A 69,583-nucleotide genomic window follows, 5' to 3' on the forward strand; every position below is an offset into this window, starting at 1 on the left:
TATGCATGTTATGCTCTGTTAGCAAAACACAATGCCAGACCTTCTCCAGGAGGGAAAAGTTGGTGCTCAATAATTGGTTTAATTTGGAAAATGTAATTGATAGAGTATGTTCTTTACAACATGAAACAAAATTTAAACTGGGCAAAAATAAAACTATACTCTGCTCAGTTTTGGGAGCTTGTCTTACAGCAGCTATAGAAACTCGCTGTAAGCAAAGAAGTGAAGAAAAAAACTACCTCCAAAACCTAGTTAAAATTTTGCAAAGACAATTGGATGAAGAAAGAAGTAAGATCAATCTGTTGCGAGCAGCCCTCCATAATAAAATTCAAAAAATGCTGACTTGCTAAAAGAAGCAAGAGAGGAAAACCCCTCTCATTAATCAAATTTACCCTCAAAAAGAGCTAACTTGGATAAAATTGTGGGGAACACTGCTATCCTAGTTTGAAACTTTTAATTAAAACAGAATATCACTGATAAGGATCTTGATCTGCACATAACCACTAAAAATAGAAAAAGGAAAAAAAAAAAAAGAAAAAAGAAAGAAAAAAGAGGAAGAAAATAGAAAAAAAAGAAAAAAGAAAAAAAGGAGTACGGGCGTCTCCCTCACGAGTCAGAGACAGAATACGTATTCCGAGTGTCTCTCACTGGACGTGATCCAATTCGATTGGGAGAATGGGAATCCAGTGGGTACTGGGGACATGAAGTATTTTTAACAACAAGAGACATACATAACCCATGGTCCCTAACTCAGCACGCAGCTTATTGGGCAGAGGGGCTTAACCCCTTGGAAAGGGGAGACTTTATTGCTATAGTTTGTACCCCCAACCAACTACTGAAAAATATTCAGAAAGCTGCCTGCTTACAAATGATACACAAAAGAAAATTAATTGTTGGTTATGAATCACCAATGTTATTAACTCTGAAAACTGAAATTATGGACCTGTAAAAAATCCCAGAAGGAAAAATCAGAGAAAGCAAAGGGTGTTAGATACATTGGTTCTCTTTATGAAAGCCCAAAAAAAAGAGAAAACAAATCTCTAATCGCCAGTATTGGTGGTCACTAGAGATAAAGAAAGGGGTCTCCAAAAACATAATGGATGGCTTATCACTTAAAAGTTGAGTAAAGTAGTCTCTAATTGGCACTGTCCCAGGTTCATTGTATCGAATACCCCACTGTATAACCCAGCACACCTCCACAGGCTCTGGGCTGGGAGCCAAAGCAGTCTCCTTCTCAGCTTCTGGGAGTAGAGCCCAAACACCTTCAGAATCAGGGAAACTGGTAACTCTGCCTCTCATGGGTGAGCAGAGAGGGGGAAGTTAGTTTTATGCTCACTAGAAATAACAAAACTGGAGACATACTGATTACAGCAATAGTAAGTCCTAAACGTGCACCTATTGCTTCTGTAGTTAACAGTAGAGCCCAAATTTCTGTGCTGACAAATACAGACTAGTACAGGATTTGAGAGCAATAATAGAATAACTAAAGATATTTACCCAGTGGTAGCTAATCCTTGCACATTGTTAACATCCGTAAAAGAGAAATAGAAATGGTTTACTGTAACTGATTTAAAAGATGCCTTTTTTCTGCATACCCCTTGACAAAGAAAGTAGGAAACTGTTTGCCTTTAAATGGGAAAATCCAGAAAATGGAAGGAAAACTCAGCTCACCTGAACACGACTCCTACAAAGATACAAGAACAGTCCAACCCTATTTGGAAGTCAGCTGGCTAAGGAGCTGGAGATTTGGACCGAGAATGGACAAGTACCAAGAGAACAATACCTGCTGTTACAGTATGTTGATGATATACTGACAGCTACAGAAGAGAAAACAACCTGCATAAAGGTAACAATTGAAATTTTAAATCAACTGGGAATGGGAGGATATAAGGTGTCTAAAGAAAAGGTACAAATTGCCCAACAGACTGTGATTTACCTGGGGTGTGAAATCTCACAAGGGCAACGTAAGCTGGGTACTAATCGTATTCAAGCTATTTGTGCCATTCCAGAACCCCAGAACCTACATGAGATACAAGTTTTCCTTGGGATGACAGAGCGGTGCCGTAGATCATGGACTATGGACTAATTGCAAAACCCCTGTATGAAGCCCAGAAGACACAGCTGTTTACCTGGAGCAAACCACAGAAGGAGACCTCCTCAAACTAAAGGAGGATTGACAACTGCTCCGGCGTTAAGACTGCCTGATTCATCCAAGGATGTTCACCTGTTTATGCATGAAAGACTACACCTAGCACTGGGAGTGCTGACCCAAGGTTTGGGAAGCTGGGAAAGGCCGGTAGGCTGCTTTTCCAAACAACTTGACAACGTGAGTGCCGGATGGCCCTCATGCCTGTGGGCAGCTGCAGCCACCGTGATGCTGATACAAGAAGCCAGGAAACTCACGATGGGTAGACACATAGATGTCTACGTACCACATATGGTAACCACTGTTTTAGAACAAAAGGGGGCCATTGGCTATCTCCAAGCAAGATGATAAAATTCCAGGTAATCCTGACTGGGCAGGATGATGTCACACTAAAGACAACTAACCTCTTGAATCCAGCTTTGTTCCTAGGTACCACAACTGAAGAAGGCCCATTAGAGCATGACTGTGAAGAAGTAATAGAATACACCTGTTCAGCAAGAGAAGACCTGAAAGACATCCCACTAGAGCAACCAGAGTTGGAGCTATTCACAGATGGAAGCAGCTTCGCAGAGAATGGGACCAGATACGCTGGATATGCGGTAACAACAGTCAGTACAGTAGTGGAGGCAAAAGCATTATCACCAAATCCATCTGCCCAGAGGGCAGAACTGGTTGCCTTAACCAGAACACTAGAACTGAGTAAAGGGAAATCAAAAAGCAGACTGGACAGCCCGACAGATTGCTCGAGAAGTGCAAATGACAATGGCATTGATACCTTTAAAGACTAATGTATCTCAATTTAATTTGCCTCCAAAACTGAAATATCCAATAGAAGATGAGAAACTGGGACATTTGCTAAATGCACAAAAGGATTCAGAAGAGTGGTATGTAATGCACAAAGACAAATAGTATTAACCCCCTTGATAATGAGAGAAGTTTTACAAATTAAACAGAACAAATGTCATTGGGGTGCAGAGGCATTGGTAAATTGCTAAAGCAAAAATTAATCTCGGTACAGATGCTAACAATGGCAAAATCAACCCAGTGGCTAGACACAGGCATAGCTAGGAAAGATTGATAGGAATAGAATCAAGATAACACTTAGCAAGAACCTTCTAGTAGAGTGAGATTTGGGTGGGCCCTAGAGAAGATAGCAAACTATCAGAATAGAGAAACAGGTCAGGTAGATAGACTAGCAAGAGTCACCCGGGAAAGATTTAAAGAACTAAATGTACAATTACAACTTCTTACTCCTGAAAGAGCATGGAGTGTGTGAGTTTTTTTTAAGGGGACGGATTGATCATTGCTGCATCCACATCCCAAATGTGAATGCAGATGTAGAATATGACATCAATTAGTTGCAACAAATAGAGCATGGAGCACAGGAAGAGCAAAAGGATTTGACTATAAATTGGTTAGGCAAAATCTTCAAAGGGTTAGGGTGGAATGTGAGTTTATGGATTAAATCTGTCATAGAGAGTGTGATAATCTTACTAATTGTATTCTTAGCAATTTGGTTAGTTTACAGCATTTTAAAAGGAGAAATACAGAAGAAAACGTCCTGGAACCAGAAAATAATAAAGGCACTGACGCGAGATCCACACCCACCATCTTCTGGTTCTCCAGTTCCTGACAACATCCAGGACAGCATTTACATCAATCAAGGATTCGAAGAATACCAGGTATCAACTTAGAAACAAAGGACTGTATTGAGTTAAAACATTTACACTTATAGTGAAGTGAAAATGCTTTCAAAGGGGAGAATGATAGTAAAAGGTTCTAAAATCTTAGAAAATTCGGGGACTTAGGTTTGGAAAGCCCTGGGAAAAGCAGGCCCTGGGAAACGTTAGGCCTTGTGCTTGCTAAAGACCAGGTCAAACTGCACCTGTGTAGTCAGTATATGATAAATGATACAATTGTTAGATGTGATTAGATATAATTATTGTTTAGAGAACATGGGGAACCATGTTAGGGGGCTAAGGGGGGATCACGAGAAAGTCATGCTTGGATAAAAACAATGCATACAATAGAACAATGTTAGTTTAATAATTAATATGCAAGTTGCATAATGATAGAGTATAAAATATGTTCAACTCGAAAACTCAAATGGGGTCAGATTTGGGTATGTGTACCCCTGACACCCAGAGCTCTTTAAATAAAGCACCTTCATATAACCATTCATGGTTATGTGTGTTCCTGAATGCTAACACCTGGGCTGGGGCTGGGAGGGAGCTGCCCCTTGTTCTCCCTCTGCCTCACACAGAGCTGGGCCGGGCACAAGTGGGGCAGCAGAGCCAACAGGGAGCCTGCGAGTCTCTTCCAGCCGTGCCTGCTCAGACTTTGGCCTTGGAGCTTCAGGTGGACAAAGGCAGCTGCTCTGGTCCCTCTGTGTGTGCCCGTGTTCAGCACTGCTGCTCCATCAGTCTGTGCCCAGCAACGGGGAAAAGCCTCAGCCCTGCAGGGCGGGGAGCTGCCGGGCTCTGCCTGAGCAGCTCAGCCAGCGGGAAGGGAGCTGCTCCACACGGGAACCCGGAGCAAAGGGCATGCCTTTTCCAGGATATGTTTTCTGTAGAAAAACAAACAAATAAACAACAAACACGAAAAAATATGAAAGATAAAAATTACTCCCAAATTTGTAGTGAAAAATCTTCTATAACTCTGGAGTAAGAAAGAGGTAACTGATCCTTTGAAAAAGAGAACTCAGCTTTGATTTTAGTTACTTAGTTTGTACATGTGCTAGTGGAAAGGATCCATTAGCTGCCTTCCTTTACAGATTTGATGGATGTTTTCCAATATTAAGATATTTTAGACTGCAGTTAAAGGAATAGGAAATTGAAATACATGTTCTTCATGACTGTATCTTGAGTGTAGAAATTTTGCAGTTTGAAACTTGGACTAAAGCGTTGCAAATGGAAGTGATAAATCCCAATGGACTGAGTGAATGCAGCTTTTCTTATGGGATGTGCAGCACTCCAAGGACTCCCTCAGTGGGGCTGTGGGTGCTTGGAGCTTTGTCCTGTGCCACTCTGGGATGTCATAAAATGGGACTTCACCTGCCACCAGCCCAGGTCACGCCCTGCCACCACCCCAGCTCCTTGGACCTTGTGTCCCCAAAGAAGACACAAGGTGTTTCTGCTGCTCCACCTTTGCACAGATCCACAGAGAGCTGGGATTATCCCAAGTCTCATGTCTCCATTGTGCCATATTCCTAAAGAGCCAGCACCCCATCCTGACGAATATGGTGAGTTATGTGGATGGTTGTCAGCTCCCTTTCCTGCCTAGAAATCCTGAAACTGCTTCTAAATGCTGTTCCCTTCAGTTCATGGACACCTACTCACACAGAGCTGGGATAAAATCCCCTGGCCATGGCTTACAAGGTGAGTCATGCCAAATTTAGAGCTCTGTGGGAAATCTCTATCCATCCCCATCCTTTTAATATATCTATACGTGGGGGTGTGCATGGATGTGTCTTGTATGGAAAGGAAAGAGTGTGCAAACGTGACTGACACTTTCACCCTCTGTGTTCATTCCATACTCATGGGTACAAAGATATTATGGAAACCTTTGCAAGGACAGACCTTCTGTCCATGGATACAAAGACATCCAAGAGCCCCTGGTACAGAAAGACCCTTCTGTCCATGGATACAGAGACATCCAAGAGCCCCTGGCACAGACAGACATTGCTGCTCTTCAGCCAGTGACAGGATGAGTCCCTGAGCCTGGGGCTTGGCCTTCCTCGTGGTGAGGGGCATCAAGGAAGGCTGCAGTGTGATGGAGACTGTGATGGGCTGGGAACTCACTAGGGGAAAGGAGGGAACAGTTGTGAAGTAAAAGGCAAATGGGGGAAAGAACTGTTCAGAGAAGTGCTGATCTACACCTTGAGAAAGCTGAAAAATGACATTTGGGGTCATCCCAGATTGATTTCATTTCACAAGTTATGGAACAAGTTTAATTTTGGGGGGTGTCATGTTTTCCTTTGGAGGTGGACACTCTGCAGACTTGAGCTGCATTGCCAAAATGCTCAAGTCTCTGCTGCAGGTCACACCATTTCTTCTTTGGCTGATCCCGGCCCGGTGCTGAGCCCAGCAGAGCCCTGGCAGAGCCCAGAGCAGCCTCAGCATCCGCAGAGCCCGGCTGCAAGGAGAGAAACCAGAAACCGCCCGTCAGCTCAAGGCTCCTGTCCCCTTGTCCCAGCCACCCACGGTGCCCAGGCCATGCTGGCCGTGCTCAGAGCTGGGCCCAAAGCTGCCCATCACTGCTGCCTTTGGGAGCCGAGCAGGAGGGCAGGACATGTGCCCAGCCTGCAGCCAGCCACGGCAGATCCAGCCCCTCAGCAGCTGCTCAGAGCGGGATGCTCCTGTGCCCGCTGCCATCTCCCAAAAGCTCTTGTCCCACCCATGCCAAGGAGATGAGGACCCACCTCACACCATCTGCTGCCAGAAGAAAAGCTGGTCCCAAACGATGTCCTCAGCCTTCTCCAAGGGCACGGCTCCTCCACACCACAGTTGTTCCCAAGCACTTCCTGATCCAGACTAGACCCCACCAAGAACGCTTCCTTTAGAAAAACAAACAACAAATTAATGAAAATAGGTTACAGACAAAAGGGGAAAGAAGAAAATGGTAAGAAATCTTATGTCTGTCAGGAGTTTGAGGAAGGCCCCACCCCTACATTCTAGGGAAAAACCCACCCACGGGTGAGGCAAGCCCATGCTTTCTCCCTTCCCCCCTGTACTGTCCCCCAAAATCACGGTGATCCCAATGCAAAGCAGGGGAGTGGAGCAGCCCAAGCCCTTCCCTGCCTGCACAGCAAAGCAGCCGTGCTCAGGTTCTGGAGTCCCACCTGTGCTCCTGCCATGGGGGTTTGTTTGTGTTGGGCTGGCTGCCCCAGCCCCAGCCTGGGGCACGGTGGGTGGTGGGGGCTGTTGGCAGGACCAGGAGCCCACTCCCATTTCGTAACCACCCCAGCCCACACCCCCAGCCCTGCCAAAAACCAGCTGGGCAGCCACTGAAGAATCAGTTGCATCCACCCCAGCAAAGGGGAAACCTTTGGTTCCCGGCCAATGCACAAATCTGGGAGCATCCCCTGGGTCTGGACTTACCTGAAAATTCTCTGTGGAGCCTGGCTTTGAAGAAGGTGCCAGAATCAAAGTCCATCATCGCCAGCTGCCGCTGGCCAGGTGGAGGAAGTGGTTGTCATCCTTACTGTTGTCCTCCATGTCCCCAGCAGCAGCAGCAGCCCCACCTGGTGCAGCTCCTCCAGGGGCTCCTTCTTCCCTGGGGTGACACCAGGCTGTCAGGGTTCTGCCCAGGGCCTGGCTGTCACTGAACCAGGACAAGCAAAACCAGCTCAGATGGCGGCCAGCAGTGCTGGGCAGAGCAGCTGAGCTCCAGCACAAGGGCTGTGTGTTCCCACTCGATGAGCCCTGTGCAGTGACACAGGCGGGACAAAGAAGTCTGGGTTTCTTTGCTTCTGATTGCCAGGGTATGTGTGGAGCTGTAACTTACCAGGTCCCTGCATCACTGTGCCTGTGGCTCTCTCCCTTCTTCTACGGCTGATGAATATCCTGCATCCAGGGATCACAGAACAGGTCTTCTAATGAGGGCCTGTCCAAGTAGTGCAGGGATAAACACCGCCTGATCAGATCTTGGCAATCTGGGGAGAGAAACCACAAATCACTGGTCATTGGAGAAGGCTCCTGTCTGCTTTGCCCCACTATACCCCTGCCCAGGCCATGCTGGATGTGCCCAGAGCTGGGCCTAAACTTTCCCATCAATTCTTTGTTTTGGAGGAGAGCAGGAGAGCAGGACATGTGCCACCTCCTCAGCAGCTGCCAGAGCGGGATGCTCACCAGCCCGCTGCTGTCTCCCAACACTGGTGTTCCCCCCGTGCCCAGAGATGAGGATCCACCTTGGGAGAGCTGTTGTGGCAGCAGGAGATGGCCCCAGCTGATGTTCCAGCCCCTCCTGAAAGGGTGCTTCCCGCAGACCATCTCATGCAGCAGGATGCCCAGGGTCCAGACGGTTGCTGCCTCACCATGGTACCATCCGAAGTTGGTCCATTCTGGGGGTCTGTATGATCGTGTTCCTATGGAATATGGATGGAGCTCATCAGGGGGATGCTGCTGCTCCCAGAGCCTGACCCCAGCATCCCTGGGCATGTGGGGCTGCCCCAGTGGCACACGGGGTGACCTGCTGCCCTCTCGCCAGCACCTGGGACTTGTGTACAAACCCAGGGTTTGAAAAGAAGGCACTGGTGCTGGAAGACGGCAGCAGAAACCCTGGCAAGGCCTGACCATGACACACAAAGGAAAAACCCACTCACAGTGCTGGGGAAAAACCATACCCACATCCTCCCTGCTGGCATTGCCCAAACAATATTATGAACCAAGGCAAAGCAGGGAAGAAGAGCAGTCCAAGCCCATTCTCACCTGCACACCAAACCAGCTGGTGCACAGGTCCTGGCTCCCCCTCTCTGCTACCCCCACCCACAGGGGATTTTGTCAGGCTGGCTGCCCCAGCCCCAGCCCCAGTCCTGGGAGAATCCCTGCTGCCACACCCTGGGTGGGCCATGAGATGTTGGGCCAGGAGATGCCGGGACTGGGAGGCTACCCCTGGGTGGGCTCACCTGCAAATTGTGTGTAGGCTGTGTCCTGCAGGTAGGTGCCACAGCCAAAGTCAATCAATTTTGCCACGCCGGTGTCCAGATCAACCAGGATGTTCTCCGGTTTGATGTCTCTGTGAAGGACCCCGCAGCTGGTGCAGTGCTGCACGGCCTCCAGCACCTGCCGGAAAAGCTCCCGCGCCTCTTCCTCGGACAGGAATATCCGTGCCCGAATGTAGCGCCGCAGGTCCTCACATCGCTCTGGGCGCTCCAGCACCATCACGATGTGCTTGGGGAGCTCAAACCACTCGAGCAGTTGCACCACACCGGAGAAGCCTGTGGACACCTTGTCCAGCAGCACTATCTCCAATGGTGCGCTGGTGCCGTCGGGCTGCAGGAGGAGCACGGTGCCGTCAGTGGGGCTGAGCCCGTGCCAGGGCTCGGGGAGCCCTCAGCCAGCCCGGGATGCTCTGCACGCCCCGCTGGCCCCACGCCCGCTCTCCCCGCAGGGCTCCCGGCGGCTCCCACCCTGCCGGGCCCCGGCTCATCCCCGCCCGGCACGCCCCGGCTTCTGCCGCTGGCCCCGCTCACTCACCAGCTCGCCCCAGTCCCGGATGCGGTTCCGTGGCACCTTTTTGATGGCCACCTGCAAGCCAAAGGGAGCAGCGGATTCAGCTCGCCGCCTACCGTGTCCAGCCCCATCCCACTCCTCCGCCCACTTCTCCTTCTCCGCCCCCTCCTCCTCCTCCGCCCGCCGCTGGCCCCTCTGCTCACCGGGGCGCCATCCGAGAGCCGAGTGGCCGAGAAAACCCTGCCGAATCCGCCGCGCCCCAGCAGCGAGCCGATCCTGTAGCGCTGCTGCAGGGCCTCCTGCGCCTTCCCTGGGGAAGAGACGCGGCGGTCAGCGCTCGGCCCGGGGCCAGGAACGGCCCCCGAGCGCTCCCCGACCTCCCCGGGCCGAGCATCCGCAGGCGTCCGCTCCTTGCAACGCGACAGCGGCGGCTCGGGGCCAGCGGCCGCGCTGCCGAGCGGCGGAGCTCGGGCCGGGGAAGCCGCAGCGGAGGCGGCGGCAACGGCTGCACCGCCTGTGTCCTCCGGGGGCCCCGGGAGGAGCCGGGGCAAGGGCCGGGGCCAGGTCCAGGGCAGGGCTCGGAGCAGGCGGAGCCAAAGGGCGGTGATACCGCCCCAGCCCCAGGCACTGAGGCCCGCCCAGAAGCGCCAGCGCCAGCTCGGCTGGAGCCGGGTGGTGGCGAGAGCGGGACAGGACGCCCGGGGCCGCGGTCGGGGCCGGGGCCGGCGCCGGGGCCGTGGCCAGGAGCGGGCAGGGGGCATGTTCCGGGCGGACAAGGGGAGAGGGTAACTGGTAGAGAAGGAGAACACAAAGACAGAGAGATCGGGAGTGGGTGAGGGACCGCGGGGGAGAGGGTAGAACAGAGGGATGGGGAGAGGAGAAGATACAGAGGAGAGATAAAGTAGTTTCGTTTGCTGCTTTCTCTTTGCGCTGCTGCTGCTGCCGCTGCTGCTGCTGCTGCTGCTGCTGCTGCCGCTGCTGCTGCTGCTGCTGCTGCTGCAACTGAAGCACCGGGGCCGTTTGTCCCCGGGGCCGTTTGTTCGTTGCCCGCTCGGCCCTGCCCCGAGCCCCGCGCTCCCCGGGCAGCCCCTGAGCCTGGCCAAACACGGGAACTTTGCCGTGTTGAGCCAAGAGCCAGAGTCTTGATTCCTGCACAGGGGCACAGCAATGCCCTTGGCTGCTGCTGTGCCTTGTCCCTGCTGAGCGTCAAACACTGTCTGAGCACATTTCCTGTGTGAGGAGCAGGAGGTTTGGGCCGCAGGACATTCCGTCTGTGCCGCTGCCCCGCAATGGGCGGCCGTGCCCGGGGCTCTGGGCCTGCCCCGCGTGCGCTGAGCTCCCGACACTGCGGGAGCTGCCCAGGCTGGGCTCAGGTTCCCACTGGGACTGGGCAGCAGGCTGGGCTCCAGCTGGGATCAGCAGCAGCTGGAAATACCTCTGGGCATCTCCATTTTCTGCTGCTGTTCAGAAGAAGCAATGAAGCGACAAGTTCTGGTTTTCCTTTCTCCTGGTGTATTTTTTCATTTTATTTGCCACTGCAGAGGCAATTTGTGTGATGGCCTCTGTCAGTTGATTCTATTTCAGCAGCAGCAGCAACAGGGCTGTGCTTGAGCACTGCAAATGTCCGCTGTGTGGCTTTCATTCCCCTCGACTTAGTGCTCAGGGCCTTGGGAGCATTTCAAGATCTGCTACTCATGATGCCTGCAACTCAAATTCAGGTGCCAAGCTGAAGAGGGGCAAGAGCAGCCGGGATCTACAATGTCCAAGGCAAAGGCACCAACAGCCTCCTGCTGTCACCTCAGGGTGAGTAAAACAGAGCTGAAAACAGCGCTGGAACCCGATCCTTTCTTCCTCTGAGGGCTGGCTCAGGGCAGCAGAGGCGGGCCCTGAGGAAGCCTGAGGGCTGTTTGTGGGGGATTGTTGCTGTAGTCCAGAATTGCCCTGGAAAAAGCCCTGGGAAGCCGAGGCAGGAGCAGGTGGGAAGGGCCGGCGCTGCTGCTGCTCCTGGCCGGGAGCCCCGGCCGGGCCGGGCCGGCGCCCGCTGCGCTGCGGCTGCTGCTGCTGCCAGAGCCGGGCGGGACTCGGGGACAGGGAATGGACACGGGGGGACAGCAAAGGCCTTGGGGGCTGCAGGGATGGTGGTGCTCGGGCCAGCGCCAGCACAGAGCTTCAGCCCGCAATGAACCCCGAGGGAAACGCTGGGGAAAGGCTCCATTCAGCCTTTCTTTACTCGGCGCTGTGAAGGGACGGAAATAAAAGGAGAACAAGCAGGGCCCGACCCCTTCTCCTTTGGGAGGAGCCCCGCGCCTGGGGCTGTGAGGGGCTGTGAGGGGAAATGAAGGGCTGTGAGGGGCTATGAGAGGTTCTACAGGGCCATGAGAAGTTCCATGGAGCTGTGAGGGGCTGTGAGGGGCCATGAGGAGCCTCAGCCCTGGCAGGAGGGGGTCCCACCATGTCCCCAGGGCAGGGCAGCCGTGAGGGGCTGTGAGTGCAGACGTGGCAGCAGAGCGGGCTTGGGGCAGCTCTGGGAGGGGATGAGACCCTTCCCCAGGTTCACACCACACCAAACCAGCATTAACAGGATTTTCCATCTTGAGAATCCACTGGCAACTGGGAGTCAAGTGTACAGTTTAATCCTGGTGGGAAGAGCAAGGGAATTTTCCCAGTGAGTGACATCCTGCCATTCTTATTAATGTCGAAGATTTAAAAGTCTAAAAATGAATAGGTATACTATTAAATATTAAGAAATACAATAACAAGAAATAAAGCCCCAAATCCCAGCACCCTGCTCAGTAATATGCTCTTGTCTGTAGAAACAGATTAGTAATATACAAATAAATGAAAGAGATTTCATTTATAATTCAGACTTCTTTCATTTTTTTCCCAAGGTTCTGGTCCCTTTCCTCCAGGGACATTTCCTTTACTCACCCACTTTCTAATAGTTAGAAGGGAGTTAAGCATACCAGAAAAGGCAACAGCTCCTGTTTCAAAGGGAAGCAGCCACCACTCCAGGAAACCTGAATTGCTTCCAGGCACGTGTGTGCACTTGAAGGGTGAGCAGTTGTTGGGGACAGAGATCTCAAACCCCTTCTAAGGCTGTGAGAAACCCACAAGTGGCAAAGTATCTTTGAGGGTCAACTCCAGCTGGATTCCATTCCCCGACACCCTCCAAATGGGCAGGCAGGGCTGGGCTCTGGCAGGGTTCAGTTTTGAGTGCCTTGTGTTCCATGGCATGGAAGTGATCCTATCTACTCTTGTACTGATGGATTGTGATATGGCTGCTGAAGGAAGAGAGGGAATCTCAGGAGACAGGAAAGTCTCTTCTTCTCCTTTCTCCCTGCAGAACCCCCTCTCCAAAGAGAAATGCCTGTGCTGGGTTTCCATGGCACCCCTTCCCTCAGCCCAGTGTCTGACCCACTGTGTGCTCTGCAGGAGCCAAAGCCAGAGCAGTCCCAATATCAGTCACCACATGGTCCCCACACAGCAGGAGAAAGCACTGCTTGCAGTGGGGCTGCTGATCTGTGACCCATCCTGGTTCCATCCACCCCACTCCTCTCAGCCACAGACACCAGAAGGATCCCAGGAAAGCCACAGTGCTCTACCAGATGCCAGGAGCACTCCCTGCTGTGGCCTCAGGGATGCTGGGTGACCTCGTGACCTCGTTGATGAGCATCTCTGCCTGGTGATGGAATGTGTGGATGGAGGCCCTTGACAGGAGGTTGGTTGAGACACGTGTGGGGCTGAAGGAGAGATGGCAGCTGTCAGTCGGGAGGGCAGGGACCCCGCTTGTGAGTCCATTGCCTTGGACACCCTCAGCCACAGGATGTCCAAGAAGTCACACAAGGCTTTGGCACTCTCAGCCTTCTTTTCCCCAAGTTCCTTCTTTCTGTACATTTACAGCAGAGAACCTTGTTTGTTTTTAGAACTAGAACAAAGATCCCAGAGGGAACAAGCCTTGCTGGTTTTAGTCAGAAGCATCAGTGAACAAAAGTTGTGTTTCCTTTTCTTTGGTTGCATCTTTGTTCCTTCTGAGTGCTCAGGCTGGGTTGTGGGGTGTCCTCATTTGCTGCATTTTCTGAGTTCCTCTTGGATCCTTTGGAGGGCAATAGGCTGTGCCCTCTGAGGATCCTTTGTGCTCCTTGGTGACCCAGGAGAACCTTCCAGGTGGTTTTTGGGGGAGCTGCTGCTGTGATGTCACAGGAACGTTGCCGTGTCCTTGTGGTGTTCCTGTTGCTGTGGGGCACAGAGGCCTCAGTGTCAGAGCGGCTCTGGGTGCCTGCTCATTGCCTGAGGATCCTCCTGCCTGAGGCATTCTCAGCAGCCAGCCCAGCCCCTGACAGGTGTCCTTCTGTCCTGGCAGGGGGACAGACAGTCTGCAGACATGTGCAGCACTGTCTGTTTATGGACTTTTTGATTTGGGTTCTTTTTCCCTTTGAACTGAAGATTGATGAGAGGGAGGCGGTTTTTTCTCTCGTTCGGTCTCAGTTGTTTATTTTTTCTTATCAGCATTACAAGGTACAAGGAGCTATGTGCACTATGATAGAGAAGGGGTAAAATGGCTAACAAAGATCTTCTTCAAGGTCTTTTATATGTCCATTTACCCAATTAACAGATGCCAACTAAGCTATTTTCCTTAGTGACCCAATGACCCAACACCTGTGTGCTGCACTGTGACATTTTCTACTCAATCACCTACTACTACCCAAACACCCCTAGGAGAAGAACATGAAGAAGAAAGAAGAAGGACAAGAGACAACACCCTAAATCCTCCATCTTGTCTCCTGTTCTCTAAACTACTTTTTCACCCAGTGATTTAAGAAACTTTCTAATCTACACATTTACACATTTCCTATCTAACTTTAACATTTGTTTTCATGTATCACCATGAAAACATGCACATGAATTTCATATTATATGAAATTCAGTGTTTCTTTGAATCCTGGAACTAAATATTAAAAGCAAGGGCACACAGTCTGTATCTCAGACTCCAACACAGCACAGTCAAAATGATCCAGCAAGTGGTTGCTGCACTTTTCACTCTGGACACTGGGGCTTCTTCTGGGTATTTTTTCACCCACTCGGCCCCTAAGTCGAGGATTTCCCCAGGTGCACCATATGTGCCTTTGGGATTGCTGTGGGCTTTCTGTTCTTCCTTTGGAATGGATGTGATTTTGAAAGATAATTGCCATCAAATGCCATTCGTTTGTGAGAGCTCCTGTCAACAGCTTCTTAAAAAAAGTGTTTGTTTCTAGCCAGCAGGTTGTGCACAGCATTTGGAATGGAGCCTGGGGGGGTTCTGTTCCCCAAGAGGAGAGTCTGTGGCAGTGGACCCTGGCACTCCCTCCATTTGCTGGTCCAGCCAAAAACTGGACACAGCCAAGTATTTTGTGTTGTTCTCTTGCCTGCTGTGTGATCCAAAAGGACTGTGGCTCCAGGAGGGAAGTTGTGAAAGGAAAATGCTCTCTTGGCATTGACTTGTTGTGTGGGAGTTTCCAGCACAGGCAGCTTTTTCTCCTAACAGCGTCTGGTTCAGGTGAAGGTCACCTCACACATGGATACTGCAAAGCTCCTTCTTCAGTGAGTGGGAAAGGAACCTGTGGTGTTCAGAGATCCCAGTTGCTCCCTTTCAACACCAATATGAGCCCAGTAAGCTCCAGGATGATCCTTGTCACATGCCAGCAGTCCCAGGGTGGTCCCAGTTGCCTCTGGCTAGATCAGCCCAGTCAGTCCCAGTATGATGCCATTTGCCCCCAGTGTGCTCCCAGTTGCTCCCAGTCACCCCCAGTATGGGGGATGATGTGCAAGGTATGTTGCCAATTACTATCAGATACTCTCAGTATGAGTCCAGTCACTCCCAGTATGATCCAAAGATGGATGGATGGGAGGCCTCATGGAATCATGGAGACACTCTAGGGCTCCATGGAACCAAAGGACTTTGTGACACCATGGGGTCCCATGGAACCAAAGGAACGTTGTGACCCTGGGAGGCCTCATGGAATCATGGAGACCATTGTGACACTCTAGGGCCCCATGGAACCGTGGTGACACCAAGTTGGCTGGGAGTGTTGATGTGCTGCAGGGTAGGAGGGCTCTGCACAGGGACCTGGACAGGCTGGATCCAGGGCCCAAACCCAACAAGGTGAGGTTTAACAAGTTCAAGTGCTGGGTCCTGCACTTTGGCCACAACAACCCCTGCAGTGCTCCAGGCTGGGGACAGAGTGGCTGGACAGCAGGCAGGCAGAAAGGGACCTGGGACACTGATGGACAGCAGGCTGGGCATGAACCATCAGTGTGCCCAGGTGGCCAAGGAGGCCAATGGCACCTGGCCTGGATCAGGAACAGTGTGGCCAGCAGGACCAGGCCAGGGATTCCCCCGCAATGCTTGGTACTGGTTGAGCTCCATCTCGAGGGCTGTGTCCATTTTTGAGCCCCCAATTTATGAAGGACATGGAGGGGCTGCAGCTCTGCCTGCACAGGAGGGGCTCCAGACCTGGGAGCCCAGCCCTGAGGCCAGAAGCTGTGGTGGCAGAACAGGAAGGAAGAGCCTTGTTCAGAGGGAGGGGCTGCACTGCAGGGGCTCCTATGGACATCTCTAAACTTTCTCTGCCACAGGATTGCTGGGCTTTTGTTTACTCTCCTTCCCTGATCTTCTCTCTGTTTCCTGGAGATTTTCCTCCTGCAGGTGTTTCCCTGTGTCTGATCTCTCCCTTCCAGCACCCACAGATCCCAAATCTCTGTGCACTCTCCTTGGCCTGACAGAACCCTGCCTGTTTGCAGGGCTCTGGCTGGGGGCAGGTTCTGTTTGCAGCTTGGAGAAAAGACAGTTCAGATTAAGCCTGATGGGTCCAGCAAAGGTGATGCTGGTGCTGTCCATGGGCAGAGTGGCTGAATGCACATTAGCAATCTCCCATGAGCCTATTGATCACTAAAAGTAACAGTTTGGATGTCTCAGGCACTTGTCAAGATTCATAATACCTTTATTATTTCTCCCCCTCCTCCCTGCCTTTCTCTGATGGTAGGAAACTGAATACAAAGTCTTAAGAAATGTCCTCATTTTTATCAAAATCCATGTCTTGGAAATATTCTATGAGTGATCAGAAGCTCTCAGCATGTCAGAGCTTCATGAGCATTCACCTCCCCTACACCACAAATACTCAGAGTTGTACTCACAGGGTCTGTAGGCTCTGTAGGCCATGTTCCAGCTTTAGGAGATGGCTCCAGGAGCTGCAGCTGCATTGTTCTGCAGCCAGAGGCTTCCTGTGTCAAGGGCTGGGAGGGATTGTGCCCCAGGCACTTCTCAGCACCTTCCCAGCCCTGACTGATTGAAGCTCTCTGTGCCTCTGGGCTGTGCCCGGGGTGGCTGCAGGCAGTGCCCCAGCCCTGCTGGGCTGGGAGAAGAGCTGCTCAGCAAGAGAAATGTACTTATGAAGCTTTTCCTAGTTTTCAGGATCATCCTCTGTGCTGGGAGCCTGGCGAACTCCAAAGTTAATTTTCCTTTTAATGTGTCCCACTGAGGGACAGCAGTGAGGAAGTGTCCCCAGTCCCCAGGCAGGGCAGAGAACAGGAGGCACTGATGACAGGTGGGGACAAAGAGAAGCCAAGTCTTGGTGCCCTGGGCCACAGCAGCCTCTGTGCCACCAAGGGCTGTGAGGAGACACCTTGTCCTGAGGCCCTGGGGCCTCCTGGCACAGCCCCAGCAAGGCTGGCCACTGTCACCCCCTTGGCCTGCCCTCAGCATCCCCCCTAGCCCACATGCCAGTGGCCTCAGGGATCTGCTGGAAGGAGTCCCTGGGGAGCCTTGCTCAGGAATGGCCCTGGGGGGCTCCTTCATGCTCCCAGGGACTGCAGCTTTTTCAAAGCACTTTGGCTTTTGCTTTTGCCTTGGAGTGTCTGAGAGGTTTGTGCAATCATGATCTCCAATTATCTGCTGTAATTAGTCCATTGAGAGGCTTTGTCAGTAACAACACTCAGTGGGGCTCATTAATGCTTCAAGGTACTTCAGCTTCTTAAGGCACTTTCCTTTCTCCTTCCCACACTGAATCTCTGAGAAGTTTGTGCAATCATGGCCCCAATTATCTGCTTTAATGAGTCCCTTGGGAGCTTTGCATTGACACTCAGTGGGGCTCATCAATACTTTGAGATACTCAGGTTTTTTTCACCTACTTTGGATTTTCCTTTCCACACTGAGTCTGAGAGGTTTTTGTGCAATCTTGGCCTCTAATTTTCTCCTCCAAGAAGTCCATGGGGAGCCTGTTTTGGGGATGGACCTCAGTGGGACTCATTAATGAAATGAGATACTTTGGGTTTTTTTCTGACTTGGACTCCTGGAAAGGTTTGTGCAATCTCCTCTCAGGCGCTGAGGTTCAAGGGCTCTGCTCCAAATGCACCATGGGGCTCATTAGGATCGAGCAAGTCCTAACAAACCATGGCTCTGCCTTGATTTCCCTCTGCAAACTTACTTCCTGGGACTATGCCAGGCATGGCCTCCCTTCCTGCAGCAGAGGCTGCCCATGAGCCACTGTTTCCTCTGGGAAATGCCACCTTCAGCACAGCATCTCCTTCCATCTCTGGAGAAAGGAAGAGGGACACATGGATCAGGTGGGGCTGTTCCCCAACAGGAAGGTGGCATCTTCAGGAGGCAATACTTGTCAAAGTCATGGATGAGGTTCAGGAAGTCATCCAAGATTTGGAGCCACGACAGGGCCTTCCCTCCTCCAAAGAGCTGCCATTCCAGATCTACGCCAAGACTGGGAAATTGCAGGGGATCTCAGGGTGTTCATGGCCCGTGCTGCAGTTTGGGATCCCTGTCAGCTGATGCCAAATGCCTTCCTGCAGAGGCTGGGGAGAAGCTGCAGCCAGGCCAGACTGGGAAACAGCCCTGCAAGGCCTGAAAGCTGCAGTGGGGCAGAGAGGCTGCCATGGATCCCTTCCCTCTGTGCTGGGCATGGCGTGTCCAGATGTGCAGAGAAAGCCCCCAGCTGCTGAGTCTCAGGAGAAGGCTGAGGGACATGGACCCACCACGGCGTCTCTCCAGACCACTCATCATCTTGTCTCCTGTAGGTTTGTTCCTCCCTCTAGAAGGACTTTAACACAAAGTATTTCCATTTCAGATGAATGGATCCCACAAAACCAAGGCTCAGCCTGTGGGATCAGCAGGGACACACCACTCACCCCTGTGATGGGAGCTGGGCTTGTGTGCAGCAACCAGCAAAGGAGCTGGGAAAGTCCTCGCTGCAGACACACCTGTAAGTCAACAGCCACAGCAGCTTCTGTCACCTGGTTCCTGACAGGTTGTCAATGATTATTCCTTGTTGGGACAGTGAGAACACACCTGCATGGGGCTTCAGAGGCTGAAAGTCTTCATGAAGCCAAGCTGCTGGAGAAGCCTTCCTACCACTCTCGTCTGGAAGGGAGCACAGATCAGAACCATTCCATGGTGGGCTGGGATCCCCTTCTGCCTTAGGGGACTGGGCACTGCAAGGGGGTTGGGGGAAGGCCATGGGAGCCAGATGTCAATGGACATGGCCAAAGCTGCAGAGGGGCCTGCAGAGCTCTGGGCTGGCTCTGGTCATTCTCCATCCTCTTTGCAGGTTCTGTGCAACATCCCTGGAGGGGTGGCAGGACCAGCCCACGGTCCCTGGGGCCTCTCTCCCTCCCACAGAGGAAACCCTCCCTAAAGCCCTGGGGAAAGCCATCCCCAGCACTTCCCAGGGAGAAGGGAGCACTGTCCCAAGGAAGGGGAGCCAGGCCACCGGCTAACCTGCTCGCCCTGCTCGCCACGGAGCAGCCTGGGCAGCCCTGTCAGGCAGGGCCACTGCCAGGAGGAGCAGGAGGAGGAGGTGCAGAGCAAGGGCCATGGTGCCTTTCTCTCTGCCAGTCCCACATCTCTTGCTGTCACCACTGTCCTGACACCGCTGTCCCAATGTCAGCACCGCTGCTGCCGCCACCGCTGCTGCAACAGTCGTGGTCAAGGACTGACAGATCTGTCCTTGTGGTGCTGTGCAACCACGGGGCTCTGGGACCTCTGTGACCTCAGAGCCTGCTGTGACCTCATGGCCAGCGTGGAATTGTGTGGGGAGTGGGATCTGCCTTGTTCGCTAGGGAGTTCATCCTGCCCAGCAGCTCTGTCCAAGGGCTGTGACACGGTCCCAGCCCAGCTGATCCCACAGGCTGGGGGATGAAGGGATGGAGAGCAGCCCTGCCAAGAAGGACTTGTGGCTGCTGCAAGGTGAGAGGCTGGACATGAGCCAGCCACGTGCCTCCAAAGGAGGGTGCCCAGCAGCTTGAAGGAGGTGATTCCACCACCCCTCTGCTCTGGTGTGAGCCCACTTGGAGTATTGCATCCACCTCTGGGTGCCCAACCCAGGAAGGACATGGTCCTGTTGGAGCTGGTCCAGATGAGGGACAGAATGCTCTGAGGGCTGGAGCCCCTCTGCTTTGGAGACAGGCTGGGATAGCTGGGGGTGTTCAGCCTGGAAGCGAGAAGGCTCCATGCAGACCTGATTGCTACCTTTCAGTACTTTAAGGGGGCTTGTAAAAAAGACAAGATAGAATTTTTAGTAGGGCCTGTTGTGACAAGACTGAGGGGAAATGTTTGCAATCTAAAAGATGGGAGATTCAGACTAGACATTAGAAAGACATTTTTTACACTGTGGGTTTTGAAACCCTGGCACAGGTTGCCCAGAGAGGTGGGCATCCATCCCTGCTGACATTCAAGCTCATGCTCTGAGCAACCTGATCCAAAGGTGTCCCTGCTCTCTGCAGGGCATTGGACTCGATGGCCTTTAAATGTCCCTTCCAAGCCAAGCCATTCTGTGCTGCTGTGCACCAGCAGAGCAGTGCTGGAATAATGCTGGGGTGATGATGCTGGCACCTGTGTTTTGGTAGTGATGCCATTTAGCTGTTGGCCAAGAGAGGATTGATGGGCTGCACAGTGAAGTCTGCAGAGAACAGCGTGCTCAAGGAGAAACAGGAGAGGAACATGGTTTCCAGTTCACATAAATGCCAGCATTTTGCTGCCCATTCCTTGTTAAGAAATAAAGGAATGTCCTGAAGATCCCTTCAAGGTGGGTGCACTCTTGGCTCTATCAGTACTTGTGTTCTGTAAAACAGGTGAGTTGTTACAGCCTCTTGCCCCATTTATCATTGGATAAAACCCAAATACTGCATTGCTCCATGTCTACTTTGTTCCAAGTAAAGGCAGATTTTCTTCATTCTTCAGTGGGACATATTCATCTGTTGACAAGCAAATTCTCCTTGCCATTCACACAATGTTGATTTGCTCTAATCCGATTGTAATTAACATCTACCTCTCACTGTAATTAAGGCTGATGGATTGTGAGGCAAAGTGTTGCATCATTTGCCCTGGAGAGAGTTTTTTTCTAATTCAATGACATTTGAAGACAGGTGTAGCCTACCACACTTCTGGCATACTAGAAATGAAAAAACAACCTTTGAAACAGGATTCTGCTTTCTTCCTCCTCTTCCTCCCAGGAATTTTAATCCCTGAAGTCTGAACTCTTCAGCTGCCTCACAAACATTATTTCAATTCACACAGGCATCCATGAAGTGAGCAACATATCAGGACTATGGCTGAGAAGCTGGAAGCAATGTAGGTTTAGAACAGAAAAAATAATAATCCATTTCCCAGGTTAAGCCAAGCAATTCCCAAATAACTCTACCTATCCTCAGGGATGTTTCCAAAAGTATCATAGTAAAAGCTGGGAGCAGGGAGAGAGAATGTCAACAAAATTAAAAATACAGATATCTGAGGTCTTTGTATTTCTATGAAAACAGAGTCAAAATTGTTTATAAATGGAAAATTAACTAAGAAGTGAACAACAGATTGTCCAAATAGCTGCTTGGGAAACAAAAATACCTAACTACAAATAAGTTTACATGTGGATTGATAAGAAAACAAACATGCTAAGAGAAAAAACAAACCTACCAAATCTAAAACCAGTAACACTGTGTCATCTGTCTCAAAGAAAAACAAACAAACCAAAACAAAAAAAATTGAAAATAATCAGATTCTCAAGACCATTACTATATACAAGACACTCCAGGTAGTGGGAATAAACCAAGGAACTTTTTGACAGTTTTTTTTTCTCCTTGGGCTGTGGGAGCTGTCACAGGGCAGGTCGGGTCGGGGGTGGCAGTGGCTGCTCAGGGATGGGTTTGGCCCATGTCCCTGGAAGGAGCCACTGCCCAAGCAGCTGCGCTGACCCTGGGCTCTGCTCTCAGCCTTCTGGGCTCTGTTGGGTGGCACAGCCTGTGCCAAGGGGTGGCAAGGTGCCTGCAGGCCCCAGCTCTGGGGAAACAGAGAACATCCTGGCCGTATCCAGTGTGCTGCCAGCTCAGCAGTGGAGCACAGCACGGGCTCACGCTGCCCATTGCTCCCACAGATGCAGCCAGCACCACCAGACAAGCTAACAATATCTGGAGAAGCATGAGAAGAGTTTTCTGCAGGGGAACACAGTGTTTGATTAAGTTAATGGCCATTGTGGCTGGTGGAGCACTTTTCCTGAGGATGTGCTATGCTGGAATCTGGTATAGCTGGAAGATAAAAGGGTGAGTGTTTTGCTGATCTCGGCCTCAAACAGCTTCTTGAAAGGCTGCTCACAGTCAGGAAACATTCCCAGTGAGGCTGCTGTGCACTTGTGGCTAGTCCTTGGTTGCCCAAATCACTCTGCTGAGAGTTCTGCTGCTGCCCAGGGCTTTCACTGGCCTCTTAATTGCTGGGCCTTGTCCTGGGGAGCCCGCTGGGGCTGCAGCCAGTGCTGGCTCCCACTGAGGCTGCCTGGCCAAGAGCAGCCCCAGGAGCAGCGGGCAGAGGCAAAGCAAGGTGGGCAGGAGAAAGAGCAGAGACGAGATTGCCCTTGAAAGGCAGAGGCGTTCTGGAGCCCGCTCCTGGCCAGGGATCCTGCCCAGAACCATCCCCTGCTCACCGGGGACATGAAGGCCTCAGGAAAATTAATCCACAAACACCAGAGGTTGATGTCTAAAAAGAGACAGAAGAGTTTTTTCACTTTATTTGAATAAAGGGAGAGGCCATGGGGCATTCCCCTGGGGTCTCTCAAATTTTTGGAGGATGCAGCCTCCTTTTTATCCTAATTTCCCGGCTGCATGTCCCTCTCTCTTTCCCCACTGGCTGAGGTACTTGAGAGGTACAGACTTCCCGGAGTGCCTGATACCTAACATTCAACTCTAATGTATAACCCTCCCTCTTAATTTTTAATTCTCAGAATCTTATGCTGTTTCCCCATTGTTTCTTTTGTATTTCAGTATCCAGTTTCATTTATCAGCAAACCTACAGTTTGTTTGTAAAGGCAAATATCTATTTTCCATTCATCAGTCATTGGAATCTTTCCCATTGTTTCTTTTATATCTCAGTGCTAGTTTTATCTACCAGCAGACCCACGGCTGGTTTGTAAAGACAAATCTCTCATTCCTATCAATCTTTTTTAATTTTTTAATAATTGTCTTTACAAACATTAGTTATCATTGACTCATTGAGTTAATTTCTTGTTCCTGGTTTTTTTTTTGTTTTGTTTTGCAATTATTTGCAATGACATCAATTTCTGCCCTTTTGTAGCTATTCCTGCATTAGTAGGGATGGCTACTACCGGCATCCTTTTCATCACATGTTGAATAAGTTGTACTAAGCAAGGGATCATGTGTGCTAAAAAGATTAGAGTTGCTACAGCACAAGGGAAGCATTTGTTAAACCCATAATTTACTTGGTAACCACCAAAACACGTCTTATTTTCATTCTTTCCATGTTTGGACTGCCACATGAGTTAACTTTCTTACTGCTTTTGTAATTTGTTTCACCACCCTTTATCTATCATTTAATTGGCCACACACTCTCCCTTCTTCTGCTGATAGTATTTGCATTTCTTAGCTGTCACATGAGGTTTCTACCTGCAGTTACATTTTAGATCTGTTCTCTTAGATCTGGATCAGAAACTTTTACAAAGGGTTCGAGTTTCGTGTTGGTGTTACTACTTCCACTGATAGTCAGGGAAAATGTGTGTCCTGTTTGTGGAATTGTTTTGAGGGCAGCTTAAAAATAACAGGTCCAAAAAACCTTCTCTTTCCCCACTGCTTCATAGCCTTCAAAATCTTTTTGGTAATTATGGAAGGAACACCTTGCTTAGCTACTATTAGTGAGCTTAACATGTGTTTGATTCCATTTGCCGTGATATCTGAAACAATTATAAGGAGGGCACTTGGGGGTCTAACAATCTAAACCTACAGTCTAGTCACAAACATTTTTTCCCACGTATATGCTTCTTGTTCTATTTAGACAATAAATGCTTTTTTCAGAAGAATGAAGCCACCATGGACTTCCTTCTTCATCTCAAAATCTTGTTTATTATGGACCTAACTCACTGTTTAGGTTTGACTGGGCTGGCCACCCACAGCCAGTTTTCAGATCTTCCTGGCCTTCCACAGACTTCACAATTTATAAGGCTAAAGGTTTTTCCTACTTCTTCTCTTAAGGTTAAAAATTGCTTTTCTACTTTTGGCTTCAACTTCAACTGGCTGACAATATAAAGCTAAGATTATTAAGGCAAACATTTTTATGGTGACATTTAATTTCCTAACTTAATTTTTACTTTCACATTGTCTTCTGCACTACCTGTGGTGAGTGAAGGCACAGAAAGATCATAACATGAAGAAAACAATGACAGCAAGGATTGGCCTCTAATGACTGGAGATTTGGGAGAAGTGATGCCCACACAAACTATTTCAGCAGCCAGTTGGTGGGAGGCACACGGGGCTTCCCCCAATGTTGATGTCCTGCCTACTGCTCCAGTCCCCTCTTGTGGAGCATCAGTGGCAGCCTGCTGAGCTTCTCCTCTAGCTGAGATGTCTGAATTTCTGGGGCCTTAGAGACCTTGACTCGAGTGTGATGGGTCTGCCCGTGTTCAGCTCTCTTGACGGCTGTTTCTGTGCTCAGCAACACTTGCACAGGTCTGCGCTACTTTGCTGCTGGTGGTGCTTCTTTCTACTCCTTCACTAGGATTCAATCTCCTGGCTGGATTTTGTGAACAGCAAAGTCTAAAGGGAAGGTCTGTGCTCGCTGAGCTTCCTCTCAAAGATATTTCACATGAGATAGTATCCAGGCTACAAACAGTTTCCAATATATATAACTTATCTCTACCTGCCCACAAGGCTGAGAATTACAAGGATAAGGAATTCCAAACATCAATTCAAAGGGAGATAATTGAGTATCCTCCCTGGGTCTGGCCCTTATTTTTGCTAAAGCCAGTGGCAAGAGCCGTACTGACAGCATCTTAGTTTTTATTACTAGCTTCAGAAGGTGTTTCTTTATTTCTCCATTTATCCTTTCAATCCAGCCTGAACTCTGGGGGTTCACATCTAACAATTGTATCATTTATCATATACTGATTACACAGGTGCAGTTTCACATAGTCTTAGCAAGCACAAGGCCTAACATTTCCCAGGGCCTACTTTTCTCAAGGCTTGCCAAGCCTAACTTGCTTTCTAAATCCCTGAATTTCTATGATTTTAAAATCTTTTACTATCACTATCAGCAGAAAATTTTAAATTTTGCCACTTGAGGCATTTCACTAAAATCTACCTGGCATCTCTGGAAGGGACATACAGCCCAAGGCCTCCTCCCCTGGCAAGTTTCTTTGTAACTCTGTTATTGGTTTTAGCACAAATCAAACAATCCTCAATAGCTCGCTTTGCCAGAGTAAAAAAAGACCCACTGCAGCATATATTTTGAGGAAGGCTCTTGCCAGTCCCTGGGAGCCCCAATGACTTCTTTCATGAAGTTGTTTTAGCAACTGTAAGGCCAGAGCTTTTGGTATCCACTGTTTACCATCTCTTGTAAACCATTTTCCCCCACTTTTAAATTCTGCATCCTCTTGCTCCATTAAACAAAATTCATACTGGAATAACCTAGCACTGGGCATCCACTTAGAGGCTCTCTCAGTCAACAAAGCTTTAATCTGATGTGAAACTTCAACAATCAGATTCCTTCCCCTTGTCAGCTTTCGGGCCTCAGCCACCATCAGAGCTGTGGCTGCACAGTTCTGCAGACAATGGGGCCAGCCTCTGGCCACCAGCTCTAACATTTTAGAAAAACTGGCAACAGGCCTCCGTGTTCCCCCATGCTCTTGCACCAAAACTCCTTTAGCATGACCCTGTTTAACATCCACATATAGTACAGACATTAGGATTCTCTTCACTTAAAACGTCATATAAAGGTCTGGCCACCACAGAAAAATCTTCAATCCATACTCTGCAGTACCTTACCAATCCTAAAATTGCCGTAACTCTTTTTTTGTCTGGGGTAATGGTACTTGTAAAATCCCCTGCATTCCTTCTGAATCAATATACCATAACTCTCCAGTTAGAATGTGTGCTCAAGATTTGACTTTTTTCTTTGTTTTCAACCAACTGGCCTATTCAGATGCTCTAAGTCGTCTTTTAGCAAAAAAATTAAGCAGCTTTGCAGTAGCCTCTTCAACCACCTTCTCCTGTTCCCCTGACAAAAGCAAATCATCCACATCCTGCAACAACCTAAATCCTGAGGCTGGAGTAAACACACTTAATATTTACTGCAAAGCTTGCCCAAACAAAACCAGGGACTCTGTATATCCCTGCAGGAGGACTGTCCATGTCAATTGTTGTTGTACTATTTTCCCTCCTTTTGTTCCAGTCATTTTCCTTTCAAACATGATCCAGTTCAGTGGCAAGCAATGCCATTGCCTAAAGCCAATCACATTTTTTTTTCTAGTAACCAATTACTCCCTGTCCCTATTTTTTGCATCAAGTCCATCTTAGGTGTAGGGAAGTGACTAACAAATTAACCAAGGAAAGATAAAAAAATACTTTCCCCTAAAGTTTTCCTATAGCCTCCAAAGAGAAAGCTGCATGAGAAATACCTAGGCCTGCATAGGGACAACACCAGCCCCACAAGGCAGCAGCAGCTCCAGAATTGGCCTCAGGATTAGAACCTGCCAATTCCAGCTCTCCACAACAGACCACAGACTGGTGGGGGGTTCCCCACAAGGTAGGAGCTGCAGAATTGGCTTCAGGACTGAAATCAGCAAATTCTGGCTTTTTACAACAAAGCACACAAAAAGCAGAGGGGTGTGGTCAGACACAAACTTTGAAGAATTTAAGATTTTAGAGAAGCTGAGGCCTTAATTAAAAAGAAGCCTTGCTAAATCTAATTAAAATAAATAGATGGGCCTTGCTAAAATTAAAGGTAGATAGAGAAACTTTGCTTAAATTAGAGCTTAATCATTGGCTAATAACTAATTCTCTGACAACTTTATGCTTGTTCACCTGGGTTTACAATGAGAAACAAAGTATCTGGTAAAGAACTTCAAGAACAGAAGACAGTTGCAAATCAGAAACTCATTGAAGATATGAAACTAGGAGCCCAGCCAAGGGTCCATTTGTCACTTTGCATGGAAAAGGTAGAAAGGTCAGAACGAGGAAGAGCCATATCCCTTCCTCCCCTCTGTGACCCCTTCTCATAAAAAGACCAGTGACCCATTTCAAGAATCAACCTATGCATGCTTAATTGCTTTGTTCCTAAGTAGCATAGGAAGTGAAAAGTGGGTGAATTTGTATTTGTATTCAATACTTCTGTAAATAAAAAGCCTGTATTCACCTCTAGTTGGGGTCATGTGTATTAAGTGGTGACCCGACACATCAGCCCAGCGCTGCTAATAAACATACACTTTTTAACCCTAAACCAGTTAAAGAGTCTTTGTCTGTCTCTGTTGGATATTGATACTAGATCATATCCATATGTTAGAAACTCAATCTTAAAATGCATCCAAAAATTGCATGTGGAGAAAGGAAAAGAACTTGTGGGTTTGAGAAGATGAGGATGGATTTTGTTAACAGCCCACTGGAAACAGGACCAACAGAAGGAACAATTGTTTTTGGAATGCTCCCACATGAAGGTACAGAAGAAGGTTTTAGTCTTGAGCTCAAGTTTATTTGTGCAAGGGAAACAAGAACAACAACAACAATAATAATAATGAATATATAACTCAATAATACATATTTAGATCCATAATTAAAAATTGATAATGTGAAATAATGCTGACAATACCAAGTTGTTAGCTTCGTCTGCTCACTGTAACACTAAATACCCTACAAAAAAGAACTGGCCAAGACCCAAATGTCAGTGGTAAACTTTGTGAATTGTATACAAGGAATAAAGGAGGAAGGGATGAAATTGGCTGTTTTTATAGGGTTTGGTGATACTATGATGTGGAATGCTTTGTCTGTTCCTGTGAAAAACACAGTGATTAAGACTGATGGGTTTTTCATGTACCAGACTATCCAGGAGCTGCAGGATTGGTTGAATGGGTGAAGGGGCTGTTAAAAGAGCAGTTGAAAAAAAGAGGAGATGGGAACATGTCCTGGTGGAGAACCCATCTCCCAGATGTGCTCCATGCCTTTAACAATGGGCCCACTGGGAAATGGAAACCCCTGGGTGTGCATGGCTGCACCCAATTTGCAAACACAGCCATGGACAGTGAGACTTGGACTGCCTGGGAAATTGTTCTGGGTGTGATGGCCCCTGCCAGGGCCACCCCAGAGGCTGCAGGGCTGGACCTTCATGCACTGGAATTCATTAGGGTAAATCAGAAGCAAATGAGAGTTAACAATACTGAAACAGGAATTCAGATTCCTCCTGGACACTTTGGTTTGGTAACTGCTCACTGGAGCTTGGCCTTGCAAAGTGTTCATGTCATGGGAGGAGGAATTGATGCAGATTATCAAGAATAAGTAACCTTGTCACTAAAGCACCACTGATGTCTGTAAATTGTATCTTGAGAGACAGCCAGAACCTTTGTTCACCAGAAACACCTCTAGAGATTTATCAAGGCATTAGCCATCAAAATTATTTTGAAAATTTAAAGATCAAAGTAGCCAAACTACTCAATGTAACAAATTGCTGGGTATGTGTTAACCAATGTTGGGAGGAATGGGGTTCCCTTGGAGGGCCCACCCTGTGAGGTGGCCAGAACTCTGTCAATGGGCTCTGACTCGTAACGGAGCCAGTGCAGGGACACTTAGAGAGAACTGTGCTGTGGAACACAGGAATGCAATTACCACTTTTACAGGATTCACTGAGATCTCCCTTCAGGAGAAACCAAACCCTGTTCTAGTTGGAGGCCACAATGTGAAAGGATTTCTGTGCTTTACAATCACAAGCTTACTCATTCCTTTTCCTCAACCTCATTCATGTTAGGAACAATAATTCTGTTGTCCATGGAGCTGGTACCTTTTGAATTCCAGAATAATGCCCCCAAGGTCCTTTGCTGTTCAGCTTTACAGCTCTGTCTGTGGCTAACAAGGCTTGCTGGGGTCCTTTTCCCTTTGGCTGAAGAGGAGCCAGGTCCCAGTCCCTGAGGGGCACCCAGGCTCCTGCCTGGAATTGGTGTGGAAATCCCTCAGTGTCACATCAGCCTTCACATGGAGCCCCGTGGATCAGAGCATTTTCCAAAGGGGCCGTTGGGGCAAACAGGGAGATTTGGTCTGGCAGCACCCGTAAAACAATATCCCATCCCATCAACTTGTTCTGGCAGAGAACACTTGGCTGCAGGGACATATCCCCATTGTTCCTGCCCAGGTTTCAGGATTCAAAAGGTGTTGTCTTTGCCCTGAGCTGTTCCTTCAGCTGGCTCAGGAGGGCCATTTGACCTCTGGACTCACACTCTGGCCCAATTATTAGGACTGGTGCATCCAAACCTTTTATCTCCACTAACAGTGCTGATTGGAGGTGGATCTCTTTTCTTCTCAATTGTTTTTAAACTGCAATACCAATATTTGTGCCACCCTGACATGGGATTGAATAATCCAATCTTGTTTGTAACTTTTTAAGAGAATTACTTCAATTTCTCCTTGATAATCTGCATCAATTCCTCCTCCCATGACATGAACACTTTGCAAGGCCAAGCTCCAGTGAGAAGTTACCAAACCAAAGTGTCCTGGAGGAATCTGAATTCCTGATTCAGTATTGTTAACTCTCATTTGCTTCTGATTTACCATAATGAATTCCAGTGCATGAAGGTCCAGCCCTGCAGCCTCTGGGGTGGCCCTGGCAGGGGCCATCACACCCAGAACAATTTCCCAGACAGTCCAAGTCTCACTGTCCGTGGCTGTGTTTGCAAATTGGGTGCAGCCATGCACACCCAGGGGTTTCCATTTCCCAGTGGGCCCATGTTTAAGGGCTTGGAGCACATCTGGGAGATGGGTTCTCCACCAGGACAAGTTCCCATCTCCTCATTTTTTTAACTTCTTTCTTCACAGCCCCTTCACCCGTTCAACCAATCCTGCAGCTCCTGGATAGTCTGGTACATGAAAAACCCATCAGTCTTAATCACTGTGTTTTTCACAGAAACAGACAAAGCATTCCACATCCTAGTATCACCAAACCCTATAAAAACAGCCAATTTCATCCCTTCCTCCTTTATTCCTTGTATACAATTCACAAAGTTTACCACTGACATTTGGGTCTTGGCCAGTTCTTTTTTGTAGGGTATTTAATGTTACAGTGAGCAGCCAAAGCTAACAAATTGGTATTGTCAGTATTATTTCACATTATTGATTTTCAGTTATATTTTTAAATACATATTATTGTGTTATATTATAACATTATAATGTTGTATTTTATTATTACTATTACTATTATTAGTATTTTTTCGCTTAAACTAACAAACCTGAGCTCAAGACTAAAACCTTCTTCTGGACCTTCATGTGGGAGCATTCCAAAAACAATTGTTCCTTCTGTTGGTGCTGTTTCCAAGTGCCATTAACAAAATCCATCCTCGTCTTCCCAAACCCACAAGCCCTTTTCCATATGCAATTTTTGGATGCATTTTAAGACATCCGGCAATTCAGCCTCTTTTAACCCACTGCCCCACTGCTCGCACGGTGCTCTGACCTCAGCCCACTCCAGAGCCAGCAAACTCTAGGGAAGGGCTTCCCATCTGAGAATTACAGACAGGACTGATTCCTTACATTCACATTTAAAAAGTGACATTTTGTTGTGATCTGGCCAGACTTTGCCAATTTTGTTCTACCAGGGGCAGGGTCAGCCCCAAAAACACAAACACCACCTGAAGGAATCAGTGTCATTTACTGCAGCTCCGAGCAGCAAAGGATCACAAAAGGAGCAGCTCAGCAATGCACCCAATCATCACTGCCAAAGATTGCCTGCAGTGATTAACAAAGATCCAGCACCAGTTCCCCTCAGACTCTGCCATCACCACATCCACACATCAGCTGGAGAAGCTGTCACAGCCAAGGGCTGGAGAGCCACTCCTGGACACTGGGAATTCCTGCAGGAGCCTCCAGCCACAGCTGAGCCTCCAACCCTGCTGTGAGAGGGCCCAGCCCTGATAGTGCTGAATAAACAAACTGACAGCACTTCTGGTGTGGGAACATCTGGTTTCATCCTCCTCTTGGGTCCCTGTCAAAGCCTGGCCAGGCCTCAAGGAGGAACCAAGGGAGTTGACTCTGACCATACAGCCCCAAACAAGGCCAGATGTTGGACTTCATGGCCTTGTCTGACTTCTAAACATAGAAACCTCAATCCATGCTTCACTAATGAGTGGATACATCTATCCCACTGCTAATGACCATGCACAGTTCAGTAATGAGCAAATACACAGATAACCTTTGGCTGGAAGGTTCATCCAGAGGTCACCTTTGGCTCAGGGCCTGTTGTTCAGGCCTCACTCAGGGCCTGTTGTTCAGACCTTTGCACTTCAGGGACGAGGTTTAGTGCTGGGCTTGACACTGCTGGGTGACTGGCTGGACTGGATGAGCTCAGAGGTCTTTTCCAGCAGAATGGATTCTGGAATTCCAGGATTCCATATGCTGCATTCACCTAGGTCCACGTTAGAAGCATTACTTTGGTCCAAAAGTCCCCTCTTGCTCAGCTCTTGTGGCTTGAGGCCTCAGATCCTTCAGCTCCTGGTGCTCAGCTGCTCATGCTGAACGAGACCACTCAGAGTGAAGAATACATTTCATCCAATTCCTTCTGGAACAAGTAGAGGGGAGGTGTAAAAAAAGGAGCATTGTTTGGTGTGGCCTCCTCTCTGCCCTCCACATCTTTCAGCGCTTTGAACCACACAAGAGCTTTCTCCAAGAGTGCAATGAAGCAGCTGCTCCTGCTCCCAGCTCTGCCTCTTCCCAGTCTCTGACCTTGCCTGGTTTTGTCCCTCTTGCTGTGCTCTCTGTTCCCCTGGGGCTCGGTGGCTGCTGCCCAGGACTGTGGGACTGGCACAGATCAAGGGGTCGAGCCCCTCCTTTCTGTGCCCTTGGAGCTGCCTGGTCACAGCAGCCTCTTCCATCTGGAAGCTCCACATGGAGAGGGAGTCCCCAGCTCTGTTCTTGGCACAACTTGCAGGAGTCCAGGGCTGCCATCTCAAGTCCCTGCTGGCATTGAGGCCTCTCAGGTGCCTCAGGCTGCTGTGACACTACTGCACAGAGAGGGAAGAGTGTCAGGGGCTGTGCTGAAAGACAGCTCCATGTGCTGCTGTCGGTGCTGCTGGTGCTGGTGGTGTTGCTGGTGCTGGTGGTGCCTCTGCTGGTGATGCAGCTGCTGCTGGTACTGCTGGTGGTGCTGGTGCTGCTGGTAGTGGTGCTGCTGCTGCTGGTACTGCTGCTGCTGCCACTGCTGGTTGTAGTGCTGGTGCTGCTGGTGGTGGTGCTGGTGCTGGTACTGCTGGTTCTGCTGCTGGTGCTGGTGCTCTGCTGCTGCTGCTACTGCTGCTGCTGGTGCTGCTGGTGGTGGTGCTGGTGCTGCTACTGCTGGTTCTGCTGCTGGTGCTGGTGCAGCTTCTGCTGCTACTGCTGCTGCTGCTGTTGCTGGCGGTGGTGGTGCTGGTGCTGGTATTGCTGGTTCTGCTGGTGGCGATGCTGGTGGTGCTGCTGCTGCTGGTACTGCTGGTGCAGCTGGTGCTGCCACTGCTGGTGGTGGTGCTGGTACTGGTGATTCTGCTGCTGGTGCTGGTACTCTGCTGCTGCTGCTGCTGCTGGCGGTGGTGGTGGTGGTGCTGCTGCTGGTACTGCTGGTTCTGCTGCTGGTGCTGGTGCAGCTTCTGCTGCTACTGCTGCTGCTGCTGGCGGTGGTGGTGCTGGTGCTGGTATTGCTGGTTCTGCTGGTGGTGATGCTGGTGGTGCTGCTGCTGCTGGTGCTGCTGCTGCTGATACTTCTGGTGCTGCTCGTGGCGCTGCTGCTGCTGCTGCTGCTGGTACTGCTGGTGCAGCTGGTGCTGCCGCTGCTGGTGGTGGTGCTGGTACTGGTGATTCTGCTGCTGGTGCTGCTGTTCTGCTGCTGCTGCTGCTGCTGGCGGTGGTGGTGCTGGTACTGCTGGTTCTGCTGGTTCTGCTGCTGGTGCTGGTGCTCCGGTACTGCTGGTGCTGTTGCTGCTGGTCCTGCTGCTGATGCTGCAATCATTTGTCCAGCCCTGCCCCAGACTGAGGGATCAGATCCAGGCACTGCTGCTGCTCCCTCGGGACCAGCCCCAGTTTGGTTGTTGCTGGCAGTGCCAGCAGAAGCCGTGGCTGGAGCAGCAGGTGCTGACAGTGCCCCAAGGCCCGGGGCTGGAGGGGTCCCGGGGCTGGGGCTGGGAGGGAGCTGCCCCTTGTTCTCCCTCTGCCTCACACAGAGCTGGGCCGGGCACAAGTGGGGCAGCAGAGCCAACAGGGAGCCTGTGAGTCTCTTCCAGCCGTGCCTGCTCAGACTTTGGCCTTGGAGCTTCAGGTGGACAAAGGCAGCTGCTCTGGTCCCTCTGCGTGTGCCCGTGTTCAGCACTGCTGCTCCATCAGTCTGTGCCCAGCAACGGGGAAAAGCCTCAGCCCTGCAGGGCGGGGAGCTGCCGGGCTCTGCCTGAGCAGCTCAGCCAGCGGGAAGGGAGCTGCTCCACATGGGAACCCAGAGCAAGGGCATGCCTTTTTTACAGCATGTTTTCTGTTTTAAAGAAGAAAAGAGAGGAAATAGAAAAAAAACTACTGTAAAATATGAAAGATAAAAACAGAACCCAAGTGTGCAGTGAAAAATCTTCTATAACTTTGAATTAAGTGGTAATTGGTCTTTTGAAACATAAAACTCAGTTATTTACTTTGTAAATGTGCTGTTGGCATGATGCATCTTACTGGCCTCAGTAACCATTCTTAAAAAGCTTTTGGGGTTTGATTCCATTATTGTTATTTTAAATTGTGGTGAAATTGGTGTGAAGGAATACGAAAATGCTTTGCGCCTTGCCAGCTCCAAGCAGCACTGGGAATCTAAACTCTGTCAAACCTCAAATTCTCTACAAGATGCCCTTCCTTCTCACCCTGTGAATGAACTGCACATTCCCTTTCAAACCTTCAAGGTTTCTTAAAGATGCAAAGTCCCACTTACAGCTTATTGCCCTGGTTTGGAACTGCAGAAGGGCAATTCTTCATCCATCAGCTCCAGACTGCACTGCCTCAGGAACACAGCAGTGGCATTCTAAAGGAGGAAGAAAGTGCAACTGCACAATTCCAGCCAAAAAGAAAGGAAGAGTGGGACACAGAAAACATCCTGTGCAGATCCAGGCATTCAGCTGGGACTGGGGAGAGTTTGGCTTCTTGCCAATTGGATGTGTGTCCCTAACTGCAATCTCTTGGCCTGCACGAGAGTCTCACTCACCTGCAAAAGCAGAAAGCTCAGGCGGTGTGCTGGGAACGGGCTCGTCTGATGCAAAGCTGTCAGAGCAATGTGAGGGCAGAGCGAGCCCAGCTGTGCCTGGGGCTGAGCCCAGCAGAGCCCTGGCAGAGCCCAGAGCAGCCTCAGCATCCGCAGAGCCCGGCTGCAAGGAGAGAAAACAGAAACCGCCCGTCAGCTCAAGGCTCCTGTCCCCTTGTCCCAGCCACCCACAGTGCCCAGGCCATGCTGGCCATGCTCAGAGCTGGGCCCAAAGCTGCCCATCACTGCTGCCTTTGGGAGCAGAGCAGGAGGGCAGGACATGTGCCCAGCCTGCAGCCAGCCACGGCAGATCCAGCCCCTCAGCAGCTGCCCAGAGACACAAAGCAGACTGGCAGCCGACTGAAGAATTGGTTGCATCAACCTCAGCAAAGGGGGGAGCCGGCCAAGCTGTGCCATACCCAGATCTGGGAGCATCCCCTGGCTGTGGACTCACCTGCAAATTGGGCGTGGAGTGTGTCTTTGAAGAAGGTGCCAGAATCAAAGTTGATCATCTTCAGCTGGCCACGTGGATGAAGACATTGTCATCCTTGAGGCTGCCCTTGGTGTCTCCTGCAGCAGCCCCACCTGGTATAGCTTCTCCAGGGGCTCCTTCTCCTTCCCTAGGGGCCAGACCAGGCTGTCAGTGCTCTGCCCAGGGCCCCAGCCATCAGTGAACCAGACAAGCAAAACCAGGGGGGATGGTGGCCACCAGTGCTTGCTACACCAGGTCTCCAGCTCAGCTCCAGCCCAAGAGCTGCATGTTCCCTTCTGATGACCCCTGCTCAGAGCTACAGGCAGGACAAAAACAGTCTGCTTTGCTCTGCCACTGATTGCCAAGAGATGGGTGGAGTTGTTACCTGCCAGGCCCCTGGATCCAACTGTGCACATAGATCTCTCGCATCTTCTAGGGCAGATGAACACCCTGAATCCAAGGATCTTGGCAGAGATCTTCTAAGGATGGCCTGTCCAAGGGTTGCATGGACAAACATCTCTTAATTACATCTTGGCACTCTGAAGAGAGAAACCAGGAATCACCGGTCACTTGGAGAAGTTGACCCCCGTTCCTGTGCCCAGGCCATGCTGGGTGTGCCCAGAGCTGGGCCTAAACCTCCCCTTTTTGCAGGAGAGCAGGACATGTGCCACCTCCTCAGCAGTTGCCAGAGGGGGATGCTCATGAGCCCACTGCTGTCTCCCAACACTGGTGTTCCCCCCGTGCCCAGAGATGAGGATCCACCTTGGGAGAGCCGTCGTGGGAAGATGATCTGCCCCCAGACGATCTGCTGGCCCTTCCTGAATGGGTGCTTCCCTGTCACCAGCTGGTACAGCAGGAGCCCCAGGGACCAGATGGTTGCTGCCTGGCCGTGGTAGCACCGCTGGTAGAACCACTCTGGTGGGCTGTAGGACAGGGTTCCTGTGGAACACAGACAGAGCTCATCAGGGGGATACTGCTGCTCCCAGAGACTCACCCCAGCATCCCTGGGCATGTGGGGGCTGCCCCAGAGGCACATGGGGTGACCTGCTGCGCTCTCACCAGCACCTGGCACTCGTGTACAAACCTGAGCTTGCAAATGAAGCCACTGCTGCTGGAAGAGGGAAGCAGAAGCACTGGGGAGGCCCAACCATGACCCACAAAAGGAAAATCCACCCAGTGGTAGAGAAAACCCACTCTCCTCCCTGCCTGCATGGCCTCCAAAAACTTGTTAATAAGCCAGGGCAAATTTGGGGAGCAGAGGAGTTCAAGACCTTCCTTGCTGGCACACCAAACGGGGTCAGACACTCCTGCTACCCCCATGGGGGTTTTTGTCAGGCTGCCTGCCCCAGCCCCAGCCCAGGGCATAGTGGGTGCTGAAGGCTGTCAGCAGGGCTGGGAGCTGGCCCCTCTCACAACCCCTACCCAAATCAACTTGGCTCAAGTATTAATCCCATCCCTGCAGCAACAGGGGGAAGCCCCGGTGCCACACCCACGCTGGACCAAGAGATGCCCAGGAGCATCCCCTGCAAGGGCTCACCTGCAAATCGGGTGTAGGCTGTGTCTTGGAGGAAGGTGCCACAGCCAAAGTCAATCAGTTTCACTTGCCCCGTGGCCAGGTCCAGCAGGATGTTTTCGGGCTTGATGTCTCTGTGCAGGACCCCGCAGCTGGTGCAATGCTGCACGGCCTCCAGCACCTGGCAAAACAGCCCCCGCGCCTCCTCCTCCGGCAGGAACCTCCGCTCTGCCAGCAAATGCGAGAGGTCCTGGCACCGCTGCGGACGCTCCAGCACCAGCAAGAAGCTGTCGGGCAGCTCAAGCCACTCGAGGAGCTGAATCACTGCAGCACAGCCAGAGGACACCCTGTCCATCAGCACAATCTCCAGGGGCGCACGTGTACCGTCGGGCTGGGGGAGAAGCACGGTGCCGTCAGTGGGGCTGAGCCTGTGCCAGGGCTCTGTGACCCCTCAGCCAGCCCGGGATGCTCTGCACGCCCCGCTGGCCCCACGCCCGCTCTCCCCGCAGGGCTCCCGGCGGCTCCCACCCTGCCGGACCCCGGCTCATCCCCGCCCGGCACGCCCCGGCTTCTGCCGCTGGCCCCGCTCACTCACCAGCTCGCCCCAGCGCCGGATGCGATCCCGCGGCACCTTTTTGATGGCCACCTGCGAGCAAGGGGCAGCAGAAGGTTGAGCTCGATGCCCGCCCGCAGCGGCCCCGCCTTCTCCTCCGCCCCCTTCTCCTCCTCCTTCTCCGCCCGCCGGCGGCCCCGCTGCTCACCGGGGCACCGTCCGAGAGCCTCGTGGCTGCGAAGACGCTGCCGAATCCGCCGCGCCCCAGCAACGAACCCACTTGGTACCGCTCCTTCGGGCCCTTGTGCGCATTCCCTGGGGGCGAGACTCGGCCGTCAGCGCTCGGCCCGGGGCCAGGAACGGCCCCCGAGCGCTCCCCGACCTCCCCGGGCCGAGCATCCGCAGGCGTCCGCTCCTTGCAACGCGACAGCGGCGGCTCGGGGCCAGCGGCCGCGCTGCCGAGCGGCGGAGCTCGGGCCGGGGAAGCCGCAGCGGAGGCGGCGGCAACGGCTGCACCGCCTGTGTCCTCCGCGGGCCCGGGGAGGAGCCGGGGGAGGAGCCGGGGCAAGGGCCGGGGCCAGGGCCGGGGCAGGGCTTGGAGCAGGCGGAGCCAAAGGGCGGTGATACCGCCCCAGCCCCAGGCACTGAGGCCCGCCCAGAAGCGCCAGCGCCAGCTCGGCCGGAGCCGGGCTAAGGCGAGAGAGAGGCGGGACGCCCGGGGCCGGCGCCGGCGCCGGGGCCGGGGCCGGGGCCGGGGCCAGGGGCGGGCTGGGGGCATGTCCCGGGCGGGCAAGGGGAGAGGGGAACTGGGAGAAGAGGGGAACACAGAGAAAGGGAGATCGGGAGTGGGTGAGGGACCGAGGGAGAGAGGGTGGAACAGCGGGAGAAGGAGAAGATAGGGAGGGTTGAAAATGTGACTTCTTTCGCTGCTTTCTCTTTTTCCGCTGCTGCCGCTGCTGCTGCCGCTGCTGCTGCCGCTGCTGCTGCTGCTGCTGCTGCCGCTGCAACTGAAGCACCGGGGCCGTTTGTCCCCGGGGCCGTTTGTCCGTTGCCCGCTCGGCCCTGCCCCGAGCCCCGCGCTCCCCGGGCAGCCCCTGAACCTGGCCAAACACGGGAACTTTGCCGTGTTGAGCCAAGAGCCAGAGTCTTGATTCCTGCACAGGGGCACAGCAATGTCCTTGGCTGCTGCTGTGCCTTGTCCGTGCTGAGCGTCAAACACTGTCTGAGCACATTCCCTGAATGCAGAATTTGTACCTGACCCAAGCACTGCACTTGTGTCTCCAGCATTGCTTTCCAAGAAGAACAGGGGAAGGCAAACTGGGTGTAGCTCATGGTATTTTACAGTGTCTAAAACTTGTCAAGTCTCAGATCTTAGAGGTGAGATCCATTTGGAATGAATGGGATGGAGAGCTAGTGCAAGATGGAAAAGGGAAACATAAAAATAAATAGAGAAAAACATGCTGGTCGTTTCTTTTGGTTTTATTTTCATTTCTTAAAAAAGCTGTTTCAATTTTCCCAGAATCTTCTCCACAGTCCTGTCTGTTCTTTCCAAAAACCTGTCCTGGAGAACGAGGTGCAGCTCCTGTCACAAGATGTGCCCCCAGCTGCAGCTTCTCTTGGCTTTCCACACTGTGTGTGCAGCACAACTCTTACAGCAAAGCAGGACAAATATTTGAAGAACTTGACAACTTGTTCTTGCTTTTCCTTGTGGACTGGGGAGTTGTGCCATTGGTACGGTTTTCATTGTTACTCTTCTACCCTAAGGAAACATGATGAGCTCCCAGAAATTGTTAGGGAATACAAGCCTGGTTGAATGTGGAGAAAGAATCTCCAGAGCCTGCAGCCAGCAGTGGAGAGCTCATCATTCCAATAGCCCCATGGACATCTTGAAAGTGATCTGGAACATGAAAATGGGCTGACAGAGGTTGTTTGTTTCTGTGTTCAGTTTAGAGGATTCTACATCTCTTGCACTGGTAGAAATCAAGAGCACCATCAGTGGATGATAAGCACCAGATCATGATAAGCTGGACCTCTCAGTAAATGAAAGAAGGTCAAAAGGAGAAATGCATGGAATGACTTGGTGAAGTTTGTGTGTAAGAAAGGTCATTTCCAATTCATTCCCTTTGCTTTTGTCCTTTTTATCAAGCCTGTTTGCATGGCAGATTCCCCAGGAAATGAGAACCTGGAGCTTGTGGAAGTGCCTGAAAGGTGCCCTGTTCCTCTGCAGGGACACTCAGGCTGAAACAGGAGCCTGAGGCCTCTCTTGGGAAGCCTCCTCCGAGCTGGAATTTGTGCCATGCCAGGACAGGAGGAGGGGGAGCTGCCCAGGCTGGGCTCAGGTTCCCACTGGGACTGGGCAGCAGGCTGGGCTCCAACTGGGATCAGCAGCAGCTGGAAATACCTCTGGGCATCTCCACTTCCTGCTGTTGCTCAGGAGAAGAAGCAATGAAGTGACAAGTTCTGGTTTCCCTTTCTCCTGGTGGATTTTTTCATTTTATTTGCCACTGCAGAGGCAATTTGTGTGATGGCCTCTGTCAGTTGATTCTATTTCAGCAGCAGCAGCAACAGGGCTGTGCTTGAGCACTGCAAATGTCCGCTGTGTGGCTTTCATTCCCCTCGACTTAGTGCTCAGGGACTTGGGAGCATTCTGATCTCTACTGATCATGATGCCTGAAACAAAAATCCTGAGTTCCCCATCACAAGAGGACTGTGGGCAGCACTGACTGAAAGAGGCAATTGCAGTTGTACTGCTAAAATTCAGGTGGCAAGCAGAAGAGGGGCAAGAGCAGCCGAGATCTACAATGTCCAAGGCCAAGGCACCAAGAGCCTCCTGCTGTCACCTCAGGGTGAGTAAAACAGAGCTGAAAACAGCGCTGGAACCCGATCCTTTCTTCCTCTGAGGGCTGGCTCAGGGCAGCAGAGGCGGGCCCTGAGGAAGCCTGAGGGCTGTTTGTGGGGGATTGTTGCTGTAGTCCAGAATTGCCCTGGAAAAAGCCCTGGGAAGCCGAGGCAGGAGCAGGTGGGAAGGGCCGGCGCTGCTGCTGCTCCTGGCCGGGAGCCCCGGCCGGGCCGGGCCGGCGCCCGCTGCGCTGCGGCTGCTGCTGCTGCCAGAGCCGGGCGGGACTCGGGGACAGGGAATGGACACGGGGGGACAGCAAAGGCCTTGGGGGCTGCAGGGATGGTGGTGCTCGGGCCAGCGCCAGCACAGAGCTTCAGCCCGCAATGAACCCCGAGGGAAACGCTGGGGAAAGGCTCCATTCAGCCTTTCTTTACTCGGCGCTCTGAAGGGACGGAAATAAAAGGAGAACAAGCAGGGCCCGACCCCTTCTCCTTTGGGAGGAGCCCCGCGCCTGGGGCTGTGAGGGGCTGTGAGGGGAAATGAAGGGCTGTGAGGGGCTATGAGAGGTTCTACAGGGCCATGAGAAGTTCCATGGAGCTGTGAGGGGCTGTGAGGGACCATGAGGAGCCTCAGCCCTGGCAGGAGGGGGTCCCACCATGTCCCCAGGGCAGGGCAGCCGTGAGGGGCTGTGAGTGCAGACGTGGCAGCAGAGCGGGCTTGGGGCACCTCTGGGAGGGGATGAGACCCTTCCCCATCTCCACACCACACCAAACCCAGCATTAACAGGATTTTCCATCTTTAGATTCCACTGGCAACTGGGAGTCAAGCGTACAGTTTAATCCTGGTGGGAAAAGCAAGGCAATTTCCCCAGTGAGTGACATCCCGCCATTGTTATTAATGTTTAAGATTTAAAAGTCTTAACAATGAAAATAATACTGAGGCATAATAATAACAAGAAATAAGGCGCCACATCCCCACACTGAACGCCACACCAAAATGACAAACCCCATTTTTCTTCACTATCAGAATGTTCGTGAAAACAAATCCCATTAACTCTCTCCACCTCACATCTTCCCCACCAGATAAATGAGGCCATTTGTAGTGTTTAATACGACTTATAATTAAGAGCTGGAGGGAAGAACGGGGAGGCACTCCCAATTTCCATGTCAAACCCAGCAGGCCAACTCCAAACTGGAGAGAAAGAAATGAAATGGGGGCAGAGGCTGGTCAGATGTTTCTCTAAAGGATCCCAAAATCACCTCCAAGTGAACAGGAGGGTATAAGAAATCCCTAGAAACCACCCTGTGTGTTCAGGGACTCAGCTGTGAGGAGCTGGACAGGGACAGAGGCATCTGGAACAGTTTTGTCCTCAGGCTGAGCTTTCCAGCCGGGCCCTGAAGTCATTCAAGTGCTTTTGCAGAGGATTCCATGGTTGCCAACCATCCCTCAAGATGCGGCTCACAGGAGCACAGAACCTTTTTCAAGGTGAGGAGAGCAGAAAAAAGGACAAGAGATGCCCAATTCAGAGCTCTGTTTAAAAACCTGGAAAATAAAAATTGGTTGAACTCTGAAACCTAGCTGTGGGCCCTGGAATCCAAGGGAAAACTGGAAAGGCTTTTTACAAGGACTGATCCTGAAGAGCTAACAGATGAGTGTGTGTGGCATTTTGAGAGGCTTCCAGTTTTCTCCATTTTTCCTTGAACTGTTGAACTTGACCTTATCTTTGCCTCCTCTTGCACTAAAGGAGCCTCATTTCACCAGCTGGGAAAGCAAAGCTCATTGCTGGCCCTGGCTGCTGCTGTCCATGCAGCATTTCCATCCCTCCCGTGGCCTCTTCCCTCAGGGTCCCCAGCAGCAGCTGCTGGAGCAGCACATGAAAGCTGCAGATGGAAGTGCTGCCCAGCCCAGCCTGAAGCTACACAAGGATCCTGCTGACAGGAACCCCAGTATTCCCTCCTGGGGCCCTGCAAACACTTGCTCATCTGTTCTGTCTGCCCCATGCAGACATTGTAGGGAACATCCTGTCTCTCCTTTGGGGCAAGGCCAGGACCCCAAATTGACACTCAGCATGCCGGATTCTGGCCCGTTTCTGCATCTGGTGAGATGGGGCTACAGCATTATCCAGAGAAACTCACTGTACTTCATCCTCCAGCTTCAAACCCAGCCCTTGGAAAGGGTTTTTATAAGGACCACAAGGAATAATCCAAAGAGGATTAATTTGAAACTGTTACCCTTCATTCTCTGTTCTGTTTTGTGCCATGAAACACATCTTCAATTAGACTGCAAGAATGGGGCTGAAGCCTGCAGTAACAGAACAAATCAAAGCTAGACAGATTTCCTTATGAAAACTGAAAGACATAATAAATAGTAAATGTGTTGTTATCTTCAAAACGTTTTTCAGGTAAACATAATATGTACAAGATACGGTAAATTCACACTATGTGACTGTTTTAAAAATGGGCAAGCAGAGGTTATTTTTTGAGGAAAGGTTAATTCTACTACCAAATGAACTAGTTGAAGTTTAAGATAAATTGAAGTTAGCATTTAAAGCCTGTCCATGGGGCCTGCACAGGGTCTCGTCCAGCTCCTTGTGGCCACTGAGGAGCAACTGGAGAGCAAGAGCTGTAACGGAGGAGGGAGAACACGTGAGTGCAGAGGAGATGCAGCATCTGAGGAGAGCTTTTTGTGTTGAGGATGCCTGCCCTTCTCCCAGTCCTCTTGTGGCTCCTGGGGGAGCTCGGAGTGCTGCACCCCTGTGGGCAGAGGGGCAGAGAGCCGGGCTGCTCCACAGCCTGTGGACATCCTCGGCATAATAAAGCAACCGAAAAATCTTCCCAGTGTGGGAGCAGCTTCAACTCAGAAACATGTGTTTGTTTGTAGTAATAGATTAGTACTAAAGAAATAAATGAAAGAGATTTCATTTTTAATTCAGATATGTTTCACCCTTTTGCAAGGTTGTGGTCCCCTTCCTCCAGGGTCATTTCCTTTACTAACCCACTTTCTAATAGTTAGAAGGGAGTTAAGCATACCAGAAAAGGCAACAGCTCCGGTTTCAAAGGGAAGCAGCCACCACTCCAGGAAACCTGAATTGCCCCCAGGCACGTGTGTGCACTTGAAGGGTGAGCAGGTGTTGGGGACAGAGATCTCAAACCCCTTCTAAGGCTGTGAGAAACCCACAAGTGGCAAAGTATCATTGTGGGTCAACTCATGCTGAAATTCCATTCCCCGACACCCTCCAAATGGGCAGGCAGGGCTGGGCTCTGGCAGGGTTCAGTTTTGAGTGCCTTGTGTTCTATGGCATGGAAGTGATCCTGTCAATTCTTGTACTGATGGATTGCGGTATGGCTGCTGAAGGAGGAGAGGGAATCTCAGGAGACAGGAAAGTCTCTTCTTCTCCTTTCTCCCTGCAGAACCCCCTCTCCAAAGAGAAATGCCTGTGCTGGGTTTCCATGGCACCCCTTCCCTCAGCCCAGTGTCTGACCCACTGTGTGCTCTGCAGGAGCCAAAGCCAGAGCAGTCCCAATATCAGTCACCACACGGTCCCCACACAGCAGGAGAAAGCACTGCTTGCAGTGGGGCTGCTGATCTGTGACCCATCCTGGTTCCATCCACCCCACTCCTCTCAGCCACAGACACCAGAAGGATCCCAGGAAAGCCACAGTGCTCTACCAGATGCCAGGAGCACTCCCTGCTGTGGCCTCAGGGATGCTGGGTGACCTCGTTGATGAGCATCTCTGCCTGGTGATGGAATGTGTGGATGGAGGCCCTTGACAGGAGGTTGTTTGAGACACGTGTGGGGCTGAAGGAGAGATGGCAGCTGTCAGTCGGGAGGGCAGGGACCCCGCTTGTGAGTCCATTGCCTTGGACACCCTCAGCCACAGGATGTCCAAGAAGTCACACAAGGCTTTGGCACTCTCAGCCTTCTTTTCCCCCAAGTTCCTGCTTTCTGTACATTTACAGCAGAGAACCTTGTTTGTTTTTAGAACTAGAACAAAGATCTCAGAGGGAACAAGCCTTGCTGGTTTTAGTCAGAAGCATCAGTGACCAAAACTTGTATTTCATTGTGGGGTGTCCTCATTTGCTGCATTTTCTGAGTTCCTCTTGGATCCTTTGGAGGGCAATAGGTTGTGCCCTCTGAGGATCCTTTGTGCTCCTTGGTGACCCAGGAGAACCTTCCAGGTGGTTTTTGGGGGAGCTGCTGCTGTGATGTCACAGGAACGTTGCCGTGTCCTTGTGGTGTTCCCGTTGCTGTGGGGCACAGAGGCCTCAGTGTCAGAGCGGCTCTGGGTGCCTGCTCATTGCCTGAGGATCCTCCTGCCTGAGGCATTCTCAGCAGCCAGTCCAGTCCAGCCCCTGACGGGTGTCCTTCTGTCCTGGCAGGGGGACAGACAGTCTGCAGACATGTGCAGCACAGCCAAAATGATCCAGCAAGTGGTTGCTGCAGTTTGCACTCTGGACACTGGGGCTTCTTATGTGTATTTTTTAACCCACTCGGCCCCTAAGTCAAGGATTTCCCCAGGTGCACCATATGTGCCTTTGGGATTGCTGTGGGCTTTCTGTTCTTCCTTTGGAACAGAGGTGATTTTGAAAGAAAATTGCCATTAAGATGCCATTTGTATTGGGAGAGTTCCTGCCAACAGCTTCTTAAAAAAGGGTTTGTTTCTAGCCAGCAGGGTGTGCACAGCATTTGGAATGGAGCCTGGGGGGGTTCTGTTCCTCAAGAGGAGAGTCTGTGGCAGCGGACCCTGGCACTCCCTCCATTTGCTGGTCCAGCCAAAAACTGGACACAGCCTAATATTTTGTGCTGTGTGATCCAAAAGGACTGTGGCTCCAGGAGGGAAATTGTGAAAGGAAAATGCTCTCTTGGCATTGACTTGTTGTGTGGGAGTTTCCAGCACAGGCAGCTTTTTCTCCTAACAGCGTCTGGTTCAGGTGAAGGTCACCTCACACATGGATACTGCAAAGCTCCTTCTTCAGTGAGTGGGAAAGGAACCTGTGGTGTTCAGAGATCCCAGTTGCTCCCTTTCAACACCAGTATGAGCCCAGTAAGCTCCAGTATGATCCTTGTCACATCACTCCCAGGATGGTCCCAGTTGCCTCTGGCTAGATCAACCCTGTCAGTCCCAGTATGATGCCATTTGCCCCTAGCGTACTCTCAGTTGCTCCCAGTCACCCCCAGAATGGGGGATGATGTGCAAGGTATGTTGCCAGTCACTCTCAGATACTCCCAGTATGAGTCCAGTCACTCCCAGTATAATCCAAAGATGGATGGATGGGAGGCCTGATGGAATCATGGAGACCATTGTGACACTCTAGGGCCCCATGGAACCGTGGTGACACCAAGTTGGCTGGGAGTGTTGATGTGCTGCAGGGTAGGAGGGCTCTGCACAGGGACCTGGACAGGCTGGATCCAGGGGCCAAACCCAACAAGGTGAAGTTTAACAAGTTCAAGTGCCGGGTCCTGCACTTTGGTCACAACAACCCCTGCAGCGCTCCAGGCTGGAAACAGAGTGGCTGGACAGCAGGCAGGCAGAAGGGGACCTGGGGCACTGATGGACAGCAGGCTGGGTGTGAGCCATCAGTGTGCCCAGGTGGCCAAGGAGGCAAATGGCACCTGGGCTGGATCAGGAACAGTGTGGCCAGCAGGACTAGGGCAGGGATTCTTCCCCTGTGCATGGCACTGGTTGAGCTCCATCTCGAGTGCTGTGTCCAGTTCTGGGCCCCCAATTTATGAAGGACATGGAGGGGCTGCAGCTCTGCCTGCACAGGAGGGGCTTCACACCTGGGAGCCCTGCCCTGAGGGCAGAAGCTGTGCTGGGGGGACAGGAGGGAGGGGGCTTGTTCAGAGGGAGGGGCTGCACTGCAGGGGCTCCTATGGACATCTCTAAACTCTCTCTGCCACAGGATTGCTGGGCTTTTGTTTACTCTCCTTCCCTGATCTTCTCTCTGCTTCCTGGAGATTTTCCTCCTGCAGGTGTTTCCCTGTGGCTGATCTCTCCCTGCCAGCACCCACAGATCCCAAATCTCTGTGCACTCTCCTTGCCCTGACAGAACCCTGCCTGTTTGCAGGGCTCTGGCTGGGGGCAGGTTCTGTTTGCAGCTTGGAGAAAGGACAGCTCAGACTAAGGCTGATGGTTCCAGCAAAGGTGATGCTGGTGCTGTCAATGGGCAGAGTGGCTCAATGCATATTGTGAATCTCCCGTGAGCCTATTGATCACCAAAAGTAACAGTTTGGATGTCTCAGGCACTTGTCAAAATTCATAATACCTTTAGTATTTGTCCCCCACCTCGCTGCCTTTCTCCAATGGTAGGAAACTGAATACAAAGTCTTAAGAAATGTCCTCATTTTTATCAAAATCCTTGTCTTGGAAATATTCTATGAGTGATCAGAAGCCCTCAGCATGTCAGAGCTTCATGAGCCTTCACCTCCCCTACACCACAAATACTCAGAGTTGTACTCACAGGGTCTGTAGGCACTGGCATGTTCCAGCTTTAGGAGATGGCTCCAGGAGCTGCAGCTGCATTGTTCTGCAGCCAGAGGCTTCCTGTGTCAAGGGCTGGGAGGGATTGTGCCCCAGGCACTTCTCAGCACCTTCCCAGCCCTGACTGATTGAAGCTCTCTGTGCCTCTGGGCTGTGCCTGGGATGGCTGCAGGCAGTGTCCCAGTTCTGCTGGGCTGGGAGAAGAGCTGCTGAGCAAGAGAAATGTGCTTTTGAAGCTTTTCCTAGTTTTCAGGATCATCCTCTGTGCCAGGAGCCTGGCCCAGCTCAGCAGCACAGACACAGCAGCAGGACTTTAATGACCCTCTTGGGGCTTTGTGCTGAGGCCCTGAACATCAGTCCCTGAGAGGGAGGGAAAGAAACTGCTCAAGAAGTCCAAGCCAGAATCCTACTCCAAAGTTACTTTTCCTTTTAATGGGTCCCACTGAGGGACATAAATGAGAAAGTGTCCCCAGGCTCCAGGCAGAGCAGAGAACTGGAGACACTGATGACAGGTGGGGACAAAGAGAAGCCAAGTCTTGGTGCCCTGGGCCACAGCAGCCTCTGTGCCAGCAAGGGCTGTGAGGAGACACCTTGTCATGAGGCCCTGGGGCCTCCTGGCACAGCCCCAGCAAGGCTGGCCACTGTCACCCCCTTGGCCTGCCCTCAGCATCCCCCCTAGCCCACATGCCAGTGGCCTCAGGGATCTGCTGGAAGGAGTCCCTGGGGAGCCGTGCTCAGGAATGGCCCTGGGGGGCTCCTTCATGCTCCCAGGGACTGCAGCTTTTTCAAAGCACTTTGGCTTTTGCTTTTGCCTTGGAGTCTCTGAGAGGTTTGTGCAATCATGATCTCCAATTATCTGCTCTAATTAGTCTCTTGAGAGGCTTTGTCAGTAACAACAATCAGTGGGGCTCATTAATGCTTCAAGGTACTTCAGGTTCTTAAGGTACTTTCCTTTTTCATTCCCACTTCTGAGAAAACTTCTTGTGAGAAGTTTGTGCAATCATGGCCTCAATTATCTGCTTTAATGAGACCCTTGGGAGTTTTGCATTGACACTCAGTGGGGCTCATCAATACTTTGAGATACTCAGGGGTTTTTCAGGGACTTTGGATTTTCCTTTCCACACTGAGTCTCTCCTGAGAGGTTTTTGTGCAATCCTGGCCTCCAGTTCTGTCCTCCAAGGAGTCCATGAGGAGCCTCTGTTTGGGATGGACCTCAGTGGCACCCATTAATGACTTGAGAAACTTTGGGTTTTTCTTCTGACTTGGACTCCTGGATAGGTTTGTGCAATCTCCTCTCAGGCCCTGAGGTTCAAGGTCTCAGCTCCAAATGCACCACAGGGATCATTAGGATGAAGCAAGTCCTAACAAACCATTGCTGTGCCTTGATTTCCCTCTAGTCTGGTGCAGTTCTTAGGAAAGTTTCCTACAATAGTTATGGAGAAATAGTTCAATGAGCTTCTAAGAAATACGTGTTCCTATTTTAAAAGGTGTCCTTTTTTTTACTGTTCTCTTTGGAGCAGAGGGGATTGCAGCATTCAGTGATGGATATTGATCCAGGGTCTCTCCTAAGAACGTCTGGCCAGGTCAGAGAAGCTGTGTCTTGAGATCTGACCCAGTGTGGACAACCTTGCTCCACATTCCCCAGTCCCATCCTGTCTCTCCTCACTCCCCAGGGACCTGCTTTGCTCACACAAATGGCTGCACTCAGGCAAAGAGGGGTTTTCCTTCTTTGATTTTAGCAATCTAAAACTCCTGAGTTTCCCCATGGAAAACAGACACCCTCCTCAAGCGTGTGCCAAGCACAAGGTGCCACCAAGGAACTTCCCCTTCCCCAAGGCAGAACCATGCAAGGAATGTTTCAGACACACGGGAAGTTCTACAAGAAACACAAAGCCAGAGTTGGCTGAAGGCAGAATTAGAGCAGCTGCTGAAGGACAGACAAGCTTTGAACTCCTTGCAGCTGAAAGCACCAAGTGGGTTGTTGGGAGGTGTGTGAGTGAGTCAAGAGTGAGGGAAGGGAAATGCAGAGAGCCCTGGAAGTGTTTCTGTGCAGACAGGCTGTGGGGAAGGGCACTGCAGAGCTGCCCTGGGCCAGCTGTGAGGGTGGATTATCATCCCAACCTGCCCTGGGCCATTGCAAGGGGCTGTTGCCATGGACACTGCACTGACCCCACTGCTGGGTTTGGGTGCCATGGCAATCCCCATCAGATTTGGAAACTTGAATCAAGTTATTTCCAGAGGTTTGGCTTGTTAAGGTGTTCTGAATATTAGTGAGCCTTGGGGCACTGAATTCCTGACCTGAAGAGCTGAAGGCTGAACAAGCCTCTGGAGAAGTAAAAGGCAGCAGCAGTAGCAGCCTCCAAGTTGCTGAGGATGTCAGCAGCCCCCACTGAGGCCATCCCTGCCCAGAGACCCTGGGGGAATGGGCAGACAAGGAGAGCGTCCCTGGGGCTGGGGAAGCAGAACTCAGAGGCACCAGCGGCTCCAGGTGGGAAATGGAGTGTGGAATGGGGCTGTGAAAGCCCTGCCTGGGCTGTGCCAAGCAGGACAGACAAAGCCTGAGCCCCATCCCCCAAACAACTCTCTCAAGGAGATTTAAAAGGAATTATATTTGTTTGTGTCCTCTGAGTTGGATGCACTGGAGAAATACTGATAAGAGATCTTCAAGAGGTCAAAACCAGAAAACAGTCCTTATTGGTAAATCAGAGAAGGTTTGACAAATGGTTTAATATGACATTCAATCAACAAAAAAACATTTCTCAAAGCATTAATTTGGCCCATTCAACCTCACAAACTATAAACCCATTCAATTTTAAGTTAATCCAAATTTGCAAGAGGACAGAAATAGAAAAAGAAGACACAAAAAGAGAGAAAGACAAAGAAGATACAGAGAAGCACACACACATCTACCAACTCCTGGATTCCAGCAGTGTTCAGAGAGAAATCCCAAGAGGAGGTAGGGTCAAGATGTGTGCTTGCCTTGTGGTCAGCCTTAAATACACCTTGGTCTTCCTGAGCCCATTCCCCAGATGGGATTTTCAATCATTTGGTCACTCAGGAGCTGGGCTGAGGGTTCCAGAGGTGAGTGTGGAGCATTGCCTTTGGTGTGCCAGGGACTGGCAGACAGTGCTGGGCTGGGATAGAGGCTCTGGTGGGATTGGGATTCCAGGGAAGTGCAGTGCTGGGGTTACAGGGCTGGACAAGGCTGGATCTGCCCCTTCCTCCCCTTTGAAACACAAAATGTTTCCAGCCAACAATCTCCTCCAGTCTCTCATAACAGGCAACGTTGGAGGTGGAATTCCAGTTTTGGTCATGGGCACCTGGCTGAGATGGACAATTCTTTTCCATAGGAAGGAAAGCACAGAGGCCCAGGGTTTGGAAAGCAGGTGAGAGCTGGACATCAGGAGGCCAAGGCCAGCCCGACTTGTCAGTAATGGCAGAATTTGTCTGGGAGCAGTCTTTGGATCAAGGGAATGTTGGAGGTGGAATCCAAATTTTGGCCATGGATGCCTGGAGAAGCAGGACAGTTCTTTCCCACAGGAAGGAACTCACAGTGCCTTCCCCAGTGTTTCAGTAGCAGATGAGAAGAGACCCTCAACATGTCAAGGTCAGTTGGACCAGTCAGGTGGCCCCTGGGAGGCCAAAGCAGCCAGACCCGTTCTGTGTTCCCTTGATTTTATGGGGCCCCATAGAGTCACAATGGACCCTTCCTTCAATGGGGCCCTGCAGTGTCATAATGGTGCTGTGATTCCATGGGATCCAGCAGTGTCGTAGTGGAGCACTGATTATAAGAAGACCTGCGGTGTCACAGTGGACTCTTGATTCCATGGAGTTGTCCCAATGGCCTCAAGATCCATCAGGCCCTGCAGTGTCACAATGGTCCCAGCGATTCCATGTGGCCTTGCAGTGTCACAATGGTGTCTGTGGTCCCACAGGCCCCTCAATGTCTCGTGACTCCTCTGTTCCATGAGGCCTGAAATGTCACAATGGACCTTGGCGATTTGCAGTGTCACAAAGGTCTCCTTTGGCTCCACAGTGTCACCATGGACCACTGATTACAGGAGGCCCCTCAATATCACAATGGACCTTTGGTTCTGTGTAGCCCTGCAGTGTCACAAAGGCCTCTTGGTTTCACGAGGCCCCACAGTATCCCAGTGGTCCTCTTGGTTCTGTGGGGACCACAATGGTCTCACTGTTCCATGAGGTCCCACAGTGTCACAATGCTTTATTTCATGGTGCCCCACAATGTCACAGATGTCCCTTGGTTCCATGGGGCCCTGTGCTGGTGCATTCCCCCCTCCCCTTCTCAGGCCGCCCTGCCAGCTGAGAAATGCTCCTTGGGCCTGGGCCTTGGCCAACAGCCCCTGAGCTCAGCTCCTGTGCAGCTCATCAGAAACACTGTCTGCTCCCAGGCACTGCTGCTGCCAACCAGCTCCTGCTTGCTTCAGGAGCAGCCCTGGGAACTGTTTCTGTTCCCTCCGTGGCACAACATCCCTGTTCTCAGCCTTGCAAAGAAAGCTGTTGATGCCAAGTGCGGCCAGGATGAAACATTGCTGTGCCTGAAGCCCCTCTCTTGGGGCCCTACAAACAGCGCTCCAAAAGGAGCCCCTTGCAGCTCTCCTGGGCCAGCCACCTCCCTCGGAGTGGGGCCTCTGCGAGCCGGGAACTCTCCCGTTTGCTGCACTCGGGGCATCCCCAAACAACGACGGAGCCTGGGCCGATCCCCGCACTCCTCCAGGCTCAGCCCTTCGCCCGCTGGGGAGATGCCAAAGCATCCGCAGGGAGCATTTCCCTGCCCTGCAGGGCAATTTCTCACAGCTGCCTTGCACTGCCTCTTTGTGCCTGTGTGCACACACCAGCGCTGTGCCCTGGCAAATGTGGCAGAAATGCTGCTCTCGGAGGGGCTGGGGTGCCTTGGAGGTCTGAGTCAGTCAGGCCTGTGAGTGAGGGTAAGTCACCAGGTATAAACTAAGTTCAATGCTGCCTAGTCTTGCTCTTTGCTAAGTTTAATATAAGTTATAAGCTAAGTTGAATATTGTTAAGGGTTATCCCTCTGTTAAATCAAAAAGTCATAGGTTCTAAGTTAGGTTAAATATAGTAAATACAGCTCTTTTGCTAAATTGTGACATTTGTGCTATCAGTTAAGGTTGAGGTATAAGTGAAGTCCTGTTAAGTTTGAGCTCTGTAAAGCGTCTAGGCTGTATTCCTTTTATCTTTGCCCTCACTGTCCTCTTGTCACACACACACACACACACACACACACACACACACACACACACGCGCACAAGCACACGGACAGTTCTGGGTTCATTTCTGGTTTAGTTGCCTGGATTTTGTTTGGTTTTGTTGTTGCTTTGTTTCCTTGCTGTGCCTGAAGTGTCCAGTCAGGAGCAGAGTGACTCTTGCCAAGGAACTTTGTGCTGCTGGTGCTTAATATTAAATCTGGTTTTTGCTGCTCCCTTGCTGGGGATTTTTTAAGTGCTCTCAAGCCCTTGTTGGTGACAGGGTGAAGGAGCCCTGGCCCAGGCTCTGGCCCTGGGGGACACGGGGACGCTGCCGAGGAGGTCCCTGTCCCCCTGTGCCAGACCCCACTGCCCTTGCAATGTCCCACAGCCATTCTGTGATGCCACAGCCCCTCTGAGGTGGCAGAACCCACTCTGATGTCACAGCCTTCTCTCTGACATCACACACTCTTCTCTGTGATGTCACAACCCTCTCTATGATGACATACATTCAACCTCTGATGTCATAGTAATGTCTGTGATGTCACAACCTACTAAGTGATATCACCCAGCCCACACTGTGATGTCATACAGCCACACTCTGATGTCACACCCTGATTTCTGATTGCACAGAATCCCCCCTATGATGCTGTAGCTGCTCAGTGACCTCACACAACAAACTCTGTGATGTCACAGCCCCATCTGTGACCTCACACAACCCACTCGGAGCTGTCACACAGCCCCTTTCTGACATCCCAGCTGCTCTGGGGCTCCAGGACACAGCCACAGAGGTGCTGCTGTGACACAGCCCCCTCTGGCACATCCCACAGCCCCTGCCAGTGCTGAGCCCCTGGGAGCTCTGTCTGGGCCTGCTCGTGTCCCTGAGCTGCCCTGGCAGGGCCCCAGCCCTGCTGGGCTGTGCTCAGGAGCTGCTCCTGGCCAGAGCTGTCTCTCTGCAGCGCTGCCCTTGCCAGGAGCTGCCTCTGGGCCAGGAGCCCGGCCCAGCTCAGCAGCACAGACACAGCACCAGCACTTTCATCACCCTCTCGGCCCTTTGGGGCTCTTTGCATCACACTCAGTCCCTCAGAGTGTGCTCTACAAAACTTCTCAAGAACTCAAAATCAGATGGAAACACTGAAGTTTCATGTAGTTGAAATGTGAGACATGAGTGAGAAATCATCCTTAGGTTCCAGGTAGAGCAGAACACAGGAGGCCCTGATGACAGCTGGGGACAAGCAAGGGAAAGGTATCTCTGGTGCTGAGCAAAGCTGGATGTGTTTCAGGAATGCCAAGGGCCAAGGGTTGAGCCCCAGCCCCTGGCAAGGCAGATGCTGTCCCTCCCTCATTGCTCAGGGCTCTTCCCGGGCCACTGGCATGTGGGGATGTGCAATGCCAAGGGCAGCACCATGGGGCGGCCCCTGCCAGGCTGCTGAGCAGGGACAAGGAGGCAATGAGGCCCCAGGGCTGCCAGGGTCACTTGTCCCCTGCTGGCCTCAGGCCCAGGGACAGCAGCCATGGCCAAAGGGCTGCACAAGTTGCCTCTGGCAGGGCCTTGCCACTGCTGCCCATCCCTGTGCCCTCTCCAGCCCAGGCTGCCCTACGGTGTCCATGCCCTGCGCCTCTGTCCCTGCAGGCTGTCGTCATCTCCCGGCTGCCCCACCTCGCTGGCCCCTTCCTTTGCTGACAGCTCTGCGTCCTGCCTGCCTCTGCCTGGCCACACAAAGCCTTGGGCTGCTCCAGACTCCTTTTGGGGGATGTGTTGCACCACAGCCCTGTCCTAGGACACATATTCCTTTCTCCTGGTCTCCACTCTGGGCCTCCACAGCTGCACTTGGCATCAATTCTTTCTTTCTCTGGCTGTTTTCCACTATGTCAAAAGGATCCACCATCTCTGAAACCGCTCTCTAAACTGTCCCATGGCTCTCCTCCACTGTCCTCAGTCTCCACCCCACAGAGCACACAGCTCCTTTGTCCCTAGAGAGTGGTCATGTGCCTGAGGCCTCCAGACTCCACCTTGGGAGATCTCTGGGCCTTCTCCAAGGTGTTTTCAAATTAAAACATTCTACTCATAGTCTAAGAAAATCACAAGAGTACAGGGCCAGCCCATCTTCTCTATTGTGGCTTCTTTTGTCTGGGAACAATCATAGGATAGACGGAATTTTGGTGGCCAAATTCTAATTTTGGCCATGGTCCCTGGACGAGATGGCTGGTTATTTTCCTTAGAATGGAAGGAACAGAGCCCAACTCTTTCCCAGGCTGATGCAAGGTGACCCCCAGAGGCGAAGGCCAGCCAGAACTAGCAGTTTTCTTCCGGCTGATACCCTTGCATACAGGAAACGTTTCAGGGAGAGTACAAATTTAGGCCATGGACATCAAAAAAGACAGATGGTATTGCAGTGTTAATCCTGTGGGACAAATTGCATTAGGGTTCAATTCTACCTGTTCAGTCCTTACACATAAACCTTTGACATAGTCTGGAACTGGGATGGATCCAGCTGCTCCCAGTCTCTTATCTCAGAAGGAATTTAAAAGTCGAGGCATCCTGGAGGGGTTTGAGGATCCCTGGTGGCTGTTGGGTGTCATTTCTCCACCTCATGACTCAGCAGGACTTTATCCAATGAAGAAATAAAGCTTTTGCCTGAAGCTCCCACTCTGCCCATGACAGGAAGCCCTGGGAGTGTCTGTGACATCCCGGCTCTTTGGCAGCCTGGGGACTCCTGGGATGTCACCGTGGACCCCCGGGAGTGTCTGTGACACAGCGGTGCCTTTGCTGCCCAGGGTCCCCTGGGATGTCACCATGGAACTGCTGTGACTGCGTCTGACCACACGGCTCTTCAGCATCCCCAGAAACCCCTGGGAGGTCTCTGTGGAGCCCCTGTCTGTGCCTGTGACATTCCAGCTCTTGAACAGCCTGGAGACTCTTGGAATGTCCCCATGGAGCCCCTCTGAGGGACTGTAACAAATCTGATCCTTGGTAGGCAACCATCACCAGCCCCCTGTTGCTATGGTCTGTTTCCATGGCAACCATCACAGTCCCTATTTCTATGGTCTGTTTCCATGGCAACCATCACAGCCCCTGTTGCTATAATCTGTTTCCATGACAACCATCACAGCCCCTGTTGCTATGATCAGTCCCTTGGCAGCTCCATGGAGACCCCATGCCAGGGGTGGTTGCCATGGACACCAGCTCAGGCCTGGAGCCAGAATCCGTTGCCATGGCAACCATTTGCAGTCCCATCCCCAGGCTCATGGGATCACAGAGCCACAGAATTGGCTGAGTTGGGAGGCACCCATGGGGATCCTCCAGTCCAACTGCTGGCCCTGCACAGGACACCCCAACAATCCCAGCCCTGGCCTGGCAGCGCTGGCCAAACGCTGCTGGAGCTCAGACAGCCCTGGAGCTGGGAGCCCTCCCTGGGGAGCCTGTTCAGTGCCCCAGCAGCCTCGGGGCAAAAACCTTTTCCTCACATCCAGCCTAAACCTGCCTGCCTCAGCTCCAGCCGCTGCCTCCACTCCTGGCCCTGGGCACCAGAGGGAAGAGGTTCCACAGCCCCCAGCCAGGGACCCACTCCCAAGGCTGCTGCCATGGCAACCAGGCCTGGCACCAGCTGGGATGCTCGGTTTCCACGGGCTGGGCTTCAGGAATGGCATTCCCCAATTTCCTGCTCCCGCCAAAACCGCGTCACCGCTCGCTTCCCTCTTGCCTCCCATGGAAAGCACAAAAGGCAAAGATCCTGGGCTGGGATAAGAACAATTTACTGGGAACAGCAATGAGATAAGGAACAAACAGGAACAGAAACAATTTTGCTAACAAAAGAGGTTAGACAAACTATTTGCAGGGAAATACACACCACCTGGCTTCTTCTGGCCACGTATTTCCTCCTGTCTGGAAAGGACATCCTTCTCCACTGGTGAAAGAGAGGGACTCCTTTTCCTGCCCCTGGCAACAACCTGAGATGGGATTGAATATAATGACAGGACCATGGCCAGACTCTCATGTTCTTCAATCCCAAATCATACCATTGCCATGGGCAGGAAAAGGTACAGGTGTCTTCCCTGCATGGATCACAGGGAACATGCGCCACAGCGGTGTGGATGTCAGGGGTGCTGCCACCTTCCTGAAAACCTCGGCCCTCAAGAACATGGATCACCAGGTCTCTTCACAGTCAAAGTCCTCCAATGGGGGAGGATCCTGGAGCAGGGGACAAAGCTCTTCCTACATTCAGAGCATTTACAGGGCTTCTCTTACCGGTGCCTCCGTTGGTGTTTGGTCAAGTGAGAGCTCTGGCTGAAGCTCTTCCAACACTGGGGACACTCGTAGGGCCTCTCCCCAGTGTGGATGTGCTGGTGGATGATGAGGTGGGAGTTTTGCTTGAAGCCCTTCCCGCAGTCAGGGCAGCGGAAGGGCCTCTCATCCGTGTGAATCCGCTGGTGCACGAGGAGATGGGAGCTGGTTTGAAACCTCTTCCCACACTCAGGACACTCCTAGGGCCTCTCCCCAGTGTGGATCATCTGGTGGATGATGAGTTTGGAGCTGAAGCTGAAGCCTTTCCCACACTCCCCACATTTGTAGGGCCATTCCCCAGTGTGGATCATTGGGTGGCAGATCAGGCTGTTGCTCCGCCTGAAGCTCTTCCCACACTCCAAGCACTTGTAGGGCTTCTCCCCATCCTGAAGCTGCTCATGGACCACCAGCTCAGAGCCCTGGCTGGATCTCTGTCCGCCTTCCCAGCACAGGGTGGGTCTTTCCTCCTCAGAGCACCCTGGGTTGGGTTTGGAGCCCCTCCTCCTGCAGGAGGATTTTGCTCCTCATTGGATTGCTGCACACTGCAGCTGCTCAAAACAGCTTCTTCCACAAGGTTCTGTCCTGGGGTTTTGTCCTCCCTGCTCTCCATCCTCAGCTCCTTGTCTGGGGGAGGAAGGACAAGGAGAGGATGGGATTTGCCTCTGTGCCAGAGGGAAGGGGAAGGAGATCCCCCCAGTGCGTCCCCGGCAGGACGGTGTCGGCAGCGGGGTTGTCCTGCAGCCGGGGGCCAGGCTGGGCTGAGAGATGGAGCAGGAGAGAGAGGGAAAGGGGCACTGACTTCCTCCTCACCTGCCTGGGTGTCCTGGGGTATCTTCCTCTTCCTCGCAGCCACCTTCTCCATCCACCCAAAGTTCACGAATGAGAAATCCTGGTTTCAGAAAATGCAATGGATGAGCACTTTGGGTTAGGGGTTTCCTACTCTCCAAGTCCATCTCTACAAGTCACCGAGCATCTGGTGCCCATATAAACCACCCAAACACTAAGATTCAGTCCCCTAAAATACACAAATGGCCAAGATTCACCAAAAACACCCATCCATGCGTTTACCCTCTCTGGTCCCTCCACCCTGGGGTCCTGGAGGCTCCCGATGTCTGGATTGCTGTGGGTCAAGTTTGCATTGGTGTTCCCCCTCTCTGGGCTGCTTGGGGCTCCTGGCAAGCCAGGAGGCTCCCCTTCTCTGGCCTCACCACTTTGGCATCCCAGGAGTCCTGGATGGGCAGCAATGTCTGGGCTCCCTGTTTCAGGCTCCTGGGCTATCCCTGGGCCCCCTTGTTCATGCTCCCAACATCTGCAGGCTTCGGGAGCACCCCCAGCACTGGCATTGCCCGTTTCTGCTGCCCCCATTGCCGCTTTCCCTGCCAGCCCTGCTGGTCCCGGGCCATCCCCACGCGGCTCCGGGCTGACAATGCAGCCCCTGAGGCGGGCAGATCAAGCCCCAGCACGGGGGGAGCCTGCATGCTCCGCTCCCTCGGCAGCCGCGCCCAGCCCCGGGCACAGAGCTCCGGCAGCCCCCATTGCCGCCCCCTCCCCAGAGAGCCCCGGGGACCCCCGCAGCCGGGGCTGCCTCTGAGCCAGGCGGCCCCCGAGCCCGGCTGCGTGGCCAGGGGGGCACGGCGAGCCCGGGGCCTCTGTGCCAGCGCTTGTCCCGCTCTCCCTCAGCCTCTGCCCGGCCCAGCCCGGCCCCCCGAGCCCCGCCAGGCCCCGCACGGCCACGGCCGGCCCGGGCCGCTCCCCTCGGAGCCCTCTGCGGACACGGCGCCGGCCCGGCCACACGGACCCGCCTGTGCTGGGGGCCCACGGGCCGCCCAGCGCTGCCCGGGCCTCGGCCCCGAGCACAGAGCTCTGCCCGGGGGGCTCCCGGCCCGAGGCGGCGGCTCCGGGCCCGCCCGGCCGCTCCCGGCTCCCACAGCCCGCCCGGGGCCGCCCCGCCCGGGCCGGGGCTGCGCCAGCGCTCCCCGCACCCGCTGGGCTGCAAACCGCTGGGCACAGCTCACAAAAAAACATTCCCCCAACCCCACAGGAACACCAAAATCACAACCGGCCATCACCCCCCACAAAAGAACCATCCAAACCCTAAAACCACAAACCCACCGCTTCCACCCTCTCCTCCTTCGCCTTCCCAGGGACCCCGAGCCCGCGGCAATGGCCCCGCAGCGGGACAAAAAGCTGCTCCGGCCGAGGCACTTTGAACACCCTGAGCTCTCCTCAGGGGGCCCTACAACACCGGCCAATGGAACTTGGCCGTGCAAAGGAACCATTTTGGTGCTCCCTGCGGAGGCCAGAACTGAAGCTTTGTTCCTTTTCCCTTGGGCCAGAGACCCTCGGGCTGTTTTCTGCACACACTTCCAGCCCCCAGCGCTTGCAGCAGGCGCTCCCTGCAAATGTCTCACTGCCAGGGCCCTGGCCTTGCTGTCACCCGCTGTGGCTGGCCATGAACAGAGCTCCTGCACTTGCATTTCCAGCTGCTGTGCAACCAGAGCTGAGGGATCTGCAGCTGCCTGAATGCAAAACCTGGCAGAGGAGCCTCTCTCGAGGGGGAAATCTCCCCCTCCTCAGCCAGCCCGTGGCAATGCTGCCATTCTCTGCTGCTGCTGCTGCTGCTGCTGGGGCACTCGGGGCTCTGGCTGAGCAGGAAAGGTGACCCTGAGCCAGGAGCTTTCCTTGGCTGCAGCAAAGGCTCGATGCACAAAGACCTTCCCGGAATGTGCTTGTTTGTTTTTTTCAATTAACTGCCCCTGTCAGCTCTGGGCAGAGCTCTGTAACTGGGTGTGACACTTGTCTGTGGCACTGTCGGGGTGGCCAAGGGGACCTTCCCCGAGCTGTGTGCAGAGGAATCCACAGCAGCCCAGGCCGGGGGTGCTCAGTGGCCGCTCAGTTCCGCTGACTGGACGTGGCTCTGGCCTCTTCCCTTGGAGCGTCTCCAGGGAGGGAACGCTGGGGCTGCCCCGGCTGTGGTGTCACTGCCAGGGGAACGCTGGGGCTGCCCCGGCTGTGGTGTCACTGCCAGGGCAATGCTGGGGCTACCCCGCTCCTGCCCCACCCCATCAGCTCTGCCAGCGCCTCCAGGGGACACAAAGGCTGAGCCAAAGGGTGAGAGTTGCACAAGGGGCTGAGCTGGGATCTGGGACCCATTGGGATCATCGAGTCCAGCCCCCGGCCCTGCACAGACACCCCAACAATCGCAGCCTGTGCATCCCTGGCAGCGCTGGCCAAAGGCTCCTGGAGCTGCGGCAGCCTCGGGGCCGTGCCCATTCCCTGGGGAGCCTGGGCAGTGCCCCAGCCCCCTGTGGGGGAAGAAGCTTTTGCTGATCTGCAGCCCAGCCCAGCCCTGGCCCAGCTCCAGCCGTTCCCTCGGCTCCTGTCCCTGCTCACCTGGGCAGAGATCAGAGCTTGCCCAGAGAAGCTGTGGCTGGCCCTGGATCCCTGGAAGTGTCCAAGGCCAGGTGGGAAGGGGCTTGGAGCAGCCTGGGATAGTGGAAGATGTCCCTGCCATGGCAGGGGGTGGAATGAGAGGAACATGAAGGTCTCTTCCAAACCAAGGCATTCTGTGATTCTGGGATTTTGGGAGAGATGCTCTGAAGCTGTGGCTCAGCATTGTAATAAATGGAATTGAGTCGTGCTAACTAAATTGGAGCTATTTGGAAACTTATTTAGAAGCAATCAAAAGGATCAGTGCTACAATGCACCTTTGCAGATGTTACATGTTAAAATTGAGGTACAGGCTGTAGTTTAGAAGATAAGTGATGTCCCAAGTTGAAAACGGCCTTGAGATGGACAAAATTAGAATGACTGTAGGCATAGGGCCTGAAAATCAGTGAATATCAGACTAATTAGTAGACTTACATAACACAACGCTCAGTAAGCACATGCAAACCTGTAAGGTTATCCAAAGGACAATGAGGAAGAGGAGAAGCCTTCACCAAAAGACCCCCAAAAGAAGACTGAAGACCCCCTAACAACAAGTGAGGCATGCACTGTGAAGAAAAGTGATGTAAAGTCAGAAAAATTGGAAATAGGAGGAGATTTATGAGAAACATTAACGAATATGTAGAAGCATACAGTGTATAAGTTCAGCTTAAAGTGCTTTGTTTTCTGTGTGAGGCAGGGTGGGAAGCCCCCTCTGTACCCCGGTCAGTTTTGTACGTCAGGTGGGGTGAGAAACTCTCCCTGTACCCCAGTCGGTTTTCCTTATGCTTTAATCATATGGAATTACTTGCAAATTACATATATAAATTGCATTTTTTTATTAAATTGTATTCTTTTATTAAATTGCATTCTTTTACTAAATTGCATTCTTTTATACCAAATTATTATTCAATTTACTAAATTGTATTCATTTTTAATTAAACTGTCATTAACCCAAGAGACCAAGTTGTCCAAATTCTAATTTCATTTAGAACAGTTTTATCTCACCCCATGTCTGGACCCAGCAGCAGCCATGGCTGGGCTCCTCCCTCTCGCTGTGGCTGTAACTCACCCAGGGGCAGCAAGTGAATCAGGTCCCTCATGGGCCAGCGAGTGCCAGAAAGGAACATTGCTCCTTGGGGAAACACAATGTCCTTGGGCTTCAGCAGAGCATTGAAATGGGCCCCCTCGAGCACCTCAGCTCCAGTGAAATCTGCTCTTACTGGGCTGGGCCCAGGAGATGTCCCAGAGCAGCTGCAGAGGAGTCGCTGTCAGGAGGAGGGACATGTATCAAAGTGTGATGTAGATCAAAACAAGCTCTGTTGGTAGCTCATTTTTGTTAGTGTTCTAAATGAAATTAGAATTTTGACAACTAGGTCTATTGAGTTAATAGTAATTGAATAATCAAGAAAAAATGGATAGAATTTAGTGCATTGAATACAATTTTGGTATAAAAGAAATACAATTTAGTAAAAGAGTACAATTTAGTAAATATATTCAGGTATATATATATATATATATATGTGTGTGTGTGTGTGTGTATATATATATATAGTTTGTCAGTAATTAAGTATTATTAAAGCATAAGCAAAACTGACCGGAGTATGTGGAGGGCTTCTCACCCTACCTCACGTACAAAAAATGCAATTCAAACTAAACTTATATACTTTATGCTTCTACATATTCATTCATGTTTTCCATAAGTTTCCCCCTACTTCCAATTTTTAAATTTAAATCACTATTCTTCATGGTGCATGCTTCACGTGTTGCTAGGGGGTCTTCAGTCTTCTTTTGGTGGTCTTTTGGTTGAAGGCTTACACTCATCCTCATTGTCCTCTGGATAACCTCACAGGTTGCACGGGCGTACTAAGCATAGTGTTATGAAAGTAAGCATTGTGCTCCACTAATTAGTCTTAGCTTTTATAATTTTCAGGCCTTATGCCTAAAGTCATTCCAACTTTATCCATCTCAAGGTCGATTTTGTCTTAGGACATTTCTTATCTCAAAACTACATGCTCTACCTCAATTTTAACATGTAACATCTGTGGGGGGGGGTACATCTGCCTTGTGACACCAATTCCCTTCATTGCTCCTCATAATAACTTTCCAAATAATTACAATTTAGTTAGCACAAATAATTTCCATTTATTACAGGAGGGTGTGAAAACAGGAGCATTGTTTGGTGTGGCCTCCTCTCTGCCTTTCACACCTTTCAGCGCTTTGACCCAGCCAAGAGCTTTCTCCAAGAGTGCAATGAAGCAGCTGCTCCTGCTCCCAGCTCTGGCTCTTGCCAGTCTCTGACCCTGCCTGGTTTTGTCCCTCTTGCTGTGCCCTCTGTTCCCCCAGGGGGCTGCCCCAGACTGAGGGATCAGATCCAGGCACTGCTGCTGCTCCCTCGGGACCAGCCCCAGTTTGGTTGTTGCTGGCAGTGCCAGCAGAAGCCGTGGCTGGAGCAGCAGGTGCTGACAGTGCCCCAAGGCCCGGGGCTGGAGGGGTCCCTGGGCTGGGGCTGGGAGGGAGCTGCCCCTTGTTCTCCCTCTGCCTCACACAGAGCTGGGCCGGGCACAAGTGGGGCAGCAGAGCCAACAGGGAGCCTGCGAGTCTCTTCCAGCCCTGCCTGCTCAGACTTTGGCCTTGGAGCTTCAGGTGGACAAAGGCAGCTGCTCTGGTCCCTCTGCGTGTGCCCGTGTTCAGCACTGCTGCTCCATCAGTCTGGGCCCAGCAACGGGGAAAAGCCTCAGCCCTGCAGAGCGGGGAGCTGCCGGGCTCTGCCTGAGCAGCTCAGCCAGCGGGAAGGGAGCTGCTCCACATGGGAACCCGGAGCAAAGGACATGCCTTTTCTAGGAGATGCTTTCTGTAAAAACAAAAAAAAAAACCAAACCAAAACAAAACAAAAAAACAAAACAACAACAACAAAAAAAAACCACACAAAAAAAATATGAAAGATAAAAATTACTCGCAAATGTGTAGTGAAAAATCTTCTGTAACTCTGGAGTAAGAAAGAGGTAACTGATCCTTTGAAAAAGAGAACTCAGCTTTGATTTTAGTTACTTAGTTTGTACACGTGCTAGTGGAAAGGATCCATTAGCTGCCTTCCTTTACAGATTTGATGGATGTTTTCCAATATTAAGATATTTTACACTGCAGTTAAAGGAATAGGAAATTGAAATACATGTTCTTCATGACTGTGTCTTGAGTGTAAAAATTTTGCAGTTTGAAACTTGGACCTAAAGCGTTGCAAATGGAAGTGATAAATCCCAATGGACTGAGTGAATGCAGCTTTTTTTATGGGATGTGCAGCACTCCAAGGACTCCTTCAGTGGGGCTGTGCGTGCTTGGAGCTTTGTCCTGTGCCACTCCGGGATGTCATGAAATGGGACTTCACCTGCCACCAGCCCAGGTCACGCTCTGCCACCACCCCAGCTCCTTGGACCTTGTGTCCCCAAAGAAGACACAAGGTGTTTCTGCTGCTCCACCTTTGCACAGATCCACAGAGAGCTGGGATTATCCCAAGTCTCGTGTCTCCATTATGCCATATTCCTAAAGAGCCAGCAGCCCATCCCAACGAATATGGTGAGTTATGTGGATGGTTGTCAGCTCCCTTTCCTGCCTAGAAATCCTGAAACTGCTTCTAAATGCTGTTCCCTTCAGTTCATGGACACCTACTCACACAGAGCTGGGAAAAAAATCCCCTGGCCATGGCTTACAAGGTGAGTTATGCCAAAGTTAGAGCTCTGTGGGAAATCTCTATCCATCCCCATCCTTTTAATATATCTATACGTGGGGGTGTGCATGGATGTGTCTTGTATGGGAAGGAAGGAGTGTGCAAACAACGTGACTGACACTTTCACCCTCTGTGTTCATTCCATACCATGGGTACAAAGGTATTATGGAAACCTTTGCAAGGACATGTTGTAGTTGATAGCTTGAAATGTATTTTTTCTCATCTTTTAGTTGTGATTTCCCCCCCACCCCTCCCAGCTTCTCTTTCTCCTAATTGTTTACCTGGCGTCAAGTTATTATGGTTACTGAAGTTTCTCTCCTCAGCCCCACGGCGAGAGGCCGGATAGAGTAAAGAGAGAACCCTGCTGGCATTTCCAGCTGCTTGAAGTTTCTTTAGCCCAGGAAAGCACGGGGTTGAGAGAAGAGAGACCCTTCTTTCCAACACGGAAGTTTGTAACTTTGTTTTTCCTGTCCCAGAATGCCTCTGAGCTATGGAAGCTGGGAGGGCATGCTTACCTTCCCTTTCTTTCCCCCCTGTGTTGCCAGGAAACCAAGCCCCCCCTCTTTCCCCCTCTGTCCCTCTGTGGAGAATACTCCTACACCTCTGTGGGCATTTGAAGAAGTTGGTGTCTGTTATTTCTTATCTTGGTGTGTGTAACCTTGATTTGTAGAAAGTTTGTAAGATGTGCTAACTGAGAAAAATAATTGGTTCTTTCTCTGATGTTCCCACCCTCCGAGAAACCCTGTTAAAAGAAACCCCCCAGAGCCCAAATCCTTTGTCTCTCGTCCTTTGGATTCCCCTTCACAGAAATAAACTGTGGAATGCAAACCAAAGAGAGAGTCCCCCCCTGATTTCTTTACTCGCTCTATAGACTTGGATTCTTGAAGAAAATCAGTGAACCCCACAAACATTTGCTGGCTCGAAACTCGAGTGAAGAGAAACCTCATCACTGAGCCAGCCGGGCCACTCGAGAAGATCGAGTCGAGAGACCTTCTGTCCATGGATACAGAGACATCCAGGAGCCCCTGGCACAAACAGACCCTTCTGTCCATGGATACAGAGACATCCAAGAGCCCCTGGCACAGACAGACCCTTCTGTCCATGGATACAGAGACATCCAAGAGCCCCTGGCACAGGCAGACATTGCTGCTCTTCAGCCAGTGACAGGATGAGTCCCTGAGCCTGGGGCTTGGCCTTCCTCGTGGTGAGGGGCATCAAGGAAGGCTGCAGTGTGATGGAGACTGTGATGGGCTGGGAACTCACTAGGGGAAAGGAGGGAACAATTGTGAAGTAAAAGGCAGGTGGGGGAGAGAACTGTTCAGAGAAGGGCTGAGCTACAGCTTGAGAAAGCTGAAAAATGACATTTGGGGTCATCCCAGATTGATTTCATTTCAGAAGTTATGGAACAAGTTTAATTTTTGCGGGGTGTCACGTTTTCCTTTGGAGGTGGACACTCTGCAGACTTGAGCTGCATTGCCAAAATGCTCAAGTCACTGCTGCAGGTCACACCATTTCTTCTTTGGCTGATCCCGGCCCGGTGCTGAGCCCAGCAGAGCCCTGGCAGAGCCCAGAGCAGCCTCAGCATCCGCAGAGCCCGGCTGCAAGGAGAGAAACCAGAAACCACCCGTCAGCTCAAGGCTCCTGTCCCCTTGTCCCAGCCACCCACGGTGCCCAGGCCATGCTGGCCATGCTCAGAGCTGGGCCCAAAGCTGCCCATCACTGCTGCCTTTGGGAGCAGAGCAGGAGGGCAGGACATGTGCCCAGCCTGCAGCCAGCCACGGCAGATCCAGCCCCTCAGCAGCTGCCCAGAGCGGGATGCTCCTGTGCCCGCTGCCATCTCCCAAAAGCTCTTGTCCCACCCATGCCAAGGAGATGAGGACCCACCTCATGCCATCTGCTGCCAGAAGAAAAGCTGGTCCCAAACGATGTCCTCAGCCTTCTCCAAGGGCACGGCCCATCCACACCACAGCTGGTCCCAAGCACTTCCCGATCCAGACTGGACCCCACCAAGAACGCTTCCTTTAGAAAAACAAACAACAAATTAATGAAAATAGGTTACAGACAAAAGGGGAAAGAAGAAAATGGTAAGAAATCTTACGTCTCTCAGGAGTTTGAGGAAGGCCCAACCCCTACATTCTGGGGAAAAACCCACCCACGGGTGAGGGAAGCCCATGCTTTCTCCCTTCCCCCCTGCACTGTCCCCCAAAATCACGGTGATCCCAATGCAAAGCAGGGGAGTGGAGCAGCCCAAGCCCTTCCTTGCCTGCACAGCAAAGCAGCCGTGCTCAGGTTCTGGAGTCCCACCTGTGCTCCTGCCATGGGGGTTTGTTTGTGTTGGGCTGGCTGCCCCAGCCCCAGCCTGGGGCACGGTGGGTGCTGGGGGCTGTTGGCAGGACCAGGAGCCCACTCCCATTTCGTAACCACCCCAGCCCACACCCCCAGCCCTGCCAAAAACCACCTGGGCAGCCACTGAAGAATCAGTTGCATCCACCCCAGCAAAGGGGAAACCTTTGGTTCCCGGCCAATGCACAAATCTGGGAGCATCCCCTGGGTCTGGACTTACCTGAAAATTCTCTGTGGAGCCTGGCTTTGAAGAAGGTGCCAGAATCAAAGTCCATCATCGCCAGCTGCCGCTGGCCAGGTGGAGGAAGTGGTTGTCATCCTTGCTGTTGTCCTCCATGTCCCCAGCAGCAGCAGCAGCCCCACCTGGTGCAGCTTCTCCAGGGGCTCCTTCTTCCCTGGGGTGACACCGGGCTGTCAGGGTTCTGCCCAGGGCCCGGCTGTCACTGAACCAGGACAAGCAAAACCAGCTCAGATGGCGGCCAGCAGTGCTGGGCAGAGCAGCTGAGCTCCAGTACAAGGGCTGCGTGTTCCCACTCGATGAGCCCTGTGTGCAGTGACACAGGCAGGACAAAAAAGTCTGGGTTTCTTTGCTTCTGATTGCCAGGGTATGTGTGGAGCTGTAACTTACCAGGTCCCTGCATCACTGTGCCTGTGGCTCTCTCCCTTCTTCTACGGCTGATGAATATCCTGCATCCAGGGATCACAGAACAGGTCTTCTAATGAGGGCCTGTCCAAGTAGTGCAGGGATAAACACCGCCTGATCAGATCTTGGCAATCTGGGGAGAGAAACCACAAACCACTGGTCAGTTGGAGAAGGCTCCTGTCTGCTTTGCCCCACTATACCCCTGCCCAGGCCATGCTGGATGTGCCCAGAGCTGGGCCTAAACTTTCCCATCAATTCTTTGTTTTGGAGGAGAGCAGGAGAGCAGGACATGTGCCACCTCCTCAGCAGCTGCCAGAGCGGGATGCTCACCAGCCCGCTGCTGTCTCCCAACACTGGTGTTCCCCCCGTGCCCAGAGATGAGGATCCACCTTGGGAGAGCTGTTGTGGCAGCAGGAGATGGCCCCAGCTGATGTTCCAGCCCCTCCTGAAAGGGTGCTTCCCGCAGACCATCTCATGCAGCAGGATGCCCAGGGTCCAGACGGTTGCTGCCTCGCCATGGTACCATCCGAAGTTGGTCCATTCCGGGGGTCTGTATGATCGTGTTCCTGTGGAATATGGATGGAGCTCATCAGGGGGATGCTGCTGCTCCCAGAGCCTGACCCCAGCATCCCTGGGCATGTGGGGCTACCCCAGTGGCACATGGGGTGACCTGCTGCCCTCTCGCCAGCACCTGGGACTTGTGTACAAACCCAGGGTTTGAAAAGAAGGCACTGGTGCTGGAAGAGGGCAGCAGAAACCCTGGCAAGGCCTGACCATGACACACAAAGGAAAAACCCACTCACAGTGCTGGGGAAAAACCATACCCACATCCTCCCTGCTGGCATTGCCCAAAAAATATTATGAACCTAGGCAAAGCAGGGAAGAACAGCAGGCCAAGCCCATTCTCACCTGCACACCAAACCAGCTGGTGCACAGGTCCTGGCTCCCCCTCTCTGCTACCCCCACCCACAGGGGATTTTGTCAGGCTGGCTGCCCCAGCCCCAGCCCCAGTCCTGGGAGAATCCCTGCTGCCACACCCTGGGTGGGCCATGAGATGTTGGGCCAGGAGATGCCGGGACTGGGAGCCTACCCCTGGGTGGGCTCACCTGCAAATTGTGTGTAGGCTGTGTCCTGCAGGTAGGTGCCACAGCCAAAGTCAATCAATTTTGCCACGCCGGTGTCCAGGTCTACCAGGATGTTCTCTGGTTTAATGTCTCTGTGAAGGACCCCGCAGCTGGTGCAGTGCTGCACGGCCTCCAGAACCTGCCGGAAAAGCTCCCGCGCCTCTTCCTCGGACAAGAATATCCGTGCCCGAATGTAGCGCCGCAGGTCCTCACATCGCTCTGGGCGCTCCAGCACCATTACGATGTGCTTGGGGAGCTCAAACCATTCCAGCAGTTGCACCACACCGGAGAAGCCTGTGGACACCTTGTCCAGCAGCACTATCTCCAATGGTGCGCTGGTGCCGTCGGGCTGCGGGAGGAGCACGGTGCCGTCAGTGGGGCTGAGCCCGTGCCAAGGCTCGGGGAGCCCTCAGCCAGCCCGGGATGCTCTGCACGCCCCGCTGGCCCCACGCCCGCTCTCCCCGCAGGGCTCCCGGCGACTCCCACCCTGCCGGGCCCCGGCTCATCCCCGCCCGGCACGCCCCGGCTTCTGCCGCTGGCCCCGCTCACTCACCAGCTCGCCCCAGTCCCGGATGCGGTTCCGTGGCACCTTTTTGATGGCCACCTGCAAGCCAAAGGGAGCAGCGGATTCAGCTCGCCGCCTACCGTGTCCAGCCCCATCCCACTCCTCCGCCCCCTTCGCCTTCTCCGCCCCCTCCTCCTCCTCCGCCCGCCGCTGGCTCCTCTGCTCACCGGGGCGCCATCCGAGAGCCGAGTGGCCGAGAAAACCCTGCCGAATCCGCCGCGCCCCAGCAGCGAGCCGATCCTGTAGCGCTGCTGCAGGGCCTCCTGCGCCTTCCCTGGGGAAGAGACGCGGCGGTCAGCGCTCGGCCCGGGGCCAGGAACGGCCCCCGAGCGCTCCCCGACCTCCCCGGGCCGAGCATCCGCAGGCGTCCGCTCCTTGCAACGCGACAGCGGCGGCTCGGGGCCAGCGGCCGCGCTGCCGAGCGGCGGAGCTCGGGCCGGGGAAGCCGCAGCGGAGGCGGCGGCAACGGCTGCACCGCCTGTGTCCTCCGCGGGCCCCGGGAGGAGCCGGGGCAAGGGCCAGGGCCGGGGCAGGGCTCGGAGCAGGCGGAGCCAAAGGGCGGTGATACCGCCCCAGCCCCAGGCACTGAGGCCCGCCCAGAAGCGCCAGCGCCAGCTCGGCCGGAGCCAGGCGGTGGCGAGAGCGGGACAGGACGCCCGGGGCCGCGGTCGGGGCCGGGGCCGGCGCCGGGGCCGTGGCCAGGAGCGGGCCGGGGGCATGTCCCGGGCGGGCAAGGGGAGAGGGGAACTGGTAGAGAAGGAGAACACAAAGACAGAGAGATCGGGAGTGGGTGAGGGACCGCGGGGGAGAGGGTAGAACAGAGGGATGGGGAGAGGAGAAGATACAGAGGAGAGATAAAGTAGTTTCGTTTGCTGCTTTCTCTTTGCGCTGCTGCTGCTGCCGCTGCTGCTGCTGCTGCTGCTGCTGCTGGTGCTGCCGCTGCTGCTGCAACTGAAGCACCGGGGCCGTTTGTCCCCGGGGCCGTTTGTCCGTTGCCCGCTCGGCCCTGCCCCGAGCCCCGCGCTCCCCGGGCAGCCCCCGAGCCTGGCCAAACACGGGAACTTTGCCGTGTTGAGCCAAGAGCCAGAGTCTTGATTCCTGCACAGGGGCACAGCAATGCCCTTGGCTGCTGCTGTGCCTTGTCCCTGCTGAGCGTCAAACACTGTCTGAGCACATTTCCTGTGTGAGGAGCAGGAGGTTTGGGCCCCAGGACATTCCGTCTGTGCCTCTGCCCCGCAATGGGCGGCCGTGCCCGGGGCTCTGGGCCTGCCCCGCGTGCGCTGAGCTCCCGACACTGCGGGAGCTGCCCGGGCTGGGCTCAGGTTCCCACTGGGACTGGGCAGCAGGCTGGGCTCCAGCTGGGATCAGCAGCAGCTGGAAATACCTCTGGGCATCTCCACTTTCTGCTGTTGCTCGGAAGAAGCAATGAAGCGACAAGTTCTGTTTTTTCTTTCTCCTGGTGTATTTTTTCATTTTATTTGCCACTGCAGAGGCAATTTGTGTGATGGCCTCTGTCAGTTGATTCTATTTCAGCAGCAGCAGCAACAGGGCTGTGTTTGAGCACTGCAAATGTCCGCTGTGTGGCTTTCATTCCCCTCCACTTAGTGCTCAGGGACTTGGGAGCATTCTGATCTCTACTGATCATGATGCCTGAAACAAAAATCCTGAGTTCCCCATCACAAGAGGACTCTGGGCAGCACTGATTGAAAGAGGCAATTGCAGTTGTACTGCTAAAATTCAGGTGCCAAGCAGAAGAGGGGCAAGAGCAGCCGAGATCTACAATGTCCAAGGCCAAGGCACCAAGAGCCTCCTGCTGTCACCTCAGGGTGAGTAAAACAGAGCTGAAAACAGCGCTGGAACCCGATCCTTTCTTCCTCTGAGGGCTGGCTCAGGGCAGCAGAGGCGGGCCCTGAGGAAGCCTGAGGGCTGTTTGTGGGGGATTGTTGCTGTAGTCCAGAATTGCCCTGGAAAAAGCCCTGGGAAGCCGAGGCAGGAGCAGGTGGGAAGGGCCGGCGCTGCTGCTGCTCCTGGCCGGGAGCCCCGGCCGGGCCGGGCCGGCGCCCGCTGCGCTGCGGCTGCTGCTGCTGCCAGAGCCGGGCGGGACTCGGGGACAGGGAATGGACACGGGGGGACAGCAAAGGCCTTGGGGGCTGCAGGGATGGTGGTGCTCGGGCCAGCGCCAGCACAGAGCTTCAGCCCGCAATGAACCCCGAGGGAAACGCTGGGGAAAGGCTCCATTCAGCCTTTCTTTACTCGGCGCTGTGAAGGGACGGAAATAAAAGGAGAACAAGCAGGGCCCGACCCCTTCTCCTTTGGGAGGAGCCCCGCGCCTGGGGCTGTGAGG

At 52.5% G+C, this 69,583-nt stretch overlaps 3 protein-coding genes across 3 annotated transcripts in view; all 3 read right to left on the bottom strand.

The window, feature by feature from the left end:
• Window positions 1–8,784: 8,784 nt before the first annotated feature.
• On the bottom strand, window positions 8,785–34,560 carry LOC131590995 (serine/threonine-protein kinase pim-1-like; the record flags this gene model as incomplete). The annotated part of the gene is made up of 6 exons (XM_058861413.1): window positions 34,503–34,560; window positions 34,013–34,068; window positions 9,926–10,104; window positions 9,519–9,651; window positions 9,340–9,390; window positions 8,785–9,135 (listed from the first exon to the last, which is right to left on the bottom strand). Coding segments are annotated over exons 1-6 (828 nt in total), but the record flags the coding sequence as incomplete, so codon positions are not given.
• A 392-nt stretch (window positions 34,561–34,952) lies between these two features.
• LOC131590996 (serine/threonine-protein kinase pim-1-like) lies at window positions 34,953–37,364 on the bottom strand. Its single transcript, XM_058861415.1, has 6 exons — window positions 37,214–37,364; window positions 36,795–36,901; window positions 36,629–36,679; window positions 36,058–36,424; window positions 35,283–35,459; window positions 34,953–35,059 (listed from the first exon to the last, which is right to left on the bottom strand). Exons 1-6 carry the CDS (start codon window positions 37,362–37,364, stop codon window positions 34,953–34,955), a joined length of 960 nt encoding a protein of 319 aa, XP_058717398.1.
• Window positions 37,365–66,672: 29,308 nt separating this feature from the next.
• Window positions 66,673–69,583, bottom strand: part of LOC131590997 (serine/threonine-protein kinase pim-1-like) — a gene marked incomplete at its 3' end in the record, with an annotated part of 16,997 nt that continues 14,086 nt past the window's right edge. The window contains exons 2-5 of the mRNA XM_058861416.1: window positions 67,808–67,986; window positions 67,407–67,539; window positions 67,228–67,278; window positions 66,673–67,023 (exon numbers count right to left, since the gene is read on the bottom strand). Coding sequence (XP_058717399.1) covers window positions 66,673–67,023; window positions 67,228–67,278; window positions 67,407–67,539; window positions 67,808–67,986 — 714 coding nt within the window. The remainder of the gene's footprint in view (window positions 67,024–67,227; window positions 67,279–67,406; window positions 67,540–67,807; window positions 67,987–69,583) is intronic.

This window comes from Poecile atricapillus, chromosome 36, assembly GCF_030490865.1.
Source record: "Poecile atricapillus isolate bPoeAtr1 chromosome 36, bPoeAtr1.hap1, whole genome shotgun sequence".
Lineage (NCBI taxonomy): Eukaryota > Metazoa > Chordata > Aves > Passeriformes > Paridae > Poecile > Poecile atricapillus.

Bases quoted from the DNA above. Each gene is read 5' to 3' on its own strand.
- LOC131590996 (XM_058861415.1), bottom strand. From the start codon at position 37,364: ATGCCCCCAGCCCGCCCCTGGCCCCGGCCCCGGCCCCGGCCCCGGCGC. The intron at 36,902-37,213 runs GTATCACCGCCC...TCTCGCCCCCAG, and splicing joins CAGTGCCTGGGGCTGGGGCG to GGAATGCGCACAAGGGCCCG. The intron at 36,425-36,628 runs GTGAGTGAGCGG...CTTCTCCCCCAG, and splicing joins TCCGGCGCTGGGGCGAGCTG to CCCGACGGTACACGTGCGCC.